General features: G+C 40.0%; 1 protein-coding gene across 1 annotated transcript; it reads right to left on the reverse strand.

The window, feature by feature from the left end:
* Nucleotides 1-14,117: 14,117 nt before the first annotated feature.
* On the reverse strand, nucleotides 14,118-59,243 carry EFNB2 (ephrin B2). Its single transcript, XM_051642978.1, has 5 exons — nucleotides 58,108-59,243; nucleotides 36,822-37,105; nucleotides 20,375-20,467; nucleotides 19,499-19,612; nucleotides 14,118-17,903 (listed from the first exon to the last, which is right to left on the reverse strand). The coding sequence occupies exons 1-5, from the start codon at nucleotides 58,233-58,235 to the stop codon at nucleotides 17,521-17,523; spliced, it is 1,002 nt and encodes a 333-aa protein (XP_051498938.1). The 5' UTR covers nucleotides 58,236-59,243; the 3' UTR covers nucleotides 14,118-17,520.
* Between the last annotated feature and the right edge of the window lie 1,705 nt (nucleotides 59,244-60,948).

A 60,948-nucleotide genomic window follows, 5' to 3' on the forward strand; every position in this document is an offset into this window, starting at 1 on the left:
TATGTCCCAGTTCAAATCCTCCCATTTTCATCTTCTGGGTTGGAAACATCAGCTGATAATGTCAATAAAATCAGCTGTCCTAGTCACAAAATGGATAGCCCTGGGCGATGGTGGCTTCTTTCAAGTAGTATTTAGTCTTGCAAAGTTGGCCTATGCATAAATTGGCACGAACACTCATTGAGCTAAATGGAATGAGACTGAAGAACCGAACACGTGAGAAGAGATTATATTTATTGTGACCAACCTGCAAAAATAAACAGAGCAAAATGGCAATTAATTTTTTAATAAAGCAGTAGTACAATAATCTGGCTAATAATTTTGCCTCAGGGAATGGGTATATGTACAAAGGTGCAGACTTGATTAGTTTGGACTTGATTTTTTGAAATAAATGTTCAAACATAAATGTAAAGAGGGAAAAAAATTATATACATAATCTGATTTTGGCTGTGCATGAAAGAGATAAGTTTAAAGCGTGAGACATACATGAAGTTACTTATTTTTCAATCCATTCTTTCATTAACATCTTTCTGAACTTACACAATATTTTAAAGTGTGAGCACACCTAAAGAGACAAAGTGAAGGCAGTGTTTCTCTGCTTATCTGCAATATTTGCATATTGCCTTAAGAAAAAATAAGAGTTAGTACACAAAACAAATTGACAAAAAAAAGCTGCTATAATCCTCCTGTAAGAGCAAGGTAACATAAACCTACAGCCATAAAGTTCTGCAGGGCTTTAGAAACACATTAGTCTTGTGGTAATGTATGTATTTCCTTGAAAAAAGGTGGCACTAATATATAACACTGTGACATTTTGGGTACCCCCCAAAAAAAACAATTTTGGAAATTCTGTTCTATATCAGGTGTACATGCTACTGCAAAATGAGTAAGGAATCAAATATATCCAATAGAATAGGACTACTTTCCACGTTCACAGCACTCTGGCTTTTAGCAGTCAAGTTTCAGGATATTTCCAGTTAGCCGAGACCAGATTTTAATATCTTCATGTTACACCCTGTGAACCAGCATATGGATTTCAGGCTGTCTTTATGGGGAATAAGAAATTAAGATGGCATAAGGTGGATTTCTACAGAGCATTACTCCCTGCCTACCAGTGTTTCCCTCTGCATTTGTTCTGCTGCAGTGTTGCTCTCACTTACTGAATGCACCCCATGGTGTTTCCCAGTCTCCCTGCCTGTTCTTCTCAAGGGCTACCTCCCCCCTGCACTCCCAGCTCTTCATTGTCCTAATCTCTTGATGAAAATGTTCACTGCCACAGCATTGCAGTGTGATAACTGATGGTGAAATAGTTGTCAGGTGTGACAGTTTTTCTGGATTCTGTTTCCTCTTCTAAGGTCAGCGTTGGTGGAAAAATAAAAGTGATTGTCATGACATTTCTTATTACCTATAAATACAAATTTTCACATTAAAGATTATTCTGTTTATTATTTCATTCCAAAAGAGGAATTTTAGGTTTGGTGATTGTGTTGGTTTTGTTGGGTTTTTTTCAAATGGCTGGCAAAAGGACACCTAGGGCATGGACATTTTCTTTAGTTACTCAGTAGCATTTTGCATTGGTATTTCCAAGATACCTTTACGCTTAAAATGTCAGTGTTTTTCCTTATTTTTAAGTCATCATACTCCTAGCATTTTCCTTCTGAACTTTGTTTTCTAAAACTTTCCTCGAAGTAGGAACTTGCCAAGTAGGCAAGTTCCCTTTTATTTCTTAATTCCAAAAAGGAATAAGCTAAGTGCCTGTTCTGCTTTTTATTCATGCATAGTTTACAGTGCAGATAATCCACATGATCCAAGGAACAAAACACCCACTTCATGCAGGTGTGTGGGCATGGCTGAGCTTCATTGCACTGCCAGAAATCTAACATAGGCCTTTGGATTTATGCTCAAAGAATAAATATGCAATCCTTCAAATGATTTTGCATCCAGTATAGCACTAATTTACCAAAGTAAATAAATAAACAAAAAGCTAGCACCTGCCACTTAGTACAATCTTCGAAAAGCCTTGGTACAATAATGATTTATCTTGCTGAACAAGGGGAAAATAATGTGTAGTACACAGTTATTAACACTTTTTATAAACTGCTAAAGCAATCTTTTTTTTGCTCAGTGACAGAAGAAATCTTCACAGGTTTTCGCAAAATATCTCTAAGAAGCTATCCAAGATCTGCTGGTTTTTTCTCCAGCATTCTTCCTCCTATTTGCTATTCCACTTGGCTCTGCACTCATGTGTTAATACGAGGTGCCATTCTAAAACAAAAAGTTAATCAAAAGCATGTAAATTTGCTGATGTGATGGTATATCAAAGACAATGGCTGCTAGAGCAGGTTTTAAAGAAAACCCACAACATTCTGTGACACCTCAGGCATATACTGCACTGGAGGATGTTCATGTTTCATTTTTGCAGCTCACAAATAAATTCTCCATATCCTGACATAACAAGAGAATAACAATATGGGATGGGGGTAGGGGAGGGACGGGCAAGGCAACTAATAAATGCATGTTTACTGATCTGATCTGGTTCCTGTGTGGTACTGTCTCTGCATCTACTCCTGGGCACCTGTTACTCTGGGAGAGGTTGTTTGTTCAGGTGCAGCAGTGTGTGAGCACAGGGAGCCAGCTCAGGCCACAAGGTACTGTGGCTTTTTCTTTTCCACCTGGATCTATGTCGTACCTAGTGAGCGCTCTTACAACTAGAAATATTAGAATACTAGAATATTAACCTCGGGTAAAGGCTGTTCAAATGCAGCTTTATTGTTTCTGGACAATGGCTCCAAGTATTCATGTCACACGATATCTGATCTAATAAGTATGGCCAGTTCTGTGGAGTCATACCTGGCTTTACATCATGGCTGTACTCATGTCTGATTGTACCTGCTGCTGTGTCAAACCAAGGTTTCCTTTCACCTCACCAGATCTACCCTTGTATGTGCATGGCACAGGGGAACAAGAAACTGGTGATTCCTAGCAACCTTATCTCCTGATTCACAAAGTAGCATAGTAGTCTCTTCACACTGCTCTCTCTCATCTTCAAATTAAAACATTCAAAACATAACTTCCAACTATGCCTTTTAGTACATTTTCATCTTGTCCTTATTTTGCCACACTTATTTAAACTTATTTATAAATCCTCCCATTGGTGTTTTTAACGTTAGCATATAGTGTTCAGACCACTTTGAAGATCCTTCCTGAAAAAAGATGTAACTATTTTATCTCAATAAATTTTATCATCTTATACAGACAAAAAGCCCTTTAAACAAATGCCCAAGAGAACAGGCATCATAAGAAATTATGTGGGCAGATAATTATGTTAATTTATTTTTTGTATTGCCTCTTCCTATTCCTAAACTATTGCCTATTAAGACAGACAAATAATTTCCCCCTTAACAAACATCAAATAAGTTTCATGTAAATAGATTTTTAAAACAGAGGTTCTCGCAATACAAGAAGCATTGTGAACACTGCACCGCAACAAGTTTTGGCTCAAAGGACAGAAGTGAGTACCTGGATGTCACACAAAGTGTCTACACAACAGCAGGCCTTAATAGGGTGCAGAGTGAAGTGTGGGAGCCCACTAGACAACTGAGGAAAAGGGTTTTTTTACACAAGATGTGTGTGTAGCAGTATATAACTGTGTGATGTTTTTGGTAACTCTCCTCTGTCTTCTATTGTTTGTAATTCTCCATTGATGGATCACATTTCTCATCAGATTGCAGTATTTCTGAGACAGGGCTTGTACCTAGCTAATCCCTTTCTAAGGCATCCAAGATACTACAGGGATGTCATAAGTACGTATTTGTAATCTTTTTTTCTCCACGATCATGTTCTCATCTAGGTTTATTAACTGCTGTTTTTCAGAAATCCTGGCCTTGAAGATCTGCCACTTTCCCATGTCTCTGTGGTGTTACATGCTGCCTTCAATTCAAGCAGCTAAATTAAGTCAATGGTACCCATCTTCTCTATCTAGGTTTTCACCTGCTTGCTTCAAGGCAGAAAAGAGAGCAGATCTCCTCAGTCTGCAGCTGTCGGCTAATTATCTCTGGTCTGTCAGCAGAAACCTTAAAGAAATACACACTTTTACTATTTTTTTCTTTTCTTTCAAGTAAACCACAGGCCAAATGTTCTCCATTTAATTTTCAACATAAACCCACTGACTTCAGAGTGTACATAATAGCTGAATTTAACTGGGTAGATGATAATTCACCTAGTCATCTCCTCAGGCAGTAGATGGGGAATTCTTGCACCACATTTAGATCTCTGGATTCCACTACAGAAGTCAGACACCTAAAATCTACTTTTAAGCATTACCATGCCCACAACTCTTCTTGCATCTGGCACATGGAGACCTACATCAGCTGTGCCTAAGGCTGCTTTTCCCTCCCACGCCCCTTCAGACTGAGATTTTTTGCCCCACCTTAGCAAATGAAGGGCATTAAAGACAGAATTGCTCTTTCTCTCTTTCAGATTATAAATGTTTAAGATGATGTCTATGATTTTAGGGGAAATTCAGCCTCATTTCTAGGGATACAGAGTTTTCCTAAAAGCAGGATTTGGGTAAAATCTCTAGATGTATTCAAAATATAAGAATTTTATTATTCCTCTTCACAGCAACAGGAAGGAATTAAAAAAATTATTAGTTCAGTAGGTGACAGCTTCCTTTAATGATCCACTTAACTATGAAACAATAAGGTGACGTGAAGTTTACACCTGTACTATTTGGAACACCACTAAAAGAAGCATATAGAGCAGTGCTGAATTCTCTGTTGACCTAGCAGTAATTTTATTCATGTTGCCATGGGGAATACACTGCTCACTAATTAGTTTACTCATCCTTAATATTTTTTTGTATTAGATTGTAAATAGACATTTCTAGGTTAAATCAATCATTTGTCAAGGATGTGATGGGTCAGCCACATCCTTGTCGGAGAAAATGGTTAACACCATGTTAAGCAGCTAAAAAGTGTCATGTCTGCTAATGGAGAGAGAGAGGAATACGTTCAAATCTCATGGAACTAATTCTAAAATAACAAGACAAACCAGGGAGGCTTTCATACATTTCTTTTCCACCTTGTAGCAGAGAACTGAAAGCAGTTGTAGACACCTAAGCGACTGAAGCCCATGGAAAAGATGCATGTCATAGGATACACCATGTGACTGCCTGGATGCAAAACACTGAAGACATCTGAAAATGTAATCTGTGAAATTTGACTATTGGTGGGAACATCTCTCACCCAGAGCTAAGCTTTTTGAAGTGCAAGGCCTCAGCTCTTTCCTCTGCACTTCCTGCTGACATCCTTGTCTTTGAAGACAGCACCAGTTCCACCCCTTTTAGGATTAAGCATGTGTCTTTAACATGAGGCTAGATTTTATTTATTGAACCTTAAGCTATGTTTTGCCCTTGTTCTGTTTTTCCAACTGTTTGTAATGTCATTTGGTTTAATAAATTCAGGGTTGCAACTGTCAGAAAATGAAGTCCCCCAAATACTCCAGTGAGATGGTATTTTCTTCAGTTTTGTACACTTTGCAAAACTGTCCCTGCTGCCTGACTATTCAGTATAAGCCAGCTCATTCTGGCTCTTACTGGTAGAAAATGCACAAGTAAGTTCAATTAATAAGATATGTTTACAGCAGTCTTCCTTTCTGTCTTTCCTCTTGTTGAGAAAAAGGCAGATTTCCTATTATTTATTTTCTACTGTTCTAATTTTAAGACCTTTGTAGTTATATGAACCTCAGGGTATCTAAAGTGACAGCGCTGAAGGGGTTAAGCAAAGAAAATATGTGTCCAGACTTGAAGCTTTTAAAATGCCATATAAAAATCAGTGTATAGGAGTCAACACCAGTTCAGCCACTGAACACAGAAAACAGTACTTTGAAAAGAGCACTTTATGGTTCAAGTACTCTAAAAGTGTATTTTTAAACATCTGGAGCTGCAAAAGCTGTACAACTGAGACTGTTACAGGAGGAGGCAGGGGATGGCAAGCAGCCGTGGGATCAACAACGTAACACCTGGTTTCTGACCTAAAGTGACTAAGAAACGGAAGATCTCATCATTGGCAGCCTCAGCTCCCCTGCAACATGATCTCTTCTCTTATATATTTGTCTAATGCTCATTGTAGGCCTTCTGTAGAATTCTGCTCCAGAAAACAATCCCTCTGAGTTCCTTCTCTCCTTGTAGAAACTGGCAGAGAGATAAAAAACACAGTATGAAAGATGTCAAGTGGATCTTGCTGAGGGGAGATCCTTTGCTCTTATAATGGCCAGCCAGCGTGCCTGTTGTTCCAATGAAGAAATTCAAGTTTTGTCTTTAAAAGCAGCAGATGTCTCTTAGACCTCATAGATTCCCAAATTTTTCCTCCATTTCCACATTATAACAGTCACAACTCCTGCTACAGAGGTCTAGCTGCATCAAAATGTTCCTCAGCCCTCCAGAAGGATTGCTCACAAGCACTGTAAATTTGTTTTAGTCCTATGCACTTCCACACATTTTTTTGTGTATAACTGTACGAAGTCAGTGGGAATTATGCCTGTGTGCACCAGAGCTGAATATGACCCTAGATATACTGTGTCATCCAGTGTTTGTAACACAATAGCATTTGTCAAAGTGCCCATGTGAAGTGGAAGTGGATTTCAAACAGCTGTACTGCTGACATATGCTGCCCTTTGGTTAAGCCATGACTTTAGGTTCAGCTTCCCATTTAGAGCAAAAATTGATAGATTAATCTTTTTCGGCTCTTGAGAAGCAGTCCAGCTCTTCTCTATGCCTTATTCATCTAAATCCTTCAGATGGGAGCTGCTAACTCCCTGACATCAGACCCAGCAGGTGCCTCAATTTCTGAAAAAAAAAAAAAAAAAAGTGATGGAGTTTACTGTCCACCACTAATTAAGTATGTGGGATCTCAGCCCAAGCTAAAAGCTCTTAGGAGAATTTACAAACAGGCACATAGCCAGCAAGACCTGATCTCCCACTTAGGACACGTGCCAAATAGGGACAATGTAAGGGTCAGAGCTCTCAGGCAAGGTTTAGGCTGCTTAGGTGGGCTTCAGTCTTTTCTGCAACATGACCCATGCCCTCTGTATTAAAAGCAAATTCCCTAAATGTCAGGTTTGGGGAAATCCTTGGTCCATCTCTCTTACTGAACAGCAACAGGATAATACCACTGCACACAACTGGAGAGGCTGGACAAGCAGTGTTAGAGCCTGACTCCCTGGAATTTTAGTACATTAAAGGACTTTTCTGAGCAGTGACTCTTCAGCTACCAAGAATGATAAAACTCCCACAGCAAAGAACGATAGACTTAAAACACCTGTCAGGACACTAACCTGAAATAATATATTCATATCCCTGTACTGAGTCACACTGACCACATATTTAAACCTTGGACTCCTACACTCCTGGTGAATAATATAAACTCAAAGGCAAATGCATGGTTCTAGACATGATGGAGATTGTGTTAGTCTGATTGCTAGCAGGAGTGTGGTCTGTCTACAAAAGATGGATTGAGAAACAAGGCAAATTGTTAGTACGGGGGTGATTTATGTGGTTTGTGAGGGGAAAAATGAATTAATAGGCCTATTTGAAAAAGGAGTTTTATGCACCAGGTGGAAGATACGACAGAGTATTCAGAGCAGTATTTCCCACCAATGTATTACTAAGGAAACATCCTGATCTTGCTGTACAGAAACATAGGTAGAAACCTCTTAAGCTTTGTGACTGCAGCCAAAAATATAATCCTCCTTCTGGATAGGATGCCTAAGAGGTGCTGAGCAGTTTCAAGTCCTACTGCTTACTATTAATGCAAGCTTAAAGTACTTATCACTGTCCAAGGTGTTTTACAGGAGCAGTGTGCCACAAGGCTGCGGATACAATAACCTCCTGGGACCCAGAAACAGTGTCTCCTGAGAATCCAATGCCCATCTCCAGGTCTGCAGAAGATGCTGCTGTGATCATCATAGCCTTTTCTCCCTGCCTCCATGATTCTCACCACCCATGCAGCTTCCAAGGATTTAGTTAAACCAGGTTCTCCTCATTGTTCTTTTGCAAAGCACGGCTGGCAGAGCATTCGGCAGTGGTGCAACAGATGAGCTAAGGCATGCCAAAATCCCTGGATCAGCCCCCATGTGCCTTCCTTAGGCAACCAGCCCACTTCCAAGAAATCTTTTGATTTCTGAATGACTGCTGTTACAGCCATATGCAGAAAGCTGAATGACTGAGCACCATTGCTCAGGGCTTCAGCCCTGCATTTATCACAATCTTGGTGCTGCAGCAAGGACCATGCAAAACTCCTGTCTTGCGCAACACGGAACAGCTTTGAGAAGGAATAATCAAAGTGTTGGGGATTGAGGCCTTACCACCTCCTCTCCATCTCCCTGCAAAAGCCCGAACAGCCCAGGGTAATCCCTCTCTGTTGGTGACTGAAAAGAGAAAATAGTCAGCCCTCATTATTTTAGCAAGCAGGTATGAGGCCTTTCTAGATGAGGTGTATTGGTGTTTCGATCTGATAGCAACGCGACACAGGCAAAATGTGATGGCAAAATACCTCTCAAAAAACGGATGCAAAAATAAGTCTCCTAAGTCTCATCTGCATGTTCGTAGGCACTGGTCTATTAATGGTGCCTTGAGTGAAGTGATGCTGTGGAAACGTTGCAAGCTACATAGAAAATGAAAAGTGTTGTATAACTTGATAAATATAGTTCTGATGCTATCTTTGAAATATTTAGGCTGGCTGAAAAATCCAAAGGAGAAATGTCTGCTCTTTTCCAATGCAGCACTAGAAGGGGGTGGATGGGAGCTGGCCAAAGGAATTTATGTTTCTTCTGCAGGAACAATGTCTTAGTATAAACCCCTTGTATTGTGTGTAAACACTTAAGTTACAGCTGCTGGTGGCCAAAGCATCCAGACTTTTGTTTTATCACTGCTCGTCATAAGAGATTGACAGTACAAAGCTATGTAAATAAGCTCCAAGCTGGCTGCCACCAGGCCAGTGCACCAGCCATAAAACCAACATCCCTTTCTACTTCTCCGCATCAAGCTGACTTAAGGAAAGGAAACAAAACCAAGTATTTCTTATTTCCAAACTCATTCTGTCTTTCAAATATGCTCAATCAATTTAGAGTGGCACACCAATCAGTTTCTTAATTCTGCTCAAATGATACCTTCCAAAGTCAGCTGCTTATAATTTCATAGAGACTTTAATAGATTTTTCTTTGTTAATTACAAGAAACAAGACAAAATAACCTGTGATATTTTTAGCTTAATATATTGATGAATGGAGATGGAAAATGAACTGGATTTAAATGAGCTATATTTAAATTATATTAAAGAATTTTACTGCATGCTATTTTCTTTCAGATGCTATTGAATAAATACACATTAAAATTCAAACTAAAGATGACTGGAAAACAACAGGCTTAGAAGAAAGCACACTTTTGGTACGAGGACTGTTCCTGTGTTCCACCAGAACTTAATTTTATTTTTTTCATGAAAGCATGGTTACCAGCTGAAATCCAGAGCCAGTCATACAAAAGGAGTCATATAAAACTGCTGCCCAGTCATAGGGCAACATTTGAAAACAAACTTTCCCAGGGAGCAATGACAGATTTATCTAGAAGTGAAACCTTATCTGGGAAGATATGGAGCCCCAGAAAGGTCTTTGGGACTGACAGCTCTGGTGTACTGAGCAGGTAGTCAGGGCATGGCATCCAGGTATGTGATAAACAGGCTGAAGGGAAGAAGCCAACATTTTCTTGGTAGTGGAAACTTGAGAGAAGACCTTCAGAACCAACAGTATGAATCTTTACAGCTTGAACACTATTTTGAGGCCTGTAAAATTCACATACGCTTTTTGGTTATGTACAAAAAGAAAACATGGCACATAATGAAGAAAAGAGTGTGAAGCAAAGGCAGCACACACAGCTATTTTTACCTCTTGCATCATCATTTGGATTTCTCCAAATCTTGAGATTTTTCAGTGATACACAGTGTTCTTTTGCATCTTCTTCTGCTCACATCCTCCAGTAATCCTCATGGTGATGAAGGCTGAAATGCTATTGCTTCTGAATAATTACTAGATTGTTCATGTGATCGTATAAATTAAACAGCTGAGTTTAAATAAAGACAACATTTGGTATTTTTATCTAATTATGAGATTCGGAAAGACTGGGAACGTGATGCGTGGGGATGAACAGATAATATAACAACAGCAAACAGCTGACCTGTTGGCTTGCATATGGAATAGAATTGAAGGCAGAAGTAGGCAAGAATGAGTTTAAATATTAGAAGAGAGGACAAAAAGACACATAAAAATGGGAACAATTTTTATTATACATTTGCTGGTAATCCAACCTACTGTTAATTAACAGATACAGCAAATTGCTGAAGATGCTCAATAAAATACAAATTACAATTGTTATGCCATTTAATAGCAGTCTCTTATAAAAGCATGTCATTGTTGGTATGTTTTTGAGTACACTCTTTACAATATTAAGTACAACACTCTTAGAAAGCAATTTCTCATAGCTAAGAAGTATAATAAAATCTGTATGAGCATTGCTTATGCATGTGCAGTTCTGAACCATGATAAGTAGGATCAGATATCAAACTGATTCATACTAATTTATATCCAAAAAAGGTCTGATCTACAAGCAACTATTCCTCTACCCTGAATGGATTCCCTGTATTATTAAATTAATTGCACTTCTTCAGCAGCCTAAGCGTGTAAGGTTCTGTCAACGCACTTAAGAAAACAGAAGTCGTATTCCAGAGCTTACGAAAGCTATACACAAATTTCTCTGCTGATTAGACTTTTACTAGTCCTACAGTTATCCAGTTCTTGCAGATCTTTGATGTCTTTTTCACAGGACCTCAGCTTGCATAAAAGACTGAGTTCTGGTCTCAGTTCTCCATCCCACGTAGGCTCTTTCTCTTAGTGTCTATCAAAACAACCTGGCCTGTTCTCACCTGCTCAAACCAACAGCCAATACTTAGCAAACACTAATCTTATTTGAATTCCATCTGTCAATGTTTTCCTCTGCTTTCAGTTACCTGTTTTCCATCAAAACCTTTGCCAGAGCTGCAAAGACAGTGTCTCTCTAACTATTTCCACAGATGAGCCTTTCATCTTTGTCTGCTTTCTCCCTGGAATTTTTGTCATTAGATGTTCCCAAGACTCCTCCTTGGGAAGCCACTGCCCTCTCACACCCCTTCCCTCTCCAGTCCTCCTCCATCTGCTCCAGAGGCCTTTCTCCAGGAACAGCCACCTGCAGCTCCCTCCTCATCCTCATTACACATGGGCAGGCTCTTGCCCCTGCGGCAAGAGTTTCCAGCCCCTGTTCGCCAGCACCTTACCCATCATTGGCAGATCCAGACACAGGCAAGGATATCATCTGCACGTTACTTCCAACAGGAACTCCATTTCCACCATCAGCCCCATGATGTTATCTGTAGGATGACTCCTATGGGTTGGGTTATGCCTTAATTAAGCATCAAAGTATTTTTGTGAGTCATGTGAAAGACAGGTATTATTTTATTTCATAAATGATTCAGCTCAGTCAGCTGAATCCAGCACCATTCGGATTATGAATGGCACAATCATGAATACACTGTGGTATATCCTCCAACCCTCATCTTTTTCCAAAACAAATATTACTTGATTTCAGATCTGGTGAATCATGTAATGACATGCCAACTTTATAATGAGTATGTTTGGTGGTTTTAGACCCTGGGTCTTTCCCCCACCCAAATTTCTATTGTGGCTATTAAGATGGAGAGCATCTCTTAGGAAGACTGAGGGGTTTTATTTTATTTTGCTTATCACTACACAATTTTAAGCTTTTCTGCAAAACAAAAATTTACAGTGCCTATAGAATCAAAATAGCATGTTGCTGACTGAGTGAGCATTTGATCAATGCATTACGGCAAAGCTGCAGAGAAAGGCTAAAGACAGAGGTATAAGGTTTTAAACCCAGGTAGTAACATTGTTATGCTTCCTTCATGAGGCACTATTTTATGTAACAGATCCTTATTCCACTCTAGATGGATAACAACTGTGAATTGTAATTTTATTTTCCACTTAGCAGAGCCTATTGACTTGGACTAGTTCTTGCCAGGGAACCAGTTGCATAATAAAGGCAGTAAATTCTGATTTTTGTGCTTGTTTGATAATTACTAGTGCAGTGTCAGCAGCAGTGCAAAATGCAAGTACGATTTTTTTTTCTCTGTGTACGTTATAAAAGGTGGGTTATAAGTCAATGACTTTATGCTGAGTGTCTAAGGCACATATCATTTACTAAAATGAGTTTAGCAGACTCAGTGGAGGTTTTCTTATGTTTGTGAAGGTGTGTGTGAAAAGTCCTCATGTTAACCCTGTGTCTTTGTCTCCAAGTGTAACTACATGCATAAAGTTACACCAGCAACCATTTTTTCACCCCCAGTGGAGACACCATTTATAGCAACACTGCTTTTCTCTTATTGCTAAAACAGTGACAAAAGTAGGTGTGTGTGGGTGTGCGTATACATGCAAGTTATAAATATACATATAATTATATAACGTTTATCATAGATGGAAAAAAGAGGCACAAAACCAAAAATGCCATGTAAACTTGACACTATTGAATTTTTCTTATCACCACCTTCCAGTATTTACCAAGGCCTAAAATAAAAACAATAGCCTTAGTCCCAACTGAGCTAGAGTCACAGCTCTAACAGATGGTTGCACCAGACAAGCTTTTAGCTTAGACCAGACTTGAGCACCTCACAGCCATTAATGACATAGGCACCCTCCAGGAAACTCACCGAGCTGAGCAAGTGAAATCCCCCACGTGCAAGCATGATGCAGGAAGTGAAGTCTCAATCCATCCAGATATGTGTGTGCCTCTGAGTATGCAAGACTTAGAGGTGGCTCACAGACATACATGCAAGATTAGGGCCGAGAGGTTTAACTGACTACCCAGAGGATGCTCACACACTCCCCCATGGGCAGTTACACCTTCTGCTCGACTAAGTAACTCTCCCAAGGACATCTGTAGCAGTCAGGAGATGAACCTAAGTGCCACTGTGTGGCTTTCCCACTAAGGTCAACTTGCAGCACAGATTCTGTAAACCAGACCTATAAAATGAGCTCCTTCAGCAAGAAGCCACACTAGCCAAACTGTTTTAACAGTTTATAGGGGTTTTTGTAAGTCTGGTTTCAGGATACTTGTGCCATTGCAACACATTAAGTGCCTTTGCCATATAGTAATTTGTTCCTGGATTATTCAGAAAAGAAAAATAGTAATTTGACAAATGGAAATTGCATGACCTGTGCTATGAATAACTGGCTGCCTTTCTTAAATGAAAACTCTTAATACAAATTGGCACCTGCTGTTTAAGTGACAGATGCATCTTTCCCCACTATGGACCATCCCACCTGTTACTCCATGGATAATCACACCATTTATGCACTGCCAACAAACTGAAAGGTGCTTCACTTTCAAGGTGACTGGGCTTTGTAAAAAAATGAAGGTACTATTTATTAAATGAGAGATTTCATTATCCTAATGAAAATTACAGTAACAGAATCACAGATCTTGTAGCAAGGCTTGTTTCACCTGCACGTGTTGGCCCCCACCTTCCTTAAGGCACAGTACAGAAGGGATGGGACTGTGCACAGCCCCACTGAAAGAACCATGCAGAGATGTTTTGACACTGCAGATTTCTAATCCTTTGCCATTCTCCCAACATCTTCCATCCAACATCACCCACTCCATAATGTCTGGGAATTATTTATGTGGTTATAATCTCATCTCCCAGATCTCCCAGGCAACCTGGCTATTGCACCTGACTGAAGTTCACTGACTTCCAAGGGCATAAGACCCTTTTTTTTTTTTTTACATCTGCTGATATATGCAAGAGAAAGTCTGGGAAAGAAGTAGGTTAACAGACGTCAGTGTATTATAAGGAGCTTTCTTTCCTATAAACAACTAGCAATCAGGTTGGAGAGATGGGAAGAAGAGAGAGATAAAAGGAGGGAGAGGCAGAGGGAGGCATGCTCGGTGTCTCTTATTTATTTTCATCTTTTAAAAAAGAAAAAAAAATATTGCAGAACAAAAGAAGAAAACAGAAGGCAAGATTTCCATAGGAAAAAAATATTTTATTTTTTTAAGAACAAATTCAGTTTGAAACAGACGTGGAATGTGATCTTCATAATTTTCATTTTCTGGGAACTAATTGTAATGTGGAACTAAAGCAGATTTCAAACTTATGACCAGCTAGTTTTAAAACAGAACAAAACAAAGAAACAAAAACAAAACAAAAAGAATTAAAGAAGAAATTATTTATAACTCAAGCATAATACTGTGTTACTTACAAACTGGACAAAGAAATTCTTAAATAAATATTCATGGTACACAATTTCAGCACAAATATGCGGCAATTTGGCAACGTTTTATACCATTTTTTTCCTCAATACAGTGCAAAGGGGAATGACACTGCCTTTAAACAAGCTGTAGCTAAATACATTGCAAAATTCAAATTTTATACAAAACATCTTACTCGGACTTTATAAAAAACCAACATTGCTCTATATACAGAATCTGGTTAAGAAAAGCCATTTTTGTCTTGTTTCATGTGGGTTTAATTATTATTTAAAAAGGTGAATAAGGCTACTGTAACACCCCAAATCCATATACAGTAAATCTGAACCTATATACAGCATCTTCACTTAGACATGATGGTGCAAATTCCAAGTTGGGTGACTGGGGATGATCATACAAGCAAGGCATTTACAGTAACTTTTCAAAGCTGGACCAACGTCAAATAAAGGAACAGTTGGTAGATTGTCATAATTCTGCACCAGACACAAAACAGACGCACAGTACATTTTTTTTTTTCAATTGGTTGCAGGTTGCTCTTGAGCAATTAGTCTGATTTTTTTTTTCTTCACAGTTTAGTACATAACTAGAATGTAGCAAACTGATGAAACAGATCTCATTTAATAAAAATCAGTATCAGTAAACCCATCATGTCCCTTCCTCCCCCCAAATAAAATCTTAATGACTTACAAGAGAACCTTGTATGGATGGATTCACAGAAAGGAAGGGTTGTTGAAAAGAATTACATATGTACTGTAGTTAGTCACCATGGTAACCTTCCACAGAACCATGGGTTGGGATTTTTTGTTTTGTTTCTCTCTTTTGGACCAACATCCCAGCATCATTTTCAGGTTCAGGAAACAGAGAGTGATCATTTCTATGACAGATTTTTTTTTTTTAATTTTTTTTTTTTCAGGTGCTCACTGAAGGTCTGAGAACCCCAAAATGCTGTTGCTACATTTTCTTTCCAAATCAGAAAGCAAAGTGTTACCATAGTAACATGACTACGTTAGAAATGTCTATTTGCATAGCACATATAAAAGTAGAGGTTTTTTATTTCCTCCCCAGGGTGGGAGCTTTAGGGGAACAGCCACGCTAAAGAGAAAACTTTAACCTGAAAAGCCCCTTTACGAACCTCAATGAAATCTACAGAACACATTAGCCCATAAGGCAAGGGAAAACACAACACAGAAAATAAATGCCGGCACATCTTGGCATTGTTAAATACGTGATGCTGTAACATTGATTACCTGATATTCTGGTCCTTATCTTCACTAGTTTTCTCTTATTAGATGCTTTGGATTTTATTTTTTTTAATACACTCTCATTATTTGATGTTTGATGTTTTACCCAGAAGCAGCTGTGGTTTTTTTAAACGCATATATATGCATATATAAACATATATATGTGTGCATATACATACATACACACATCCACATATATATATGTGAAATGATGACAAGTTAAGACTATTTAATTGCCGCAAACAAATTTCACATCTTCTGGTGTAGATTCTGTGCAATCTCAAAGTATATATTAGTAAAAAAGGCAAACCAAAACAAAAAGGACGAACGAATGAAAGAAAATCTCTCACTTTATATCCCTTGTGTTCTATATATCTATTATAAATAAGACATAGTTTCCTTCTCCATCTCAGTGTCATAATTTATTTTATTCTTACAGACTGCAAGAGGTTTGCCATATGTGCTTTAACTTTGCAACAGAGCACCAATGAACTGCTGTGTCAGTCACAGTACCTACACTCGCTGTGCAGGGACAGCACTACAAAAACCAAAGTGTCAAAAGGCTCAGTGAGAAAGAAATTCTGGCTTATTTTTAGAGATGAGAAAGTGTTTGGTTGTGTATTTTTTTCCCCCACAACTCTACCAGTGGTAGAATGACAGCTCATTTGACCCATTGGCTTATAATCATCTTGGTCAGATTTGGCTTTCTGCTGTATTCTTAAATGCTTTCCCTGTGCTGAGTATAATGTGATAGTATAGCAGCTGAGTCTGCTTAAAAATCATCCAAAGCAGACTACATTTTCTCTACAGCTTTAAAGCTGTGTATTTTATTGCCAGTACCACAACAGCCCTGCCCTAATATATCCTCAGTGGCCTGCTATTGTTTTGTCCTCTCTAAGCTTCTTCACTTACTAACAATACCCCTTTGTTCTACTGTATTGAAGATACTATTTTGTTCCTGCACACTGGTATTGGATAACCACGAATTCCTTCAAATGCAGCCCTAATCCACTGCGTGTGTTACTGTGTCTCCTATCTGCCTCTTCAAATTTAGCATACCAAAGTGCTGTGCTACCTAAATGTCTTTTTTTTTCTTTTTTCTTTTTTTCTTCCCAGCTTCTATTTTTGAGGCAGTAGTATTCAATTGCAACTGCAGTCAGCCCTTCAGTCCACCACCCAGTCCTGCTCTTGACTTTGTTGTCATCCTAACTTTTTGGCTGGAAGGCTCCTTACTATCAAACACAATTTCTATAAATGCACTACCCATTCAAGTGAGGCTGCTGTAGCAGATGGATGGAGCGTGGATCTCCAAACATTAATGTTCCATTAGTGATTCAGAAGGTGGAGTGAAAGGAAATCTTATGTGAAGGATGGCCGAGCCTCGGATAACAGAAACAAATGGAACAGTGATGGACTAAAAGCAAGAGAACTTTAACAAGTCTTACTTAGACACCAAGGTCTGTGTGACAAATCCAGTACACACTGAGAGAGACACACGAAAGTCAGAAGATTGCATTTCAAGCTTGATATATCCTAGAGCACTTTCCTAGGATGCCTAAAGCTATTAACATCCATGGATCACTCCATCTTCCCTTGGCTTTTGTACATGCCTGAACGCCTGCAGCACATGGCTTTGAGGATGATGAATGTAACAAAAGTACAGCAATCAGAATGGGCGTCTTCTATGTAAAAGTCTTCCAGCTTTTAGTGAATACTTATTCACTGAGATAGGAATTCTACAGACTAGGTAAGCTGTCCAGCTCACGTTGGCTCCCGGCGAAAGAGCTGTCGCCTTCTTCCCCCCTGTGCTTGAGTCAATGCTTGTGCACAAGGCGTCATCACAAACTCCAACAGAAAGCGTTTGACCAGTGAGTTTCCTCTACGACTCAACTGTACCACAGAGTTGGCTGTGTGTTTCTCAGACCTTGTAATAAATGTTTGCTGGGCTCTGAGGAGGCATCTCTTGAACTATGTACACCGGATGTCCATAGTCGCCACTGACCTTTTCATAGTGGGGGCAAAAGACACTGTCTGCAGTCCTTAGAGGAATGATAATGTCACTGGGCTCAGAACCATTGTTGTTGCCACTGCGTTTTGGGGTGGCTAATGTACTAAGTGAGAGAGTTGTGGTGTGTTGCGGGGAATGCTTCCTGTGTCTTCTCCGGTACTTCAACAAAAGAACCACCAAAGTGATGATGATGACGATGAAAATAATGCACCCTGATGCAATCCCTGCAAATAAGGCCACCTCTGAACCCAGTATACTGGAATGCCCAGCCTTACTGCCATCTGTGCTAGATCCTGAAAAGAACAGAAATACAACAGACAAAAGTTATTGCCATCCTGTGATCCGTTTACGCTGCTTAAAAATGTGTAGAGTAAGCAAGACTGGAAGAATTAACTGACAGCTAAACTTTGACAGACCAATTACCCTGTTAGATAGTTAAATGCAAACAGCCGCAGTCAGCAATCAATATTAAACAAGACTTTGTGTCTGCTGGTCTCACTTTGTGCTGCTCCTGAACCACCCCGTTTCATACATCATCATCCATCAGCAGCGAGGGCCAGCACTGACAAGGCAGCCTTTGACACACACAGCATCTTTTCACAGATGCTGACCAGCCCTGAGAAGCAGAAAGGGATCAGATAGGACTGTGAGGGGAAAATGACACAGGGAAATGACAATTCTCAGGACAACTGGCACTGTTCAGTGTCACCCTGTTCTGCTATTTTATCTTTCTCATATTGATTTAAGTTCAACTGTCCTTAGTGCCTCTTCACGTGGACTCCTCTTGCTCACACATTAAAGAAAGGAGCTTGAGGCAAGTGTGGGAAAGGTAAAATGGCGATGGCATACATCTTTACATTTTCTTAAAAGAAAACAACATAATGCATTTGGTAGCATGAAAAAGTGCTGAGTTGCCTGTTGAGTATTTGGCGCCATCACACCATTGTGCTAGTTGTCACAAAAATGAGTGCTCAGTTGACACTGTTTCACTTGAGAATTGGAACCAACTTCCCTCTCTCGATGCTCACTGACAGGTAGAAGAATGCTGCAGATGCTATGTCCACGTAACTGTGAACTTTTCCTACTGGTAACTCTGCAGGAAATGGCTGAAGCCTGTGCAGTGACTGCCACATCAAAGATTCATTCGCCCAGTAACTAATAACAGAGCTAGGAAGGAAAACCTGCAGACATTTTCAGGAACCCCAGAATCAACTGTCAAGAAGTTCTGCTTTCTAGCATTCCCAAATCACCGAATTTTCTTCCAGAGACCTTGGGTCTTAAGAGTTAGGATTTTTCTTGTTCACCTAATGTATGAAATGCATCCAGAAGTTACTTGTTTGGAACCATCTGTTTACCTTGTTTAGGTAATTATTTTTAAAGATTAATTCTTAAAATTTAGTGAAAGACCAGCTATTCATACGTAGACTTTATATGGTCAGTTAAAGGATCAGGATATTAATTATTAATTATAGATGTCTTGAAATAAACTTTATAAATGGCTGTCGAGAACCACTTGATAATGTATTATCCGGGAAGAGAAAGACAGAAAGACTTGTTCATCTGCCAGAGTACTAAATGTAAGGCAGCATTTACCATCGTAAAGCTGCTTAGCAAATGTCCTATCCAAAAACTTTCCTGTAAATGAGTGATATTCTCACAAGACGTAATTAACTTCCACTGCAGAGTGGAAGAGGGGAGAAAGCAGCTGTTGCCAAACTTGCAGCTCCCAGCTCTATCCACGAGAGCATGAGAACTGGCTTTTGCTTCACATTAGTATGAAAACATAGTTTTTTCTGGCCATTTTAATGGTAAAACATAATGCGTTTGGGGACAAAGGAGGACACTCCACCAGAGTGCCGTCCCAGGCGTGAGCCCTGCTGCAACCTACCTGAATGGTCCTTCACGAAGGGGCTGGTGGTGGAACTCTTCCCGTTGGTGCCAGCTTCCTGCTCGGGGCGCTTGGTGGGATCCGTGTGCCGGGGTGGCCCTGCCGAGTTGGGATCTGGGGGAGAGAAAGACGACTCGTGCAGCTTTGGCACTTGATTGTACAGAGCCTTATAAGCCGGCTCTAGGTACCTCATGAGACACAAATGGTTTTGAACAGAAGAATCTTTATGTGAAAGACTGGCAGATATAAGAATGTAATTTTCCTTTTAAAGCAAAATGATTATATTAGTTATTTCAGAGGTTTAAACTGTGAGGCCATCAGCAGAAAGTATAGGGACTCCTGTAATTGGCAAGAAAAGCTTTGCAGATGACATTTCAGTCTAACTAAGGAAGCTGACTGACTACTAAACCAACTTCTACTTAGAAGAATAATTCTTTCTTCCTGCACAATAGGTTATCTATATGTGAAAAGAGACAATGAACAAAAACCTCTCTGTAATCAGAATTCATAACAAGCAAACTATAGAAATATTAGCTTCCCTCCTTTCATGTATTTTAAATAATTTTGAACAGCAGAGTTATGGCTTTTGTTTTCAAAATAAAAAAAAAATAAAATGACTGAAACACACTACTCCCAAGTGACCTTTCCTTCTAGGGATTTCTCCAGTGAAGAGATCTTATTACACTAACCCTCCTCCTGTATAAAACTGTCAGTAGCCGAAGAAGAGAAAATAGATTTTGCTTTCAGACTACAAGGGAGGAGTGACCATGCTAGACTCGGTTGGCTCTCTGCTCTACACTGCTTAAAGAAGCCTGAAAACTAAAAAGACACTGAGACTGATCAAAGTGATTTCATGAAACAGCAGATGGTCTTTACCTTGTCCAACTTTCATGAGGATCTTCATGGTTTTTGTCTGGCACACCCCTCCCTCCTGGTTATCCAGGCCCTCCAAAGACCCATTTGATGTTGCTGATTGAAAATAAAAGAAAAATAAAAATAAATAAAAATAAATAAAAATCAGGAAATCAACAGGCAAAGTGATGTGAACATGAGTGTCTGAAACAAGAAATCTTTCAATCTACCAGGACCTGTTCTTGCTGCTCAGGCTGACCTATGGAAAGTTGTGAAATGTTGAAAGACAAAGGAATGAATACACTGGTAAGCCATACAATATATACAAATGAAGGAATGGGTTATCAAGGTGTCAAATTTACCCAGTGACCTTTTTCTCTATGTACAATTGACTGACTGATTGACTGACTTGGGATGAAAACACAGGACCTTGCTAAAAGGTGATGGAGTCAGCTGAAAAGGAAGCCCTAGCAGGCTCAGAGGAGCAGAGCACTGAAAATTCACCCTTTTTTTTCCCCCAACAATATCTTTATAATCACTACATTACACCTGCTTCCTCTATTACAAATCTCCTGCTGGAAGAAGTGAACGCATACAAAAGAACCAGGTGAAAGCTGAGATTCTGCACTGATTGGAAAACCATTTAATATTTTAAAGTACAATCTCACTTTTCTCAGCATTGAGGAGCCTCCGCGGGGGTGGGTAGCAGGGGGGAAATACACTCTATTCTCACGGAAACCTTTTAGCTCGTACAAACAAACGGGTGCTTTCCTCTGTGTTTATATTGTTCCCGCTTATCTAGATGCTGGCTGGAACCACTGTGTGCCCTGGCACAAGTTGACACTGCAATGTGATTTGAGCGCTAAGCACAACTACCTTGGAGAATCCAGAATGTTGACTCATGGACTAGGGGTGCGCCGCTGCCGCTGGAGCCAGCTGTTGGTTGCGAAACCCCAACAGCTGCTGGAAAACTATTTGGCAGCTCCCCAGGCGCTGGCATATCAGTGCCATGCCGCACTGTGCCAGGCACGGGCCATAGTGGCAAAGCAGGCACATCTACCAGCAGTGAACTCCAGCTTCACTGCTTAGGGATCATACCAGAGGTTTTCCCACCCCAGCTGTCCTAGGGGTGGAAATTTCACCATCATTTCTTGGAGCTGTTTAACCAAGGCCCAAAACGCAAGTACAGCCAGGTGCATGCAGGCGCACCGGCACCAGGCCACCAGCTGGAGAAGACAAACAGAAAATTGGAGATAATGAAGCCTGCTGCTTGCTGTGGCTATGATGAACTGCTTAAGCAGTACTTCCCTGCCTCTACCCCTCTCCTTTCAGCTTGCGACCTCATTCAACCAGGGCTTCACACTGTTTGGATCTTTGTTATTAATTCTTGCTCCTTCTCTTTTGCCTTACTTGGGGATTTTCTTTCAGATGCAGCCCATGTATATTTCCTTTTTCCTTCACAATGTCTTCCTAACCCCATGGCAGTATTTTTCTTGCTCTAATCTTCTCTCTAGCCATAAAGATATAAACCCCATATAGCTGAACCCTGCTTCCTAGCCTTTGATCTACTTCTTGGTTTTATTCTGCTTCGGCCTCTTTTGTGACTAACTCGAATTACAGCCACCATACAAACTTCCTAGATTGTGCTTTCTATTCCTAAACTTCCCTCATACATGGTCCCTCCCAGTTCCTCCTCTTGTTCCCTCCCCCCTGTTAAAACATTACAATGGCCATAAGTGCAACTACTTCTTTTCTAACTTGCAAAAAGACTTCTTAAAATATAAAAGAGCACAATGAGTAATTTAAGATAAAAGCCAATTTGAAATGTGCCACTGCATTGCCAGGCTCAGAAAATAATGGAGACATATAGTTTTGTTTTCTTTAGGTTTTTTCCAGAGGGAAAAAAAATCAATACTAAGAACCAGTTCTGGACATAAATCAAAACGTGTCTTTGCTGAAAGTGTTTTTTATGACCTATTTGCCAACGTACCGGCACAAGGACATGGGAAAAAAAGCAGTGAATAGAAATACCAAGCTGAGCATCAGCTGAAAGTACATCTAATAAACACTGACTTTATCTTGCAGTTTTGGTGATTCTTTGTTTGTTTTTTAAACCATGGCAATGGGGCTCACATCTCCTTAAACACCTTCTACTTGATTTTAATCGAATAGAGTGCTACTGCTGCTGAACAACAATGCCTTTTTACTCTTTAAAGGCCTATCCATTTAACCCAGAGCGCAGGAGACCTCAATAAGATGCAGGGGATGTAGTTTGACCTCAGTACAGAATAAGAAAGTAAGACAGCAAAAAGAATGCAAAATTACTTCAAATACAGTCTCCAAATGGGAAGGCCCAGATGTACAATGAGTCTGGTTGTGTGCCTACGCAAGCGCAATCCGTCTTGCTTGCTTGCTAAAAGAATGCTTTCATAGCTTTGATGTCAGATGAATGAATCTGCAAAAGTATTCACTTTTTCCATAGTTCTTCAAGAGGTTTTCAGAAAGCCTATGTTATAGCTCAGAGTACAGACTGCTATGTACTGAGGAATGGGGAATTTTCGAAGAGGAGTATTTCAGTTACAGAGAAAAGTTTCTATCTCAGCTTCACCCTGTAATTAAACCAACAATTACCTAAGGCCACCGGAGGAAATTATTTTTCAAAATTCATTAAGACGATTGAAATTTAACCTCACATATCCCTAGTGTACCAGGAAGAAAGTGGATAGTTTTAAACACATAGTTTCAAGCTTTGAAAGGCTGCATAGAGAAAAAGAAGTAATCTGGGACATCAGAGAAAACACGTTTCATACTGCTAATGCCCCTTGACAGTTCAGTGTGCAGAAGTCAAACAAGGGAGCGAGTACAAACTCCTCAACCACTTGCCTCTGCCTTTCTATACTGATCTCCAAATAAAAATTATGCCTCCTATCATGTAAGCTCCTTCACCAAACTCAGCAGCAAAATGACCATGTACCTGGAGCTCTTCTCACTCTGTAAGGGGTTGGACCAGATGATATTTAAAGTCCCTTCCAATCCAAACCATTCTATGATGTTATGATTCTATCATATATATTAAACAAAAAAGTGTCTGTTACAAAGTTTTCAGGGTACAAACACAGCAATGCACAAGTTCCTTGCATTTAAAATGGAAATACTACTCTCTGGAGTGTTTATATGATCAAATTTTAGACCTTCCATCCAGTTTATTTTTACATACATATACCTAAGAAATAACAGGCTTGGGGGTTTTTTATACTTAGGTCTAAATATATATATACTTCAGAGGCAATGACTCATACATGGCCTTGTGCTAAGACAACTACATATAACTTAAATATTTATATTTAATAAACATAATGAATGATTACTAATAAAAAGTTTCTCATGTGTATTATATGTTCTCAGGATCCCACACTTTGCTTTATATTAATACAGCAAGACACAGGAAACTAAAAGCACAATGTTGCTAAACAGGTAGAAAACTATTTGTGTCTTTTTGACAGATAGGTACTTCAGGTTTTCTGAGACCTGTCCTGTTCCGCTGGTGTCAATTGCAAAACGAATATATTATAATATACTATATATATCATATAATATATAATATATAAGACATATTATATATTACATATTATTATATGTAATATTAATATTTACAGTCAAAAGCACTAAATTATTCAGTCAAGAGATTACCACATTTACAAATAAACACATACAATTGCCCTAAAAATTATTAAAATCATAATAAGTTATAAGCAGTGTTTGCAGCAGTCAAGAATTATGTTTGAGCTCCAAATAAACATGGTATGTCTATATTCCTTGAATACAACAGCAGCTGCTGTTTTATAACGCATATAAGTTTGGTTTTTCAACTTTCAGAAAAAACTGACCTCTTACAAAATTATGGTTAAGAGTCTGCTGATGCATTCTCACTTCAGAGAAGCTAGCATGCATTTTCATTTTTATAAAATACTGTCTAACATATCATCTCACTTACACAAGAGGAAATGAAACTATTCAGACCAAAGAATTTCATTACAGCTCTGCCTTCCTTTCATTTTTATATATAAAAAAAAAAAGTAAAAATATGAACTCATGTAAATCAATGCACGATGTTTTACATTTACTTGTTTTTAAAACTTCCCAAGTGTTGTTTACTGAATGAAATGTATTAGTCATAAATGCAGAGGCAGGGAAACAGTGAGTGAAACAGAGTCAGCTGACAAGAATAGTTCCTGGCTATGATTCTCATATAGTCCCCATGGAGAGGAAGTAATATTACATTTTAATATGTCTTCATTTGATTGTTATTACTCTGCCTCCCAGGAGGCCAAGCCACTGCATGGATCTCGGCTGTTTTCAACCTATCAGGTTTGTAACATTGCTCTAATCAGATGGAGAATTAAGCTGCTGGATTTGTGCCTGTATATAGATTTTCATTCACAAAGAGATTAAAAATGAAGGCACAGTCACAAAAATTCAACTTCCTTCACTCCTAAAAACACACAATACAAAATGAAAAAATGCTATCACCATTATTTAAAATAAAACACCACCAGAATAAGATCTCAGCCTCTTAGTTCTGTCACAATTATTACCCACACTTTATGTTTTAGGATTATGAAAAACATTACCTACTTGCAAATTATATGTCACATCCTTTGAACCAACACAACTTTGTAACACATTTATTTCTGGAGCTTGAATAGGAAATGGACTGAATGGCTGCAGAAATTAATTATGATTGTTGTACTTAATTTTCCTGTGAAAATGAAATGGATTTTAAACCACAGACTATAGGAATGAATGACTAATGTCAGCTGGTGGTTGAGGGCAAAATTAGTGTTGCCCCCCTTACTGTGCTGGACAGTACAAGCCACTTGGCAATGTATCAGACACATCATTGATGGGGTCATCAAGAACTAATTGCTGCTGGTGCGGAACTGTTAATAGAAAAATGGGAATTACAGGTTTATTTGGGCAGAACAGTACTGTCCAATAGAAGTGATTAGATTTTTTTTTCTTAAATACTTCCTGAATTCAGCATCAGAAAATAGGTTTCTCAAAATCAAGAGCTAAATAAATAACTCTACCTATCTCCACTTTTCCTCAGCTGTTCTTAGAAACAGAATGAAAAAGTGTAACAGCAGCAAAAATCCACAAAAGCTTTAGATCCAACAGTACTAAGAAGTTATTCCTAAAGCAAAGCTGCACTTGATCTCATATGCACTCACAGGATTACTAAGCGCATCTAAAGCTTTTGAAGGTTTTTTATTTTATTAAGTAACAGAATACTATTTTGGCCAAGCATTGTGTGTTTGTACTTTGACTGCTTTCATCTGCTTTTGGTCCTTTTAATGACTCTCTTAGTAAAGCACCAAATAAATAATTATTCTTTCCCATAAATTATCTAAATTTATGGGATGGGTTTAAGTACACCAGAAATCACACACTGCAAAGCCACAAATCACAGATCACAAAACAGAGGTTGTTTCTAGACCAGCCAGGGATGAAGAACAAGGCAGTTGAGGTAACAGAAAGAGTGTTTTAATTAAATGAATTTTTTTTTTTCTCTCACTTAGTAGCAATGCCAGATCTTCCTGGTGATCTGAAACAACCAAAAAAAATTTGTTCAGGCCACTCACCAAAGAACAGGTAGCTTGGCAAACACTACAATGGGTGAGCTGCAAGTTTTGAGAGAAGATAAATATACTAATTTCAACTACTAGCAACTAACGGTTTACCCTTGCTTGCAGTGACAAAAAATGAAACCAACACTGAATCGTTCCCTTTTCAAAAAAAAAAAGGAACCATCTTTCAAAATGCAACTATCAGCTGTCCCAAACTGGGAACACAAGGGCTGAAACTTAAATTGCATGGATTACTGTCAATGTGTTGTCTGTGTTTCTAACTAGAGACTGGAGACCTCTTCTGTTCAGCTCTTTGTGCATGAATAATAAAACCGCATCCTAACCTTTCTACTGCTCTTACAAAGAAAGAATCTTTAATAAAAAGATAAAAACCTGCTGAATTTGTTTAATTACTACAGGACATGAAACAATAATAAAAAATGTATAAAAATAATTTACCAATAATTTTGCTTTTTTCTAAGATGTCTGTTTTTTTTTTATTGGCCCTTGCAAAGTCAGGGTGGCAGCAGAATTTTGAGCTTCTCAACCTAAAGACCATTCAGAAACTCTCATTCTCTCAATCTTGTTCAACATATTTAGTCAAACTAAGATAGAATTTTTTCTTAAAGGAAAGCTTACGGAGTGTTTATTAATACTCTTGAAGTCAGCCTTTTTCCCCCCTCTATTCACATAAGGCAAAATAATGTGAAGGAAAGGACCAGAATTCTTCCTTCTTCTTTTCCATTTCTCATGCTATTTGTTTTTTAAATTAATTCTTGTGTTCTAAGTCTCAGGATTTACATCTAAGCAGGATCTACAACTTATAGTCTGCACAGCAAGTAAGCAGCAATGCCCTCCCCAGTCAAGCTAAAAGCTGAACAAAATGAAGTGAAATAAAAAAACAGGCCTTTTCTTGCCTGAAAGAAGGAAAAGGCTCTGCAGTGAAACTTTGTGATTCAATTTTCTAAACACCACTCTAAAATGTATTTTGTCCAAATGTGAACAGTGTGACTTGTGGTATTCTGATGTGATTCATGATATAGAGGTCTTTATATAATTCTCCATAAAATTTTCCACTTGTTTTCCTGTGTCCAGAAAGGGACAGATTTTATTACTGTTTCAATTTTTTGGGGAAGGACACATGCAAGACAGAATCAATCAGTCCAGTATTGTAATATACCTTGGTATATACCAACTGTTTAATTCCAGGCATACCTCTGGAAATCCAGACTCTCCTTTCTGCATCTCATGTTGTCCGATTGAGAAGGATCACCCACACACTAAAGTTTGCCCCCTTTTCTACATTCAGAATAATTGCCTTAATTCCACAGAGATATGACACCATACAAGAATACAGGTGGTAATAAAAAACCCTTTATGTCAACAAAGACTCCCCATAAACAGAAAAAAAGGCAGTGAGCAAAAGAGTTGGAAATTATAAAAAAACCTGTGAGTTCCAACTGGTATTTTCTGCCTATAATTTTAAAAACAGTATCACTTTATCTCTGAGTTACGGAATATCACAGCTGAAGTGTACTAAACAGTAAACTATTTGCTGAATTATTATCCATTACATAAGGTCATAGCATCCACCCACAACAAAACTCTATGTGCTTCACTGCTGTCAAGTGTCCCTTTTTAAAAATTCTCTTGGATGATTCAGAGTGTAAAAAATTAAATAAAAGCATCTCAATACTGTATTCACTATGAATGACAATTTAAGTCTTTCATTACAGTTAAGCATTTCTAAAAGTATTTCAGTTCTATATTTCACATACTTTGAGAAATGTTGTCAGATAATGATCTACTGCACACATGGTTGCCTCTAGTTTACATAAACAAATTACATATTTGTGAGCATTGAAGTAACTGTGGCAGATGTAAGCCCACTAATTATGATGTATTCAGAGTCTATCAGAAAGTTTGCATCTGAAACAGATTACTAGCTAGTTAACTTCACCAACCACAAACACGTATTTTATGTAAGTTCATCCTTTCTCCCGGCACACTACTGGCAAAAGCATCTCATGTATGGGGAGATATATCTTCCCTCTACTACAGCAAGCTCTGCTTAACAATTCAGCTGAACAGAACTAATAGAATTAGTTAGCATGCAGGTTACACTGATTGTTGCTAATGACAAGCGGGCTTGCTGGAAACAAGAGCAGATGCTTTTAACGTTAAATGAGGACCTATTTCCTGTATCATACAATCTAAACACTGCTCTTCAGGGATTTTTATCTACTGTGAAAATCTTTCTGGTTTCTGCGTGTAGCACTTGGATAAGAAAGGGTTATACTTAAAGTTCATATTAAATAAATAACAAACCTCTGGCTCATTCTACTGTCACTAATTGCATGCAATGATATTAATGACCCAGTAATTGCTATACGAGTAGCACTGAAGTGGAAAACATCATTTTGAGGCAGAGTTCAACTCTAGGTGGTAGGACTTCACCAGTGACTGAGTTAATGCCTACTGACAGTTCAGAATATAACACTATAGACGAGAAAATGTCCCAGTCTCATGGTTATAACAGTTTAGGTGGACATGATGTTATTTGCTTTGACCACAGAGTCCAGGAGTAACCCCAATAAAGTGCCACAGTCAGAGTTTGCCCTATAGATGAACCTAATTTCTTTCAGGGGAGATGCTCTGTACTATTACAATCTAGAGCAATTTTCCACATGTTTGCTTCAATAAAAGAATACCTTCATCTCCTGCTTTTACATCAAGAACAACAAAAGTGTGCTTTATTGCAAAACACAAAAAGCTATTTACATCATCTAACTATACTTCAGCAATACAAAGTTTGGCACCTGAGTACTGAGATCAATTATGACTCCACTGGATGACTGTGCATTTGGCAAAGACGATCAGAAGTTAAGCAGTGTTTTGATTGCAGTATGCTTATGTTCGTGTTTAGAACTTTCAAATGCCCACAGAGTAAAACTTAATGAGCGAACATTGCTGAAATAAAGCAATATGAATTTCCAACACGCTACAGGACCTCTAGCTCAAATACTTGCCATAAGAAATTAAGGGGTGTAGCTTCTTTACAAATTATCCCATTGGCACATCTCGGTCATTTTAAGAAGTCCAATAGGATAGGTATGTTAATATCTCCAGTATTTTGAATTTTGAAAGGTCTCCAGAGAGGGCAATTCTCCAGAGAGGAGAATTGATACTTTTAAATAATGACATTCACAGTTTTTAATATGTCATTTGAGTTTTATTAGTATAATATTTTTAAGCGGTGGGGTTCGGGGTGTTTTTTGCAACACAAATTATTTCACTGATGTCTCAATGCTGCTACTAAATCTGCTGCGGAAACCTCTGGACGGCAGGTGGAATCAAGTTCCAGTTGGGGCAGCTGGAATTTGAGTTTCAGCTGGGGCTGAACACCTGGAAAGCAGCTTTGTAGAAATGGTACTGGGGGTCCTGGTGAACTCCCAAGTTGACCATGAACCAGTAACACACCCTTGAAGCAAGCCAGTAGCCTCCTGAGCTGCACTGGGCAGAGCACTGTCAGCAGACAGAGGGAGGTGATCCTTCCCTTCTGCTCAGCACTGGTGAGACCACAGCTGGAGTGCTGGGTGCAGTCACAGGCTCCCAGTACAAGACAGACATAGACTGGCAGGATCAAGTCCAGTAAATGCTCATGGAGATAATGAAGGAATTAGTGCATCTGTGTAAGATAAGTGGCTGAGCACCTGGGAAAAGAAGGTTCAGAGGGATCTTATCAACATTATTAAATACCTGGGGGGAAGGTAAAGAAAAAGGAGCCAGATTCTTCACAGTGGTGCCTAGTGACAGGACAAGAAGCAATAGGCACAAACTGAAATACAGGGAATGCTGTTTAAACCTGAGAATTATTTTTTTTTAATGAGAGGGTGACTGAACACTAGAGCAGGTTGTCCAGGTAGGCTGGGGAGTCTCCCCATCCTTGGAGGCATTTAAAACCCAGCTGGACACCATTGTGGACAACTTGCTGCAGCTCAGCCTGCTTGAGCAGGGCCTTGAATGGGAGGCTAGACCATCTCCAGAGATGCTGTCCAAACTCAACCATTCTATGTTCTGCCACCAGCTGCACTGTTGTGGTCTTAATCATTTATGTGCCAACATGAAATATTTGAAAAACAGGTCTGTCTTGGTTTCCCTGACAGGATTTGGATTCAGACTTCTGTTTCTCTCACAGCAGTTCAGTGAGCACACAAGGACAAGTCTACTGCTGCAGTTTAGTTATTTTTGCTGTCTTCGTCTACTGATCAGAAAACTGATAAATCATACTAATGAAGATCCGAACATACTCTTTTAAACCAGCCTTATCAGCTTAATGTGGACTCTTCTCCAAGAACTGCTCAGACTACCTTAAACCTAATCCTGCTTTGACTCACTGAAATGTTTGCATGATTTCCTTGGAAGTGAAAAAAAGCAACTGGAGGACTGCCTATTAGGGCTTAGTTTTACAGTCTGATTTATCATAAATAAATCCTGAAATATGCTTCAACCAAAGTTTTCAGGGTTGATTAAAGTCAGGAAAGAAAGTCCAAACTGACATTTATCCTTGTTTCTCAACCATTTTCAACCCTGCTTTTTAGCTAATGCAGTTCTCAGACAAAAGTACATTTCCCTCCAATCCATCTATGTAAGGACTTTTTTAGGCAAACAATTTCAAGTATTTAAAATGTATTTTATTAAAGCCTTTATAAAAGCTTATGCAGTTCCTGGTATTTTATTTAAGGACTTAAAACATTGTAATACGTAGCACATATAATACAAGCAACTGTATAAATAAAGACTAATCATTCCACTTGATGAGAGAAATGCTCATCACCAAACTTAGGTAAATAAAAGTTAGATACCTTTCAGTATGCTAGCACACTTCAAAGTTTCAGTTTAGACAGGTACTTCTCTCAAAGCAAGGCATGTCTGCCCAGTACACATGCCCCTGATTTAAACAGTTACTCATACCCTGCATATAAAGCATAACTCTTATTCTGCATCTCTTAAGGATGTATATAACTTGTAGACGATCAGAGTTTAAGCTGGTTTTTTTTGCAAAGCACTTCAAGTGTCCCTTTACTGTTGATAGTGTATGTATAAAGACTTGTGAGAATATTGTATCTTTCTTTGTGAATGTACTGCATCTCCGGTAATTATAAATTGTTTATAAGGAATTTAAAAATGAGAAAAATAAATACTGTATAAAAATATTCAGCAGCTTCCTACGAAATTTAAAAATCTGTTTAATTCATGAGTATTTCCTGAAAAATTCTTTCTTCCAGTCTGAGCAATTATTCTTCATTTTCATCTTTCTCCGTATCTATTTGGAATACTTGGGGTGTGGGGGAGGATAAATGTATTTCTTCACAAGATGCCATCAATTAACAAACTGAGCATTCCTGTATTTCATTTCCTTTCCTTAGGAACAGAGAAATAGTAACAAATTTTCTGCTGAACTATCTTTGTCTACTTTAAAGAAGATAAATGGCTGGTATTGCCTAGGTAATGGCAGCAAATATGAACAAAGTCCATCCATCTAAAATAGCCTTATTCTCTTACAAGACCCGTGTGGTCTGGGACAAAACCCCAAAGGACCATTACTATTAATCCTGTAGGTCTTAGACTCTGTCAGAAATCTGAAGCTGCACAGTGATTTTTTTTTTCCTTCATAATATTATTTGTATGAGCTGTATTTATATTTAATTCAACAAGAGCTAAGTGGTATTGCCGATATATCCCCTAAAAGACTCTTAGCAAAGTCAAAGACTGACCTCTGGATATAATTTTACACTAAGAAGAAAATAATTTATCTAATTTTCTGAGGAAGGAGGAGGGGAAAGGAAACAAAAACGTAATCTCTGTACAACTAGAATTGGGGCTGCTATTATGACATAGGCTTTCACTAACACTGCGGCCACCAAAAAATAAGTAACAATAGACTCCTGGACCACGAAGTCTTTAACAAAAAGGATGGAAAATGTCTTTGTTGAAAAAGAAATGGAATGGAAATTCTGATACCGTTTTGTCCCAGTTTTAGCTAGTTCAGAATCAACCTCCAAACAAAGAAAAAAACCTACTGTTTCCTTTATGGTAGCTCTCACTAGGTGTTTGGGAGGTTGCAACGGGGCTGCAGACTGAAGGCTGCCTCAGAGAGGTGTCAGAATGCCCAGCCAGCCAGATTAGCCCATGTTTAAACTGTCTGGTCAGAATACTAAAATAACATTTAAATACAAATCTATTTGGCCACGCAAAGAGATTTATTCTTCCCAGCTGGGCCATATTTCAGGGCACAATCTATACTGTCCTTTAATGTGTTCTTCCTCAGACAGTTATTGCCCCTTAATTATAACAGAATGACAAAGTGAAAACATAAAAAGCCTTTTGAGTTTTTTCAAACTCAGTTAATGCTAAAGTTTCAGAATGACTGTTTTGATTTTAAAAGCCACTGCACTATTAAAAGAGTTAACCAAAACATAGTGCTGTTAGCCAGTGTAAACCTTTAAATCAGTCAGGGATCAAATATATATTATATATATGCTTTTTAATTTAAGCCAGAAGCCAATTATGTAAATGATTACTTGAAAAAAGTTTTTTAAAAAAAAAAAATAAGGAGAGCTGAGTATTCCATTTTGCCAATGTCAAAGCCAATGAGCATCATTAGCTCAGCAAGCTTGGCTTAATGGGGTCACAGGCAGAGCAGGTTTTTTAAAAGCAACTCTTTCTAGGACCATTCTGTAGCCCCTTCCTACGTCTCAAGCCATTCTTTTACAAATTTTCAATAGGTGAAGATTTCATCGCAGGTGACTTATTTTTTAATGCTGACGATGCCAGCCCATAATCTTCATTTTACTTATGCAAAAGAAGAGATGAAGTGAACAGAGTACGTGCTTGCTTGGCCAAACTATCTAAGGAGTGTGGTGACAGCTCGAAGGCAAGTGGCACTGCTCCCTTCCCTCTGGCACAGCTTCTCACCGGCTTCCCCAGGGTGCTCCCTCAGTGCAAACCCAGGAGACCAATGTGCTCCCTGTGCCCTCTGACTGAAGACTAAGTTTGTTGGGAAAGGTTCAGGATGAGTCCTGTTCAACAAAAGTAAGTATATTTGGTGTATTATATCTGCTTGTACTACACCAACACATCTCGCTCCCATACAAACACCTGAGACAAATTCTTCAGCAGTTACACCATGACCCAAATACTTGCAGATCAGTCCCCTAGTATTGAGAAGATACTCATGGCTCATTCTGAGCAATCCACAACAGCATAAAATTATACTTCACTCCCTAATGATGCAAAGACATAAAAAGACTTCTAATGCAAACATCAGAGCTGCAAATCTGCACACCCTTCTGCTTCACTTTGCCCTCTGCACAGATATCTATGTTGTTGGGTATGATGAATCTTCCCTCATGCATCTGAATAAGGGTTTCCTTAGAGACTTACGTTATGTTAGCTAAATGGTCGCATATTTTAGGATAATCTAACATTAATACTTCTGAGATCACAAGTACATTTGACCTTCTCCAGTTCTACTGAAAAGAAATCAGATAACTGGAGGAAAATGAATCTATTAATTTCCCAGGAACCAAAAATTGATGATAGCAAGAAAGAGAAAAGCAAGGACACTCTGTTACATCATTTATTCAATTTCACAATACCATTCAGTATCATCTTTCCAAGTACTGCTGTTCACAGAATTAACTCTTTGAATCCTGATACTCATACTGAGGATATCTTGCCAAGAAACGGATTAGATTATTTTTGGACTAAAGTACCATTCAATGGGAAAGGAGGCATTAGAAACTCATCCATGTTGCTTTTAAAAAGATCACAAATTGTGGAATGAGAAAAGCTGCTTTTTTTATATGCTTAGACCTAGAAAAGTAATGAGTAGAAAAGATCTCCTCCTGCTATACATATCATTAATACATCTGGATAATACAAAAATTATGGCTGGAAGAATTCCTGCACAATCACATTTCCCTAAAGGTGCACAGGGTTCAGGAAGCTGCTTCATCCTGTTTTGTTACTCCTCATCCCGATATGACTAAACCCCTAATCTGAATAGAGATTTTACTGTTTAATACAGCTCCACATACCACACTTTATTACCTTAGAAAAACAAACCATGTTTTCAAATAATGGCAAGATGACAAAGGTACGTGACGATGCACAAAACATATAAAGGGCTGGCTACAGCCTGTCAGCATAAACAGCATGAGATGAGGCTGCAGACGCAGCCATAGTGACGACTGCAAAGATGCTGGGCTTAGTAAACTCGTCTCAGGTTTGTTTGATGCCCCTTAGTGAAAGGAATAAAAGATGCTAAAATACTTTGAAATCAAAAGCTGGCACATAAAATGCACTGCAGCCTTTACTTGATAGCAATCCCACCCCTCCAAAAAAACTCCCAGCAAATCAAGATAAAATTCAAAACCCCCAACAAGCAAGAAAGGGAGTGAGAGAGACAGGGAGTGAGAGAGAAAGGGAGTGAGGAAGCAGTATCAGTCAGTGGGAGACCCAGTGCACACCCCTTTTAGGACTGTGCACACCTGCTAAATTACAGGTCTGGCAATAGGGATGTAAGCAAACAATTTACTGCCCTATTTGCATACATGATTAAGTTGTATTATATTACTTATAAAGTTGACATTAAACATCCTGACTACCCGAACTTGCATCTGACGAGGCTGTCTCAGATCATGAGTTTCTAAACATAAACTGTTAAAATCCTATCTAGCTCCAGTATCTCTGTAAAATGGTGTCCTAGCTGAACCCTGGCCTAGTTTTCTACCCCTCTTAGTGTTTCTGAGATCAACATCACTGAGTTCATTGTTTTCTCCCTGAATGATAGAAATTCAAGAGTTTTATTTAGCTTCAGGACGGCTCGGTTTACACAGTTTGGATTTTTTTTGTCTGACCTATTAAAATGGTGCATCTCAGTTAGTATGCTAGCAATATAGTGATAAATTAGCCATTCGTTTATGCCAAAATGAGCACGGAAAGTACTATCCTACGGCACTCCAGTATTACTGCAAGGCCAGTGTGACTTTTGAGGCTTAGCAAGTTCTTTCAACCAAACTATACTGTAATCTTCCACGAAATGTAATGTCTATTATGTCTTACTGCTGTAATGAAATAATTATACAGAACTAATGACAATGAGACATATTTAATAATTCTCTGGGTAAATCCAAGACATAGCTATGACAGAACTGACAGGGTAGCAGAAAGCTCTATTTGTGCCCATAGTTTTCAGGTAATAATTGCAATAATGCCATTTGTTCCACTATAGCTGGTCTGCTGTGCATGTTTTTAAATGCAGCACTAAATACTGAACAAATTTTATCATTAAAGCAAACTATTTGAGCATGGTCACTTTTATGCTACACATTTTCACCAGAGTTACAGACAACTATCTCTCAGAATCTAATCTTGCAGCTTTTACCCTGGTAAATCTCACTGGATTTCAGGGGGAAGTTTGTCAAAGTTAAATGATGTGTAAGTGAGATTAGGTTTATATATACCCCCCGATTAAACAGAGAAAGCACCTATATTATGTGATCTTTTCTGTCAAGCCCTAGAAGCCAAAAAATGTTGGTTTATTATCTCCCCAAAACTGCTACTTAGTAATTTCTACATTTAATATTTAATACAGTAAATTCTTACTTGCAACCTGTTTTATATACCATGTGTACCATTATGAATGTAATGGAAGTGAGCATTAATTAATATTAAAGGCATTTCCATTTTAAAAGTACCTGCATAAAACACTGGTAAAATTACCAATATTTTTATCTAAGAAATTAAAATAATATTTAGAGTGGCAGACATTATATGAAATAGCTATCAGCCCTCCAGTTTTCAAGAAGGTGGCAGAAATAAGACACACCAGTATCTTACTTCATTACAACTGCCAGAAAGCCAGCACACAGAATTTGTCCATCTCCTACTAACTGATGATCTTTTCTCAAGACTTCAAAAGTCCCCATGGGCCCCACACTCCATAGTATTACAATGACAAAAGCTAAGCTAATGTAAATTGTAGTTGTACTGCCGAGGTCTCAACGAATGTTAACTCCTGATTCACATAATTTACTTTACACATCGTAATTTGAATCACTTAACACAGTGGTTACCTCCAGACTCACTTTCAGCCATAAATCCCTTACCAGACTAGAACTGAAACAAAGTTGGACACAGGCCTGGGTCACACACATTCTTTTTACAAGTCCAGGACTATGAAAAAGGAGGAAACTCAAGTTCATGCTGGTCCAAATTTTGCCCAAAAACCCACCAACTACTCTATGGACACAGTTGGCAGCTAGGCTTGCAGAGAAACGACACTGTCCAAGTTGGCACCAAAGAGGAAAAAAGGTCACTACAGGAATCCCTGGACCACTTGGAGGAGTAGCCAGCCATCTCACGTAGGATGCCTCAGCTCAGAATGGCAGGGCCACCCTACTCGTAACTCCTGATGTAAAGGAAGCCAAGGGCAAAGCCAATACCATGGCACATCACCAGAGCTGCAAACAGGAAACACATTTCAGCTGCACACAAATTTCAAGGTGAATACAGGACACAATTCTGTGCACAAAAGGAGAAGCCCCTCACAGTCATACAAGTACAATCTGATTTGGTTCACAAAAACCAAGTAAAAAAAAGAGACAGAAGACCCATAGAATTCAGAACTAATGGTGAAAATATGCTGGCAAAAATATTTTCAGGGAAAATATACAAACCCATTCACATCCTTCTCAGTATTCTTATAATGTACAAGACAACATACAGGAGAACAAACATATATTATAAAGAATGAACAATTGAAATATTGAACTTACATATGACATAATAGTCTTTGTTCTTCTGAAATTCCAGGCCCCAGAGATTAGGACTGAACTCTTGAAACTTGATAGTAAACTTAACATCTTGATCCGGCTTGGCACAGTTGAGTAGAGGTGTATTGTCCTTTTTAATAGCACAGCTATCTGCTTGGTCTTTATCAACCATGTAGACCTTATAATATTCATACTGGCCAACAGTTTTAGAGTCCACCTTTGGGCATATAATATCCAGTTTGTCTCCTATCTGTGGATATAGTACCAATCCTTGTCCAGGAAGGAATCTAAAACAGAGAAAAATAAAGGAAGGAGGGGAAGAGAGAAAAAACAGGAAAATATAAGACACTTGATAAAATCTTGTCCAGAAAAGTAGCAATTGCTGTGGACAAAAAAGAACAAATACAGTTTCCAAAACCAAAATGACAGAGTAAGCAAACCAGATTTTAACAGTTTGGGCCTCACTCAATTTAATATCAACAAGATGTTTGTTTAGATCTTGGAAATTACAGATGGATTGAGTCTTACAGTCATTATCCCAGTTTTGGGAACTCTTACTAGGGTTTATGTCTCTGGCAGGCACGGCTCTTTCTTTCACATTTGGTATTTACAGGAGCTAGTATGTTGGATCGGCTACACTCCTGCTGTTTTTTCTGCTTTGGTAACATTTCTAGTTTTCTTGCACATATTTTGCTAATTTTGGACGTGAGAATGACAAGAAAAATCCTTTGCAACCCCTGAGCAGCCATGTCAGCAAGAAAACATCTTAGACTCAAGAGTTAACAACATATTAAGATGCTGATTGATATAAATAAAAGGAACATCAGCCACTCACCAGGATCATCCTTTTAGACCCAGGGTGGACAGAGAGATCTACTTGACCCAAAGAACTCATATGCTTCTGATAAAACACTATTCCAAGACACCATGACAGATACACTACAATGATTTCTTCTCTTCATGAACTCCACCATGACCATCATTATTTTAGCTCTTTTTTTCTTTCTTGCGCTACAAGTGAAACACGTGTGTGCGTGCTTTTGCCTTAGTATAGATGAAGACATCTTACACAAACTGGCAGTGAGCTTTAATCTTTGAGATTAGACTAGACATTGTAGCTTTCTTACTCGTATTAATTTATAGGCAAATTTCACCGCTTCTCACAAAACAAAAATATAAATAATTACTTATATTATCAATTCATCAATTCATCATATGAAGAGCCTTGTTCTCAGAATGACAAAAGCCACAACAGGTTTGTTTGTTTATTATTTCTCTCCTAAAGATATATTTGTTCCAATTAAGGCCAAGAAGTGTGTGATTTAGAAATAGAGCCAATGACACAACGCACTTAAATGCACAGACCTAAAAGCCTGACTTTCTTTCCTCTTTCTCCTGCCTGCCAGCCTTTTCCAAAGATTTTCCTTAATGGAGAATTGGCCTGAAAAAATGACTGAAACAACTGCTGCCTAATGAACAGCCTTCTCCAAGTGCTAGCATTTAAAAAGCACATGTAGTAAAGCTGGCTTTTTCAGAGGCAGTCTTCCTGGAAACTTTATAAATTGGATAATTAAGGCCAAAGCAGAACAAAGGTGGAGGCGCTGGTGACCTCCAGCCCCTGGCTTGGCTAAGGCAGTCCAGCCTACCAGCACACAGTAGTACTGGGGGAGAACTTACTACATTAAGAGAAAGGATGATGCGACACCCCAAATTTCAAATCCATTGTTTACAATCGCTTGCTCCCACACAATGCAAGTTTATGATCTGTGTTAATTGAGCCGGATTATTTGCACTCACAAAGCCTGTGTAAGAAATATTTGTTGTGAAGCAGGACAAAGACTTGTAATTACAGAGCTAGGGAAAAAGAACAATGAAATGTTATGGCAAGAAAAGCAACTGTTGATGTATAAATCACAGCACTCTTTTGTGTTGTGCTGTGTAATTTCCAGACTACAGAGACTAGGCTTGGCCATGGCTGTTCAAGCTGAGATGCACTGGAGATGGGGCAAAACTGTGATGCTTCCTCCTCCAGTTTTCAGACACACCAAAGAAATAAGGTGACTACCATCTCCTGAAAGCCAAAATGGTAAAACAAATTGAAAGGTGGAAACACATCTTCCTTGTAGTCACCAGCCTGGTGAGGGATGATAGAGGGAGAGGCCAGCTCTGCAAGGGTGCAGAAATCGTGGGAGGAAGATCCCAGCCAGCAAACATTCCCAAGGGAGCAGCACAGATCCTGACTCACACTTTCTTCTGAGATCAACTCTGACCAGGCAGAGGGAAAGGGATAGAGTTTCTGAGCCAACCTCAGTCAACTACAAGCAACTTTACCGCCTTGTCTGACCACAGCCCCATTTATTTAATCATATTCCCCCATTTGCATGCCAAGACAAAGGCTAGTCACTGGATGATCCTACTGCTGCAAGTATTTCTTCTTGCCACTAATTCTTCTTCACGTAATGGGAATGTGAATATGAAGCAGGTGATATTTCTGGATCTTTGTTTTTAAATTAATCAGCTTACATTCCCAGGCGTAATAAATATTACATTAGTAAGGTTAGAAACACACACCTGTCATTATCAATAATACGACCTAAAAGCTGCCCTGAAAAAACAAAAAACACTGACTCTAATTTTAGATTTTGTGTATATATATGTAATGAAGCAGCAGCAGTATATGCTCTCCATGCAAACTCTGATCACAAACAGGATGGGTTCAGAGACAACATGCCAGGCAATCCTCAGGAACAGCTCCTGGAAAGAAAGCTCACTTGTGTGCCCTGGTTAAGTAGACAGGAATTGCCCCATAAAAGGTAAAGGACAGAACCACCCCCAACAGACAGATAAAACACATTTTACAAGAGCTTTAAACTGACACACTCGTTAGACTTTACGGCAGGGGAATATTCTTTCTGTGGCTCTGAAGTCTGTACAGTTTGAGACCTAAACTCGGTAAATCTCCTTCCACTTGAGTTTCTGAACTTGTAGGATCTAATACTGATGGGATTAAAAAGAAAAAAGGCTGAAAATTAAAGGATTAATTTGAGAACTTGATTGTATTGAAATTTTTTCCAGTTTGCAGCTTTAACCATGACCTTTACGAGCAAGATATTTTTCCAATTTACTCTTCTTATTTTCTTACAATAAAGCACAAAATACGGATGGAGCGAATAAAAGTTTCACCAAGTGCATTTCAGTTCAACCACAAAACTTACAGTGACTGATTAGCAGTAGCATGATTATTATCCCTGCATTTGTGTAATGCTTTTGCTGCTGTATTTTCATAAAGACTTAAAATAATCATTTGCTGGGTACTAAACATTTTCTGAAACTATTTATTAAATGCCAGGAGGATTATGACTACTGTTTTATGATGCTATTTTTTAAAACCTTGTATCTTGAAAGAAAAAAGGACAATGTGCATTCAGCCATGGTGGAGGTTAACAAAAACTTGAGGATTAATCCTGAATCTTTTATTTCGGCAAGTGCTGATGTAGCTTTAAGCATTCTAGGGTAGCATCAACATTTATGAAATGTTTGCAGGATGGCATCTGTAAAAATCAAATTAATGAACTGGCTTTAAAAGTCTCATCAGAATGTGCCTTCAGCTAATTAAAAAACATTTTTTATTTTTGCCCAAACAGAAATATAAAAACGATGTAGCATGAGGCTTTCAGAATCGTGTGACTGATCCAAGGAGGCTGTGTTGCTCCAGTGGTTGCTTGGGACAGTGAAACGCTCTTTGAGACGTCAGGACAGCAACAGCCCTGGAACCGTTGCTTTCTATAAAAAGCTAACTCTCAGACTTTCTGCTTTTCAGCTCTGTTTTTTACTGGAAAACCTGCATACCAATACAGGCCACTGTACTTCAACAGAAACTTGGGAGAAAAGCTTAGTGAGCTTCCCAACTCATTTCTGTCAGCAGTCAGATACAGCGAGACTAGCGCATTCAAATAAACTTGCTCACAATCAATAATCCTAGTGCTTACTGTGAGAAGCCACAGAAAAATATATTAAGTACATTAAAAGCTCTACAATTCTATTCATACACCTTCTGTCTGGCACTTTCGGATACAGACAGCATTTTTACTGTCAGCCCAAATACTGGTGTACTGTGAGTGACTTCTGACATCTGTGCAAAGCCCATGGATGTGAATTCCTCCCACACATCCAACCAGTCATGCAACTTATCAAGTAACAGCAACATGCAGACCTCCCAAACCTTTTAAAAAATAAGTATTGTATCAGACCAAAAAATTCACAAGACATATGAACACAAAATAGGAAAACAGTAGCCCGTTCCCCACTCCCACCAATGTTACAGCCATTTTCTAGATCACACTTCTTTTATGGCCCAGCAGTTCCAGGCACTAATGTACCCTTATTGGTCAAAGTACTAGAGAAGTTATATTTTATTTTTAAATTTTACAAAAAATAAAATTTATATCACACATGGTTTCAAACTAATTTCTTAAGATTCTATTTGTTTAAAGAAACTTGGCACACTGAACCTTTTTACAAAGGAGTTTTCCTGAATGATAACTAAACCTACCTCATTTCCTAACAGTAAACTCTCAAAAAATTTAGAACTTTATATATCAGCACTTTTTCACTGAGAATATTCTTTTACTCCTACAAAGACGTTTCTGAAACTGAAAAATTAAAGAAAGATAAAATTCTTAGAGAAATAAATACTTGAAGAGGTTTTGTTAATCAATACTGACTGATGTAAAAAAATGTGTCCTCATGCTTTTCCCAACTTGCTAAACTATGTATGTAGACACATGCAATAAATATATATATATACATATGCATACTTAGCTTTAACTATATCCTAGTAATTATAAAATAAATACAATTTTAGAAAGCGTGTTAGCACTTGTTGAGAGTCTTGTATATTTAACTGGGAAAACACTGCCAAATTTTTGTGCTTTAATACCATACCTGAACTAAGTGGTGTAGGCAGTTAGCTTTAAATTAATGTAACAAAAATAACCCTAAAAATGTGAACAACCAAGATGCTTCTTAAAATGCAGCCTGAAACCTTCTGTTGGGGAATCCTATCCACTTAACTTTATGAAATATAACTACCAGCTTGACTATAAAGTTATTAATTGAAAAGTTTTATTAAGGAAATGTCATTAATACTAATAACACAGCATGTTAGTCCGTTACTTGTACGAGTGCAAACTGAAACAGAATACAGAACAGCATTCCACGTACAAGGCCTTCTTGTTTAGAAAGAATGGTTATTAAACAGTATTTGTATTAATCAACTGACTTTTGGGAAAATAACAACATTCATATTTTTAATATAATTTGGAAAAAAATTTAAGCAAGGAAAAAGTCCTACCAGCTTGATGCAAAGCAAACAGAAGTTCCAGAAGGTCCTAGTAAGCTCAGTGAAGTAACAATGGCCTGCCCAATCACAGCCTGCTAAATGACCCGAAAACCAGCTTACTGATTCCCAAAGACTTTGAACTGAATAAAATAAATAATTTTTAAAAATAGACCTGTGCTGTCTTTAAGAGAGTACTTTGCTCCATGCAGAGTTTTCACACTAGTTTCTGTAATTTTCAACATCATATACAAAGATATACCACACAGACATAAGGTATACATCCAGCTGTAAATCTCAGATGCTTTCTGCAAAAGCAGTGATTTTATAGGACTGAACTCACGCCAGTTTAAGTGAATGTGAATTCAATGAGAAGAGGGTCAGTAACTGCTGTGGAACAGACAGAAAAAGAAACTTCACCAAAAAAGATTAATGTGGAGTCTGTCTCAAAATGGGTATGAAATTTGGTTAAAAAGAGAGGCACTACTCTTACACGAAGTCACTTCAAGAAAAATTACCATAGTTTGACACAGCAAGATGACAGACTGGCTTTATACACAGACTAGCAAATGAAACTCAGAAAACAAAAGAAACACAGCATTTCATATTACTAGTTATTTTAAGTGAGTTTTGGAAGCTACTTTTTTTTCTGCGAGCACAGTGTTATTAAATTAATTCTATAACAAAGTTTTACAGAACATGCTAAACAGGCATGGTTTTGAATTTAAATAAAATTTTAAAAGTTTAATCTGCTGACCTTTATTTATATGTAACATTTTTCCATGCAGTTAATGAAACTATTGATGTAAGCAGTGGTTACTTGCATTAATATGACTTGCAGGAGAGAAACTAAAAGGAATTCAAACATATAAACAAATGCATTCATGCTCTTCCTTTATGATTTTTAATGGTAAGTAACACATTATACAAAGACAGATCATAAAATACCATAACAAAAGTTACTTAAGCTGCAGCTGTCGTATTCCTCACTTCCATTACAAGGGATGAACCTCTTTTTGGGGCCCAGGCTCTCCACAGTGAAACCTGCAGCAAGCCCTTAAGTGTTTTAAACCAGTCCTCTGTAACTTATCTCCACCCTGGGGTTTGTGGTACATCCTTGTCTCCCCCCTTTCTCAACTCCAAAAGAACCCATCTTCTTTCAGATTACCCAGGGGAGATGCTTGTAGTGCACTGAAATAGGGGAGAGCCAAGGGTTTATTTTGTTTCAATCAACACCCCAGACACAAAACTGTAAAGGTGCCACCATTTTGCGTGTCTCAAGTAGTCATACAAATGGATGCCTTTTTTTTTTTTTTTTTTTTTTTTCCCTGGACCTATTCTTACTGAAATCGGTTGCAAAACTTCCACTGACTTCAGTAGGGCAAAACATTGCAAAATATGTACAGCTGAAATCTTAATAATTTACACATGAATGATTCTGAAGCATGATGCTGCTTTCTCAAAATTTTAAGTGGACTGGGAACAAGGAGCGTTTATGAATCTTTAGCTGTTTTGTTTAGTCATTCATCATGTTACCTTTTGCAAAACACCAGAGGAAAGCACTTAAAATACAACACCTAGTATAAAAAGGAAGGGCTGAGTCGGCATACACTTCTCCCCAAATAAAACTTTTTTTTGCATGGACCTACAGGATTTGACAGTCAAATTGCACTATCACATCCCAGTCCTAAGGGCACACAGCTTCTACTGTACAGAAAGAGATCCACAGACACCATGCCTCTCAAAACATGTCAGAAAATGCCCTGATCAGTCTCCTAGAAAGATGCATAATGAGTTTCCCTCCCTAAGTAACTCACCTGACTATTTCTGTTGCTGAGACAAGACACTCACTCCTTCACTCTGTTCAGTTAGGTTGGTCAGAAGCCTAAAGGTGCCTTGCTCTTGAGAGAGCACAAAACCTGCAGCTAAAACATGAGATTCGACAAGAACTGTACCCCTTCCACCCTTCACATATACGGAGGATCACCTGCAACCTGGCACAAAACATATCTTATTGTAAACACACTTCTCTCTATGAGAAAATCTGATTCCTTAAAAGCTGTGACGTATGAAGTTACAGATGTGATCTCATTCAGTGGAAAAAGCAAATAAACCAAAGGAGGTGTGGCACAGACTCTCCTTCAGGGCTGCCCCAGTGCTGGGCTTGGGAAGGGGTTAACTTACTCTGCAGTTCCTGCCTAGGGGATCATGGCACCTCAGAGTGACCATGGACTCAGGGACACCACAAGCCCATTCTCCCCAGGCCGCTCGGCTGAGCAGAGGCAGCACCTTGCCTTCAGCCCCCCACAGCTGCCAGAAAGGGTTTGCTGTGAAATGGCGTATCTGTTTCAACTGGATGCTGTCTCTGCCTCCAAAAGATGGTTTAATTTTGCTGGAAGGCTGCCCTTTCCCTTGCTGCATGGCTCTCACTTGCAGAGCAAACTGGAAAACCCACTCACCTTCAGACCAACTTGTGCTTTACCCAACTTACTCCATCCCCAACCTAAATCCAGGGTATGAAAAGGGATGCATAAATCTCCCCCTGTAAAAGGGAAGCACATTTTCCACTGCCTTAAAAATCCTGTTTATTTTTTCTTCAGAATGAGAAACAAAATCTGGGCTTTTTGAACAAGAACATGCAGCCTGGCTTAGAATATTTACCACATGGGTAAGGCTTGAAATGCTGGAAAGATTTACGATTCAGTATCTTCACCAATGTTGACAAAAGATTAAAAAAAAAAAAAAAAAAATTATATTCAGTTTCCATATGTGACCTCCACATAAGGCACTATTAATAGCAATTAATTTTTTGTGTTATTGTGCAGAAAGCAATTACTGCTCTGCTATAAGTACTTAAAGCACTAGAGAATTCTGATCCATCTACAAAATCAATTCCAGTTACCACAAAAGAACCACTAATGTGCTTCAGGACAGTCTTCTAACTAAGGGAAAAAAAGCCAGCATGGATATGACCAATTTTCTATTTTGAAGTGTATTATATTAACATTTCATCAGCATTTACAGAAATATGAACCCTCACAACAGCACTGGACTTACTCAGCTTCAGCAAACAGGGGATCACTCCTCAAATCATTACTCCCTCTCTCTCATGCACAAGCATGAAAAAGCACACAGGCACATTCTCCTTTTTATTGCATTTCAGCAGAAACATGCTTTTGATAGAGTTTAAAAACTGCAAGTGGCTGCAATGGAGAGTAGCAGCCAATCTGCATAAAAGGCTTATTCTGAAGAATTTCTGAGAGAGAAAACACTCAGTAGGTGCATTGTAATTAGTTGCTCTTTCTAGTTACCTCTTGACAAATGATGCGTGCGGGTCTGGATGAGAGCCCAACTCTTGACCCATGCCACCACTACACGCTTTAGTACTTCAAGCAGAAACCCCTAGCCTCAGCATTCTTTTCGTTTTGTTTTTCCAGGAACACAGTCGGTGCTGGTAAGGCACAACATGAGAACCACACATGATTAGCAAAGTTGGAATTCTTGCAGAAGTGCTTCATATAGCTGTGTCCTAAATGTATCTGAGGAAAGCTTCCTGCCTTGGATTCCTTCCAAATGTGTAGCATCTTTCAGGACAGGGTTAGAGGACAGAACATGGAGATGGACACAGCAAACTTTGTTCCCACAATGCTTAACTATATGCTTTGGCGACATTTCTAAGCCTTTCAAACAGAAGATATTAATATGATTGTTATTTTAAATATGGGAGATTATAAACCTATTGAGAAATGCAATTTTTGCCACGAAAAATACCTTTAAAAAATAAACATTTTTTGGATAGCACTTTACTGCCCCCTTTTGCACTTTAACATTAGAACAGGTTTCAACATGAACATGGCTGAGAAACACTGAGAAGATAGGGGGTAAGACGACATGGCATCATGTTTACTCACTAGTAGAGTTTCAGGCACTGTTTTGGGGACATCTTCCACCTGCCTACACTGTAAACAAATAAAACACCTAGGTTTCATTGTCCCGAATCTTCCAGAGAAGAGATCAGTAATGGTCTTAGTTTAAATTACTATTTTCCATTTTAGTCTGCATGTATATGGGGCAACTGGGAAAGAAGGGGATATTGCTCATTAACAGTAGTTGTTTCTCTAGCACTATTTTCTAAAGCAAAGATCATCTGCAACTTGAATTTGGTTTTTATTCATCAGGAAGAGAAGAATGACAAAAGGCTTTCCAGTCTGAGGCGATGAGCAATCCTCTACCTGAAAGGATGGGTGTATCCTTCAGAAAAACTTCACAAACTGGCAGGCAAGAATATTTTCATGATAGGTGAAGACAAGAAGCCTAGACATTCAAATACCCTACAAGCCTACAGGCATAAACCCGTTCTGCAACTCCTGCACTGCAATTACAATCAGTAGAAAATCCTTGTCTGTCTGTGTGTGTCCACACATATCTACAAAAGGTAATAAATCTATAGTCTAGTGGCCAGTTATTTACAAATACTAATTCATTATGACAGAGCCAGAGGGGGACCCATCCTGTCCCAACCCTCAGTTTCCATTCAACAAAATCCATGTGCTGCTCTGTACACTTTTATTTAAATTTAATCCATTTTCCTCTGTCAGCTTACAATTACAATACAAGTCACAATAATATTAAATTTCACTGCCTACAGCATTGCACAATTGAACCATTACTGTAATGAAAACTGACTCCCTTTGATATTAACACTGGTGTTTTCTCTCATTTGCTACCCACGAAATACAGGAAGAGACCAATGTTGTTTTAATTAAAGAACTGTTGTTCAAAATATGCTACTGGGAATATTAAAGTAGTTCTTTGCTCTCACAGCAAAGATAATCAGGTATTTATATGGTTTTGATTTTGGAAAAAAAAAAATAAAAATCTGTGCCATGAGTACAGCGTAACACAAAACTACTTCTCCACTTGACTTGTGCACACGGAGGCAGGGTGTGCCAAACCCAAGAAAGATGGAGCTTTGTTGAAAAGATGCAGAACAGTAGTTAGCATGGAAAGGAAAGTCAAATCAAACCATGTGTGCTTCTCACACAAGTCACTAAAGCCTTTGCTTTCAGAAAGCTAAGACAGAGCAGCTGCCATTCGCTAAAGAACTACTTTTTAAAAAGGCCACCGCAAATTACAAGACAGAAACAATAAAACCAGATTGTTCCATTGCTGTGTTTTTCTGTGCTCTTCCCCACTGTTCCTATTACAGAAACAAATCTTATGTCAGCCACAATACAAGGATATCAACCAAAGTTTGCAGTCTTCCTTCTCTTAAATACAATTTGTTCGCACCTGTATGGTCTTGTTCCAAGACATGCTCCAAGCGAAGTCTATAAAAGAGGGCGGGGACTGTCTTGTTGCTTGATGAGACATTAATAATCAGTGATTATATCTCAAATTCAAAGAAAAAATTTCAGCTGCTCTGCAGTTGTTAGAAAATATATTATTGCATACCATTTGCCTGCATAAGTAAACACTGGAAGCAGAACAAGTTGTAACTTTCAGGGAAAGTCATGCCAAATCAGTAACAGGATTGTGTGACAAAGCAAACCTATTTTGGCAAATCATTGTTGCGCAAAATTTTTCAGGATCCAGTTACAACTCTATCACTCCTATACTGCATCCTTTTTTTCGTTATGTTAAAAAGACAGTTTTCAGGTGGGAGGAAATTACATCAAACAAAAACCTAACTGGGAGATCTACAATCAGTCTACACTTGCATCTCACACTAAACCCAAGACTCAGCCACTCACAAGCGTGGAGATCCTATATTCTTACATCAAAACCAAAATTTTCCAAAGTTTGACTGACTTTCAGAAGTAGAATAAAACCAGGTGGCCTCCAAGGCAGCAATAATATCTAACCTACCAATAACCAGTTTTTGGCCTGCTGCAGGACTGAGGCCCTCAAATTAAGCTAGACTGACACTGGAATAGTTTAAAAACTCCTGTAAAGGTTGAGAAGTGCATTCATCACTAGGCTGGACATCCTTTGCCTCAGGTGGAAGAGTTCATCAGAGGGCTTCAGCAAACAGCCAGGTAGAATGGAAGCTCCAGCCACTCCATTTTAACTTGCTGACTACTGACAAGCTACACAAAAATTAAGACTCATTCCAAATGCAGACAGGGCTGCAGCTTCTGACATCATTTTATGAAATAATAATAAAAAAAAAAAGTAATGAAGCTTCAGAGAGAGCTGCACTTGTCCAACTCCAAAAAACCTTCTCACTCTGGCCTTGGTTCAAGACAGCTCATGCTTAAATTCGTCTCGCTTCAGCAAAAATATTCAGCATTCAGCACATGCTTAACATGAGCTTTTCTGAATAACGACAGTTTCCTGAGCCAGGCCCTAGCAGCACAGTGCAGTCTTGCTCACCTTGCTGTCACACACCAATCCACAGAATGGAAAAGACTGCAATAAACAACGTATATATGAAGAATTGGCTTCTGTTTTTCTTCAAAAAGTGTATGAACACTGATAAAATGTAGAAGAAAAAACGATTACCACTAAAAAATGTCTCTCTTAAAATATTTATCATGCAGAGTAGCAATTTTGCCTGCCAACGTGACCTTCTCTGTTCAGCTAACCTATTCAGTTTGGAAATACCTTGGAAAAAGAAAAGCCAAGAAACCCTAAAGGTCAAGTGTTATACAGTGATTAAGCTAGACTACTGCTGAACTAAACTGAAATTAATTAAACATGAAGAAAGCAACTGAAGTGTGGACAGTGAATGCTACGGGACTGCAAATCCTCAAAAGGAGTCAAGATGTTCCCAACTCCAAATTTACACTTTTATCCAGTCAGGTATAGAAACCAACTGCTTCTCAGGCAGTAGGTAAGCAGATGGCAAGCACCAGCAAAAATGAGTATGTGAAAAGATTCACCACTCAAAAAGTCAGAAGCACAGTCATGTGTGCTTTCACCAGTGCTCACTGCATAGATTCCTTAAACAAACTGCTTCAAACTTACAGAACATCAAAAGCCAGATGGGCCTTCCTGAATGAATCCACAGGCAAGGAGCCAGGATTCCCGTTTGCTGCAGAAATAGGCCTGGACTTGATTTGAGTCTTCTCAGCTCTGACAGGCTGGAGTCTGGCAAAATCCAAATTAAAACAGCATTCAATTGCAACTGGGCTTTAACTAATAATAATAATAAATTTTAAATCTCTCTTATTAACTTTAACATGCACTTCCCTTTACAGTGCATTGTTCCCCTTTCCCATTGCTGCTCTTTGGTTTGGGTACCTAGGTAAATTCAAACAAAAGCCAGCAAAACAATGAGAGGCAATTTGCAGCATCACAGATTTTTCAGCCCGACATATCATTCCACCATCTAACCTATCCTCCTGTATAAGACAAGCCATATAATTTCTCATTTGCTGTTGACATGTCTAAAACTTGATTATTCTTTCAAGTGTACACAGCTCTGAAGCCTACAAAATAAAGTTCTGTAAATCCTATTTTAACCATTAACCACAAGACATTTAAAAGGAACACTATAGGTAAAAAAGCCCGTCTTTTAGTTATGTATATGTCATACATCAGGAATGATTCACTTAGCAACATAATCCTCTACCAGCCTTTATCTTTTCTGGCTCAGAACCTTTAAACCATAAGAAGGCATAGACTATTACATCAAAGTTTAAATCAGCTGCATTATAATTACCATGCTGATACCGCAATAAACACTGGGTGTTGGCTGGCCAGGATTGCCAAAAAAGATAGAGGTCCTGCCCTTATTCGCTGTCTTTGACAATGTTTATAATCACATCAAAGGAAAGTTCTCTGCATCACAGTTAATATGGAAAAAATAAATAAATTCTAGATGTTCTCTTTCCTCAAGTAAAATAACAGCTTTTGTTCATTATAAAAATACTAGAATTTTGCCTAAAATGACAAAACAATTATAATGTAAAGCACTTGCAAGCTAATGTATTGCTCACTCATATCATTGCAGGTATTTTCATGGAGTTGAACAGGAACTAGACAGAAGCCTTGAACATGTTTATCTACTCATAACTAGAAATACAAAATAGTAAAGTATATTCAAATACGGAATTTTAAGTTATGTATTGTAATTCTGCATTTACATTTGAAGATTTCTGAAAATTAGGCTAAAATTAAACATGAATTTACAGCCACAAAAACTCCAAATGATTCAAAGCAACAAATTCAGAATGAAGACACTTCAAGTTTATGGAACTCGTGTATATGCTTTATAGTTTCAATTCTATCTGTCCTTGAGGGCACAGGCAACACTGTTTTTTGTTCTGCCATTTTGTTTTCATACTTGGCTCTCAGAAACATACAGAGTGCAATGTGGCTGTTTCTCAAAGCCTCACCACTGTTTTGGGTTTGGGTTGTTGTTTTTTTTTCTTCCCAATCAGGGAACAGAAGTGTAAATTGCAAAACATCTGTATTTTAAGTACACCTTCGAGTTAACATACGCCAGCAAGAACTATTTCAGAAGAGGGGAACCTGCAGAGTTCTCTCTGGGAACAGGGAGATCTGACGTGCACTGCCCATACAGAACAACCCCCGCTCCTTTCTGTGTCCTGCCAAACCCACCGAGCCTTATCTAGTACATGTCTGAAATGTGACATGACAGGCAGGTTCGAAAGCTAAATGTAGGATAATGGTGGGCAAACAAAGGACATCGGTTTTTGCATTATTTCTTTAATTACTTTAACCCTTGTTCGAACAGAAAGCATAAGGCCAGAGTAATTCAGCTTCCTTCTTTGTCATTTGCCTGCCATAAATATGCACCAGTCTGCATTTGAAAAGCTGAAGGAGGCCGCAAGCTTGCTGGACATTTATCATGCTCTGTTCCCTGTTAACAAGCAAATACTTTAGTTGAATGGCCCATTAGCAATCATTGTCAAATGCAGAATGCAAGGTGCTTGGATGTGACCGGCCTGTAAATTAGATGAGGGTGCCCCTTCCCTTTGCAGAATTTCAGCAAATGAATTGGATCTTTTGATACAGATTTGTGAAGGTTAAGCTGTAAGAGAGGAAACGTATCTGAGCACTTCAGGCCTCGTATATTCTGTCAATCTGTTCAGCACCCTGTATGCACTTGTTTATTTTTTATTTGTTAAAACCAGATCAGCATCAGCAGCTTGACACTTTTGGGTTTGGAGTTTCCTTCTCAGACAGAATTGTGAAGCTTTCCAGCTTACTATGGGGTAGGATGAGAATGATAAATTCAAGCATGTAATTAACATCTTTATAAAAAAAACCAGAAAAATGGGGAAAAAAACCCCACAACCTTTAAAAGTGTCCAAACCAGTGCCAAACAAACAGCATGAATTCCATTTTGCCGAGCTCATCTCAGGCTCATTCCCACTAAAGAAAGACTCAACTGTTATTGTAGGCTTCAGTGTTTTTTCCCCTTATGTCTAGACTCTGCCTAACAAATGCAGAGTGCTTTCCTTCCCCCCCCTTACCAGGCAAATGAGCAGGCAATAAAGTAAATATTTCTCGTCTGAATCGTACCCCTGATTTGCAACTGCCGGCTTTAAGTTGTAGGTGTTTACGGTTGTCAATTGGGTAGAAAAGCATTTAGAAGGCCTTTTAGAAGAAAAGAATGAAAAAAAAAAATCCAAGTAGCTGCACTAGCAGAGGTATTTTACTACCTTTACAGCTGCAGTTTGCTTAAAATAAATGACAAAACAATAGCTAGATTGTCTGCCGGCTGAACCCAAGGGGCTGACAGCAAACTCATCCCAATGATTTTAAGTTGAGGTGGAGGGGCGGGAAGGTAGGCAGATGCTTATCTCATTAATTTCTACATTTCAGCCTGCCTTTCGGAAATAAATACCACCAAGAGACTAAGCCAGATCAATTTGGTTATCTGCAGCCTTATTGGTAAAGAGGAGTGGATGCTGGTTTGAGTTGTTTGGTGTTTTGTTTTTCTTTTATATTGTTGCAGGATGGGAAACACAGGAGATGCTGAAGTATCACCTGGCCAAGGCAGAGACAATGCGGAGTGTTTATCTTTGCAGCTCCCACGGAGTGAGATGGAGACCACAGCCTGAAACACAGCTGAAATCAAAAGGCCTCTGTTTTCTTTCCAGATAACCCCAGTCCTACCTATCCCCCCTGCTCACTGTTCCTTGCCAGCATGCTCCTGCCCGAAGCCCAAATAGATTAAGGCAACCAACCTCAAGTGCAGCTAATTCTTCAGAAAGGCTGCTGCTAGGGCAGGAGTTAAAAAGCAAAACCTTCCACACCTAACAATTGCAGCCATCTCAAGTTTTAATCGGTGCCCATCTCAGCAGAAAGCAGTAAATGAAATCTATCTTTACCATATTAGACGCCACCAATGAGCAAGAACTGAGCAGCTTTTCTTTACTGCTCTAACCATCCCAAGCCACAAGTAGGCCTTTCATACTTCCTAATCCCGGCCCCCAAGTTTTGTGCGGTTCTCACATAATACCTTGCAGCCCGGAGCAAGGTCCTTAGTTTCTAACACCCCTTTCAGAGACGTGTCATTTCTAACATCAAGCTAATCTATATGTTGCCATGGCATCACCCTTTATCTGCCTTTACATCTTATGAACTGCATGGATTTACCACATTATTTTTATCTGAAAGACAGAAAATGGTGGTTTTATTGCCATACAATCAGATTACTGCTGCTAGTTTCTCTATGCCTTTTTACCATACTTCAATCAAAAGGGATCAGTTTCTTTATACTCTGCCCTTGATTTACATTACATCTGTAAAGAACTAGTCTGGGTTGTAATCCCCTTATTAACTATGACCAGGGTTGATTTGCCTAAAAATAAAAGCAAATTGTGTCAGACCTTTTCACTTTGTTTTTGATTCGGAACTACAAAATGGATTACTAAAGAAATCTTCAGAGTTCACACGGCTGGTATAGTACTGAATTTAAAATGAGAATTAAACAAGTTAAACATGGGAGCTGTGTCAACGGTTTACATTTTCCATCATGGAAGAAAGGCTGAAATGCGTTTGTCTTTGTGTTCTCGGGCTTTAAAGAGACAATGAAGCCACAGGAGTTTTTCCAAGCTCTTCTAACACTGTCCATTTGCCATCCTCCCTTCCTCTGCTTTCCATGCAACTCCCCCTCAAACTCCTCTAGCTGCTCCCTCCCCACCCCCAATAAAACCTCCCCTTGCTCAAGACAACAGCATTCTGATATTCTGTGGCACTGCATATTTTAATAAAAATATTTCAAGCAGTGTAACATTCCTATTTAAGTTTCCACAACGCCTCACAAAGAATGAGCTCATAAGCAAATCCATGTAGATGTATGATAAATGACCAGAAAAACAGGTTTCTTTATGTCAGCAGCCAAGGCAGGCAGACATTAGGCACACATGAATAACATTTTAATCACTATTTTTTTCTCAGAAGAATACTTTCTTCTCATTTGCAACAAGCAATTTCAAGTACTGCAGGTTGCACGACACATGAAGACCAGATTCCCCCAGAAAAAAAAAAAAAAAAAGCCCCCAAAAAAACCCTGGCTTTGGCTGCTGCACAGGCCTGAAAGGCCTGTCGCTGTCAGCGTGTCAGGGCAGTCACCTCAGGTCCTGGGCCGATCCAGGATCTCTGGCTGAATTTGAGACCATCCTGAGTGTCACACTTAAAGCAATGTGATCTCTTTACAATAATACATGGAAGAGGGAACAGAGGGGAAGAAAAAAAAAAAAAAAGGAAGCACTCTTGTGTGTGGGAAGAGGGGGAACTTAAAGTGATTTTAACTTGACTTTTAGTCACTGCCTTTCTAAAGGCAATTACTACATTAAACAAAGTGAACTAACGTAGCACAGCTTACAGATAACATGCTTTAAGATAATTACTATAAATAATATAGCAATTATACTCCATGTATAGAAGACTGGTGAAAATAACCAGCTCAAGGATTTGGCCTTCAGTTTGTTCTGAATTCATTTTGTTAATTCACTGGTGCTTCAGAGACCTAGATACGAATGCCAGAGATATCAAATGGACTGGAAGCCACCACTCACTCCTTGTGTTAGCATGCCAAGTGTCAACAGCTATGTTTTGGGTACAATTTAGAAGCATGTGTTTAAATCATTTTAACCTTCCACTCCTGTTTCTTCAGCTTGAGGCTGTAATTGCTGAGGTTAGAAAGTGCGGTCCCATGACACAGGACTCCCAAATAAATTCTTGTCTAGCTGAGAGGCTCCCAAACATGTTGTGAGGTATCGTTTTAGCAAGCTCTTTGTGCTCTGGCTGGCTCGCCTGTCCTGCAAAACAACGGCTGTCCATTACCTACAGTTTATCATCCTGACAAAATGTGAGGAATGTGGATGTGAAAGCACTAACAATTCCACCCCTGGTGCTTTCTCCTTTTTTCCCCCCTCTCTATATTAAAACCGACAAGATTAACCCAAATGCAAACTGCATAGCATAGTTCAAGGGGCTATTCAGTTGGCAGTGAATGTGCATTTGTTTACCTACAAAAATAAGAATTTCAGATACAATGAGCAGCAGACTAGTCTATATGCCACTGAATAGGCCATTTAACGGGGTCATCAATTGTACTTTATTTTATAAGTTTGACATGTTAGCATTCATTCAGAGGCAGGCTGTGAAATATCCCATATATATAACTGGCTACCAGAGGGAGGGAAAACCAGCTATATAATCTAACTTAATCAATGTCAAAGGCTCCAGTTGTGAGGATAACCTTCCACATGTCACCAAAGAGAACTGCTTTGCTCACCAGTCTACAGCACGCAGGAAACAGTGTCACTTAGACATAAGCAATATTTTTTCAAGTAAGATTCCTCTACGGTTTGGCTAAAAAGTACCCATCACATTATGAGCTCTCCTGTGTGCCAAAGGTGGTGCTGAGCCCTTGTGAGGTGAAACTAAGGTAATCCGTGCTATCTATATACATTGTTTGTCTTGGCAGAAACAACACAGGCAGAAAGTCCCCTGTTAAGTGTCAACAGGAGTTAAGTCCACAGAGTAAGTTTTCTCTGTGCTTTCAAGATCATGAGATCTAAGGTTCTTCAAATGAGAAGTCTAAAGTCTACCAAAACCATCTGTAACAATGACGTTTAACCTCCCAAGCAATAAAGTCACAGGTATGATTATTTTATGTATGTCACTTAAAACACACCTCTTGTGATCTGATCGAGGCAATGAAAGCAGAGCTCTGAAAAAGGGAGGGGAGGATGGAGAGGGGAGGGAGCTGTGTCTTCAAACAGCTACCACATGCTCTCCATTGCAGGCACCTGCTAGAAATTATAACCTCTAAACTACAGTGCAAAACCAATTTAGTATTTACGTTCATCTTAAGCTAAAATTTATTTCAAACTTTATATTAACCTGTCCAACAACTACTCCTAGCATTTAATTGCCTACCTGTTCAGCTGATTTATGTGTTGAGGCTTTCAATGAAGTTAAATGCACAACTTCCCTGAATAAATTAACAAGCACCAAAGACAGTTATTACTTCATATCTAGAAAGGAGCTTTATTATTATACTACACCAAGAATCATTCAGCAGCTAACTTCTCAAGCTAACATGCAGCTTGAATCCAGAGTGAGGGCATTCTCATCTACAGAGAAATTATTCAGTATCCTTCGGGCAAACAATTGTGACAAGAATTAGTAAGAAATCCTGCTCTGAGAAGCGGAGCTGTCTCACCGGCAGCAATATTGGTAACGCATTTGTAAGCTTCCTCAAACTACAGGCCTCCAAGTGGCCTATAAATCACTAGCCCCAGCAATTGAAAAGACTAATTTTAATAGTGTACTTCTTCACTGTGGTGATTAAGCCTCAATGAATCACTCAAGAAAATTCAATTACAACAACAGCAGAACCTATTTTTAAGCGTGCATTTAAGGAAAAAGTAATTAGATATTATCATTAGATCTACCATTCAAACCTTTTTTGTAATCAAACAGTTTAGAATTAGCCAAATAGAAACACAACTTGTATTTGATAAAGGAAGCATATCCCTAGGCACTGTAAGATAGGTTGAGTTCAGCAGCTCGGGTATTTTCAATTCACTGATGGCTAATAAAAGCTATCAAGGTAAGTTAAAAAAGGGAAAACAGGTTGGAGCTGGCCGGGGAGAGAGAGGCCAGAGCAGCAGGCTCTTCTGCATTGGAAGAGTGACCTCTGTAGGCACAAACACATCGCGGCTGGGGATGCACAAGCATTCCCTTTCCTCCCAAGGCTGAGCCCGAGCCTGTTTTCCACCAGCACAGCAGGCCCACTAATGCAATGCAACCCCGGCTCGTAGCCTTTGACTTTGCGGAATTCAAGCAGTATTATAAAGCCCGCTTTTATAACCGCACAGGTCGCTTTATTCTCCGATGTCGTGTAGGCTTTAGTTATGTAGCATCATTACAGTGCAGAGGGAGAGACTGGAGCTAAACTTCGTTTTATTTTAACCAGCTTTGCACCTGGTATATATACAAAATGATTATTTGTCACAAAATACTAGAAAAACACTGAACTGAGCAGTCTCACTGCATTCCTGCCAGTTTCCTTTTTTTTTTTTCTTTAAGACCAGAAAAGTTTTCTGACCAGAAATCCAAGAGACACAGCAAATGGTCCATTATTGAAAATTGCTAGTATAAATCTACAGCGAGTTTTTCCTTCCGTCAGAACAATGGTAGGTACTGGTGAATGTAAAGCAAGACTACCTGATAAACCTGAGATGCTACTCCCGGATCAAACTTTGAAATCTTCACCAAACTCCCGAAGATCCTGCCACCTACACAGAATTAATCCCCGATTCAGGAAATACTCCATTCTTCTTGTCTCATCACCACCACCATTTCCTCTAAGAAGTCCCCCGAGAAAACAATGGCATGTACTTAATGGATTTCATAGGAAATTTTAAATTCAATTAACACAATGCATATGGTTTGCTTTTAAATATACATAATTGAAGATATTGATGCCTTAAATTATTTTAATCCATTGCTGGTGTAAAACTCCCTAAACTGATTACAAACTATTTCCTCCTATCATTTTTTTTTTCTGAAAGTGGTTTAATCACAAAAGTTCAAAGGATTTCACAATTGAACAAAGCCAACTTATACTTTGCATGTCAAAAATGAAAGGGGACAAAAAAAGAGAGTAGAAATAGTTTTTCATCACTGACTCAGATTTCTCTTTAGAAAGAGGGCCCACTTCCCAAAAAGTTCCTCTTCCCAACAGCAAGTATTTTGCATGTTTAAGAAGTTGGTGTGCTTTTTATTGTTTTTTTGGGGTTTTTTTTTGTTTATTTTTTTAAAGGATATGAGTCTATTTTAAGAGTGTGCTTTGATAGTGAAGTCCTGGGAACGCATGTACTTTTTTTGCCTGAGTTTGTTAATGAAGAATGACACTAAATGGTTGTGTGATGGGTAATGCTTAGTTCATTACTCACTGACATGTGCCTTGATACCATCAACTCCACAACCAAATTTAGCCCTGTTATAAGCAGATGTAACTTCGCTGGAGTCAATGGGATGGGTTTGCATCTGCAGACGGAGAAGTTTAAGAGAATCACCCCTTCCTGGCAGCGCAGCCCAGCGCGGCCCGGCCCCGCCGGCCTCCGCCGCTGCTCCGACCCCGGGGAAGCGGCGGCGGCTCCGAGAGAGCGGAGCCCGGACCCCGCCGCAGCTTTCAACCTGCTGCCGCCCCCCGCTCCACCGCCCCGTCCCGCCGCGGCTCCCCGTCCCTCCCTTTCTCGACCCTCCCGCCGGGAACAAGCGGCGGCCGGGCAGCTCCGCCGTGACACGGAGCACCCGTCCCGGGGAGGGCCACGTCCCGCTGCCAGCCAAGCCTGAAGCCCCCGGCAGCCGCCGCTCGCAGCGTCCCCCTCGCCAACCCCGTGGCTCCCGACGACCTCGGCACCGTCCCTCCACCCCCACCCCGCACAGCGCCGCGAAGGCCAGTGCCAGCCCCCGGGGGAGGCGATGGGGCGGAGAGGGATAGAAACTTACTTGGGGTTGGAGGAATTCCAATATATGGGGTCTAAAACGATGGACCTGGCCAGTGCAGTTCTGCATAAAACCATCACGACTCCCCAACAGTACTTCCAGGCGGAGGCGTCTTGCCTCCGCGCTGCCATGGTCGCAGGCGGCACCGAGTCCCTCCCCGGAGCCTCGCCAACTCCGCCGTGCGGCTTCCCCGCACCTGAGCAGCAACAGCAGGGTGGGGTGCCCGGTATCCCAACAGCCGGGACGATTGATCAGAAAGAAAGAATAAAAAAATAAAAAACAACACGCGAAAGGTCGACGATACACTTGGCGAGAGATGCAAGCAGATCTACTGAGTCATGTATGCCACTCGCATGTAGGAAATTCTCCTGCGAGGTAAGAACCAAGCCACCTCCGAAGTAACAACAGCAATAACAAAAAGATGCAAACGCCTCAGTCGTTCCTCTTACTGGGGGCCTCCCGGCTGCCTTGGCAGATGCCACTTGAACTGCCAACTCCCATTTGGATCCAGTGCGCCATACACGTTCACAGTGTCTAAGACTCGAGTAGAAAAAAGGTAAAAAGAAAATAAATGCTGGTGAGAAAAATAAAGGGTTCGGGGAAAAGGGGCACAGCTTCGCCAGGAGGTTCCTCCTTGTGTCTCTCTCACTGCTCCCTGCAGTTTGCAATCCGCACAGGCACCAGCCCGGGCTGTTTCGGGGAGCTCGGAAGCAACCGCGAGTCAATAAATCCACTCCGAGAGTCAGCGCCCCCAGTCCCGGGGAGACGCATCCGCAGGGCTCCCGCTTCTCTGGGGGCACTCTTGTCCTTCTCGCCGGCAAAGAGCCCGGTGCAGAGCAGGGACTGAAGAAGGGGGAGAAAAATAATAATTAAGAAAATAAAATATTAAAAAACAAAACAGGAGGATCGGATCGCAGCGGCAAAACGTCCCTCTTTCTCCCCTGTTGCGAGATCCGCAGTGCGCGCCGCGGAAGCAGGAGTAGGAGGAGGATGAAAGTCGGGCGTCGGACTTGAACGGCCGCGCAAAACTGCGCGGAGGAGAAGGGAGGAGGAGCGGCGCTAGCCGCAGCCGTTCCCACCGCGGCGCCTTCAACCCGCGCTGCTGCTGCCCGCGCTGCTGCTGCTGTCGCCGCCGCGAGTCCCCGGCGCAGGAGCGCGGCCGGCGGCAGCGCGCCGCCGTAACCATATAAGCGCGGCCCCGCCGCCCCGCCGCCGCCGCTCATAGGGCCGCCGCAGGGCCGCCGCGCTGGTTGGGCGCCGCGCCTGTCACTTACGGCCGCCGCGGCGGGCGGGGCCGCGCCGAGCCCAGCCGAGCAGGGCCGGCAGGTAACACCCCTCCGGCCCTGGCGCGCCGTCGGCGGCCGCCGGGGTGAGGCGGGAGCTCGCTGGCATTTAGGCTGGGGCTGGCAGGGAGATGGTGCTGGCTTTCGCAGTGTGAGATGGGGGGGCGGGGGGTGAGTGGTGGAATTAAACGCAGTAAAATAAACCCAGAAACGCTTCTTTGCTAAAACTGAGCGTTTTTCAAGTGCACTGCCGCTTAAAGAGCGGGGAGCAGCGGCAGGCCGAGCGGCGCGGGGCTCCTTCGTACCCTTCCCACTGCGGTGGGGCGCAGCCCCCCACTTCTCCCCGAGAGAGCACGGCTGCCGGCGCTACGCAGTCGCGGCCACTTCCGCGCCACTGCGCGGGGAAGAGCCAGTGCTCCCCTGGCGCGGAGCACCCCGCGCAACTTTCTGAGGATGCCCCGACGGGGACTGAGGGCTCGCCCCCCTCGGTCCCGACTGGCCTTTCCCGCGGGGGTCTCTGAGTTTTCACAGTTTATCTGGTTGCGCGACCATTAGCCACGAGCTGTCCCGAAATAAAGAGGAGCTGGACGCGCGGAGCCCCTGCAAAAGGATGCGGAGCGGGGGGCGCCGAGGCCGGGTGCGGGTTCCTTCGCCTTTCCTTTGCGATGGCTGAGCGTTTCTCCCTGCCCTCCCACACTTTACGGGCGGAATTTTCGGACCCAGTGATTTTTCCGACCCCGCGTTATCCCGCCGGCACCTGGCCCTTTCATTGCATTTTATTACTAATTTCAGGCCACATGGAGCTACCGCCGGGAAGCTCTAGAGATGCTCCCCCGGGAGCTCCGGAGAACCCCGCGGGGGGTGCCGAGCGCGCCAAGGGGGTGGCCGCGGCCCCCGCGGGTGCGCTCGCCGCCGCGCTCGGGGCCCGGCGGGCCGCCCTTCCACGGGGCCACAGCACCCACTAGCGGCCAGCGCCAGCCCCGCGCGGGGAGCGGGGGGCCGCGGAGTCCCCCGGCGGTCCCCGTGCCGCTGCTCCCCTCGCCTCCTGCCCTACCCGGTGTCTACGCGGTTCCCTCGGCAAAGGCACCGGCCGGTACCGCGGCCCCGGGTGGCAACGCTGGGCCGGAGAGGCGGCACATGTCAAACGGTCCTCGCCGAGTGCTGTACGGTGGCGAAATACTAGTTGTATAATGTCATAGTCACTCTTGTAAATTGAAGGGGGTTACCGAATTTCTTCGATGAAGGATTTCTTGCCAAAACAGTATCTGCAGAAAGGATTAAAAATTAAATAATAGAAAATTATGGCCCTCTTTCTGTCATTTCCTTACCTTTTAGTTAAGGCACGAGAAAAGCGTGCTACAAAAGGCTGTAATAAAGAGCCAATTTCGTATAATTTTATTCCCGAAGAAATGGGCTTAAAAATCGGGTTAGTAGTGATGCTCGTTCGGCTTTTAGATGAACGTGAAGAAACCCTTATAAGGAAAGCGACTGACTCTGTCATTTATTTTCCCGATCAATTTGGAAGAAAATGATCGCTTTCCCCCACCCCCCTTTTTAACTA

This window comes from Apus apus, chromosome 1 (genome assembly GCF_020740795.1).
Source record: "Apus apus isolate bApuApu2 chromosome 1, bApuApu2.pri.cur, whole genome shotgun sequence".
NCBI lineage: Eukaryota > Metazoa > Chordata > Aves > Apodiformes > Apodidae > Apus > Apus apus.

Coding starts and splice junctions, on each gene's coding strand:
- EFNB2 (XM_051642978.1), bottom strand. CDS start 58,235: ATGGCAGCGCGGAGGCAAGACGCCTCCGCCTGGAAGTACTGTTGGGGA. Junction 20,468..36,821: donor CAAAGACTATTATGTCATAT/GTAAGTTCAATA, acceptor ATTTTCAATCAG/CAACATCAAATGGGTCTTTG. Junction 17,904..19,498: donor CTTCGTGAAGGACCATTCAG/GTAGGTTGCAGC, acceptor TGTTCTTTTCAG/GATCTAGCACAGATGGCAGT.